This window comes from Pararge aegeria, chromosome 4 (genome assembly GCF_905163445.1).
Source record: "Pararge aegeria chromosome 4, ilParAegt1.1, whole genome shotgun sequence".
In the NCBI taxonomy this organism is placed as follows: Eukaryota; Metazoa; Arthropoda; class Insecta; order Lepidoptera; family Nymphalidae; genus Pararge; species Pararge aegeria.
The window spans coordinates 16,440,570-16,502,377 of NC_053183.1; the positions used below are offsets into that span (position 1 = coordinate 16,440,570).

Here is a 61,808-nt window from a genome sequence, read left to right on the forward strand (position 1 = left end):
TCGGCGTAATCAAGTATTGGAAGCAATAAAGATTGGGCCAACATAATTTTGGTATGAAGCGGAAGAAAATTCTGCAGCCTCCTCAATGAGTGAACGACATAGTGCATACGTTTACTTACCTGGTTTATATGAGCTGACCAAGTTAAATTACTGTCAATTATAAGTCCTAGATTTTTAGAAGTGCACGAATACACAATTGGTATACCGTTATAAGAAGTCGGAGGCAAATCATTAAAAGTCACACGACTCCTTAGCTGTCTACTACCAATGATCATAGCCTGTGACTTATTTGGGTTAACTAGTAGGCCGAACGATTCGGCCCAGTCTTTAATTCCATTCAGATCCTCGTTAATAGCAAAAATTGCAGCGTCCAGATCCGTTAAAGTTGCATGCCTATAAAGCTGCAAATCATCAGCGTAAAGATGGTAGTGAGAAGTAAGAATTTTTGTAATTTCGTTAATGAAGACTGTGAAAAGAAGAGGAGAAAGCACGCCACCTTGAGGAACACCAGCGGAGAGGTCAGCCCAGTCAGAGTATGCCTCTTCCGTGCGAATTCTCTGCTGGCGTCCATGAAGATAAGAGTTAAACCAGTTAATCACAGAAGGCGATATGTTAAGAGAGCGAAGAATACCAAGGAGTATATCAAAGTCCACTGAGTTAAACGCATTACTAAAATCCAACAACGTAATAACAGTAAGCTGTTTGTTGTCCATAGCAAACCGAATGTCGTCAGTGACTTTAAGTAGTGCTGTAATTGTACTATGGGAAGGACGGAAACCTGATTGAAAGGGACTTAAAAGATTATTAGTGAAAAGGAAAGAAGATAGTTGTATAAATACAGCATTCTCAATGACTTTTGAAAGTATAGGTAGAATTGAAATAGGCCGAAACTGTGAAAAAGAATTTGGATTAGGAGATTTTGGTAAAGGAATGACATGAGCCATTTTCCAGTCAGTAGGGAAGATCTCATAGGCCAGGGAGAAATTAAGAATGTGGGAGATTATAGCCACTATATGATCCACCACAAGAACTAACATGTCACGGCTCAGGCCATCGCTTCCAATAGCTTTAGTTGAGATAGAAAGAATGCTCTTCTTAACGACGCTCTCTGTGATTTCATGGAAACTAAAAGATTCGCACAAAGATGGGGTGAAATTGGATAATTTCTGTAGAGTTAAATTTTTTTTTTGAATCAGAAAGCGTAACAGGAGGAGTAGAAAAATGAGTATTTAGTGCATTTAGGTCAAATGGAATATTAAACGTGTTTCGAAATTTACCCACACCTAAGGACTTAAGAAATCTCCATTTCTCAGTAGTAGAAGAGTTTTCAATTGAAGAGTGAATATAGCGGCGCTTTGCATCTCTACACATCCTGTTGCATAGATTACGCAACCTTTTATAGGAAGCAACATTTTCAACCGTCGGATCTTTCTTGCATTTTGCCTTAGCTTTATTACGCTTAGCCATCAACTTCTTGATTGTGTCAGTGAGCCAGGGTGCTGGTAAGTGCTTAATAGTAACAGGTCTAATTGGAGCATGACTGTCAAATAAACCAGTAAGAATTGAAGCAAAAAGTTTGACTTTGACATCGATATCTGTAGCCTTGTATACACTAGTCCAATCAATATTCGACGCATCTTTATTTAGCTGTTCAATATTGATTTAGTTTGAGTATTTTCAGAGCCAAAAAAAAAAACGTTTTCCTCTATTGTGTAAGTACAGATTATTTATTTATTTTTATTAATAAACTATAAAATATGCTGTTTGCATCACTAAAGATTATAACAAAAATTATTTTATCCTTTCAGAGATGAAAGTGGAAGCAGAAAAATAACAGTCTAAAAGGTCGAGTTGTCTAAATGTAAACGGTCTCCGAGACAATAGAACACGTTCATCGTAAAACGAAGCAATTTACTAAATGTCACCGTCGAGGCCCAAGTCCCAAGCAATCTAAGAAAACAGTCTCGATGCAAACTACTACATTAAACGAGAGGTGGAGTTTTATTGAGCGGCGAAGTTACGTAGAAGCCATCTTTTACACTCTTCGTCACTCACTAAGGGTCAAGCCTATGCTTAAAACGAGGGTATAGTAAAATACCTACGTGCCGCATTATTATCAATTTTTATTTTCAGCAAGACAATGCTCTAAAGCAAGAAGAATATCAGGTAAAAAGAAAAAAAAATATGTTGGCTGGAATGTTTGAAAGAGAATATGCATGTTAATGGATGGATATAATGGAGTGTTTGTCATCGTTTGTGTATGTATATGTGTATATATAGTAAGTTAATGGCTGATATAAGTGAATGGAACAAAAATACATGTTTTCTGGGGTCAATACAACTAAAGTTACTTGTGGAAGATAACTGATTATAAGTAAGTGATAAAATATTCGGGAAGGGAAAATAATCGATGGGTTAACGGTCTAGTACTGAATGAACGAATGAATGCATAAACTTTTATTGTACACCACAATCAGTACAGAAAGTAGTAAAACTATCACAATTTGGTGGCGTACATAGCAATCCCTTCCAGCCAGCATTTTAAGTGTGTGAATTAAAAGATGTATCGCTTAGCGCGTTTTTTATGGACTGGATTTTGAAAATCTTCAAATTCTGATTTCGTTCAAACTTTGTAGATATATCGAAAACAGATGATAATACTAGACTAATTTGATAAGATTATTCCATTTTTCAATTTGCAAAATAAGATTTTTGTTAATTTATTATGTAATTTTCAGCTATAGTCGATAAAGCAGGAATTACGTTCACTTTAATTTCCAACCGTTATCGTTAGCCCTTATCGTTAGCCGATAATATTAATGAATTTGATGGTGAATAGTTAACCGATTAATTTTGCTATATTAAAAAAAGAAGTTTAAGGAAAACTACAAATCGCGCTTTTATAAATAAACTACACTAAAAAGTAAAAATTAGTTCAGTTTTTTATGCAAAGCGTGTTTTTTAGTTTTTTCGGACTATTAGTTTATTTAAAGTTGGACTTGACTTCGGTTGGCAGTTGCGTTAACGTTAACGCTTTCTTATTATCAATGGCTTTCTGTCACATAACATAAAGCTCATGTTCCAATGTATTAATTGCAGATGTGTCGGTGTTGAGTTGATATGATAGGTATGCGAAGACAATAATTAGAACATAAATATTTCGAAGTTAAACCTTTTATTTAAACTCCTACGTGAAATTACCAAAGTTGCTTCAATTTAAATAATTCGTGTTCCAAATTATTCATAAAGTTAAATTCGTTGAACTTAACTGAAGTGTTAATCAGACGTATTACAATTAATTAAACTTTGCTTTTTCGATTAAATTTTACGTTTATACAAGTAAAAGAGATTCTCGCCAGAATTCATACGGTTTATGTTTATTTATAAAAAGAACTAAAGAGTAGATATAAATGCGATGGTATTCAATATTGAGAATATGAGTACTTACTCGTATTAGTAAAAAGTTTAATTTTATCTTAACTTCTAACTTTGTTAATTTAGTTTGGTCCAGTAATAGTGGACAGTAGAGCACTTGACATTATTAAGAATTTGCCCATTTACTCTGTGTGCCTCGAATACCTTGGACCCCATTCAAAAACAACTGACAATAAATTTTTCTGGTTTAAGAAATGTATTGTTCCATAAAGGAATTTCCGCTTAAATGGAACTTACAGGCTAATTTACAAAAAGAGGCAATTAATTTAAATTATTAAATTAATTGCTCAGATTCTAACTACTTGAGTCAATCAATCTGTATCGAAGCAGAGAGTTGGGTTATGGTGGTGATTCAATCTACCTTTGAGAAAGATGAAACCTGAATTTCATCACACTTAACGTAACGTAAGTAACGTGAATCTTATTAAATAGCTTACAGGCTCTTTATCGATGATATACAAAAGGAGTGTTTTAAGTTTACATTACCGTACTTATTATTTCAATAAAAATATTTAATTCATTCATTCAGAAACGATGATAATAAATAAATGTTTTCTGAAATATATATTTATAATCTATTCAATTTTGGCATTTTACATTTATGCTTTTATTTTTTTGTATTTTTTTATTTTATGTGAGTTTGTTGAATACATTTATATTTTATACATGTACTATAAAATATAAATGAATTCAACATTTATATTTTATACTACAAGTATAAAATTATATTACTTGTAGTATAAATACGAATGAAACGATTGAAGACAATTTTTTTAAAGATGATATGAGTAGATACACGAAAGCAAAATAGACACTATTTTTCATCATGCGAAGTGTTAGGTTCATAGTGTCCTGTACCTTTTTATCATAAAAGATCCAACGTCATTATGTTCTAAATCCATACTAAAATATCTCAAAACATATATTCGATGTAGGTACTACATTAAGTACGAAAAAAAATTTACTGCTAAATTCAACAAACAGAACCTTTCGCTACGCAAAGTACTTTGATACAAAATGCCAAATTCTCCTGCGGATGAACGCCGCACGCGTCCTTTGGTAGCGCAGCGGAGCCAGTAACGAAATGCAGCATGGGCCAAGACGACACCGCACAAAGGCGACCGTATCTAAGCGAATGGATTTCAATTTGTGTTTATTTTACTTGCGTGATGTTTGGTCCATTAACGTACTAATCACTTAACAAATGGATGGTCCCTTCTACTTACAGTGGCCACTATAATTTGTCTTGAGGGCATTGACCGTTTGTAATGTATCTGAGCCAGACACGCCATAAATTCTCCATCTGCATTGGATATATCGTTTACGGTTAAGTACGTAGTAATAACTGATCTTGATAATGCGTCTTGTATATTTATTGCTACAAGAACCTTAAAGGCAAGGAACTTTTACATACTTTACATAGATGTTTCTTTTGGTGTGAGTTTTGACGACCGCTTATGAACATACTCGTATATATATTATACTTTTCAACTTTTTACGTCAAAACAAAAAACACCGCTGCACGTGGCAGGAACCGTTAGTGTAAGACTAAGATAATGTATGGTGTGATTTTGGGGTAGGATTGTCCTAAAAAATATTTTTGTGTAGCTAAAAAAGTGCACATGGAGACTATTTTAACAATGCATGTTTTAGAGTATTAAGTATTCTTATCAAAATAAATACTCTCATCAATTCCGGTATTTAAATATTTACGATAAACTTTGCCCTTTACAGTAAGTAATTACGACAAATAGTGTAAAAGTTATGGACAGTGATTATCTATGTATATAAAAATCTTATGTTGGTTTGTGTACGCTTCAAAAACTCAAAAAGTTCTGCACTGATCGAGCTGAAATTTTAGCATGATATATAATCTGCATCAAGGATTGTTTTTATCTTTTTTTTGTATCAGTCACATATCCGCGACCGCGAAACTACATTTTTTTTCAACGACCGATGTACCAGTGACCGCGCCATCTGCCGAAACCGAGAATAACACTCGCTGACATATGTAATGTAATCTCGGTTTTGTTTCTCATTTCTCAACCAATCCATAAAAATGTGCCACAGCGAAGCGTGGCAGGGTAATTGTAATACATATATGTAGAACGGCCCGGTAACATCGAATTTTGAGGCGCGCAAGGTGGCAAGGCATGGTAAGATGCGAAAAAAAACACACATTAATCACCAGAAATCAGATTCTACGCAAAGAGTCATAGACATCCGCTAGATGAAAATAAAAGTTTTCATTTACACACTAGTTATGTAACAGAGTAAAATAAATCTCTCGACATTTATTATCTACTAGCTGACCCGCGCAACTTCGTCTGTATTAAATCGGTTATTATCGGATCATCTTTTTAGCATTTCTATACCCATCGTAAAGTCTAAACTATAGGTCCAATTTGAATCATTTAAAGAGGAATTTGCAGGTACATAATCAATTATAACTATAAAACTATTTATTTGGATAAGGATCTGATATCAACTTCACCATCTTAAGATTGTACCCGTGTTTTGATTGATAAATAATAACAAAAAGCGGTTATTGTGTCTTAACAGTTAGACATTTAGCCTCCCGGACGTTTTTTGTAGGTAATAATGATTACTTTATCCATGTCAATCCATCCATACATACACCCGTCCACTCATACATCCATACTCACAAACTTTCGCATTTATAATGTAAGTAGGATGGTACGCATGCATTCGATCGTTGTCCCAGATGCCTTGCGACTCGCTGTTATCTATGATGAATTATGTCCTTTATCTTCGACAATATTTACCAGATCTTCATTAAAATTTCACAATACATGCTTGATCGTATACACTTTCAAATAAAAAATGAATTATTAAAATCGGTTTAAATTTAACGGAGCTATAAAGTAAAAATGATAACAATTTTCATCTCATTTCCAGGGAGAAGCTTATTGTTTATCGGGATAAAAATTAGCCTATATGTTTACCCGGAATATCAGCTACCAAATATATCAAATTTTATGTAAATCCGTTCAGTAGTTTTCACGTGATGCCCGGAAAGACAGACAGACAGACAAAAATTAAATAAAAATCTTTTTTGGACTCAGTATCGATTATAAAGCATCCACCGGTCAAAATTTTCAAAAAATATTAAATGTACAGAAATCTTCAGTTACAGTTTTTTTATTAGTAAAGATATCTGACTGTTTCGGAAACGCAGAACATTGATTGGAATATTATCAAATCCGCTTATTACTTGTTCGATTAAAATAAGGTTACTAAAAGTTTTTCAATTAAATTAATGTCAAAGTGATCGTTTTAGGTTTACGAACGATAACGAAGGCTTTTCAAATTTTTGCGCCTATATTTGGATGACCATTGATTTTATATGCGGTATTTCGGAAACTTGAGAATAAACGTGAATTACACATGAAGTATTCATTACAGCATGTAAGGAATAATTCATGTACTTTGGTAGGTTGCCTTGTAGAGGTCGCTTTTAAGCGATAAGGCCGCCTATTGTACCTTTTTTTTAATTTTGTATTTTTTTTAATGTTGTAATGCTTTGTACTTATTTGGTGTACAATAAATCGTATTTGTTAGAACAACACGGTATTACAGAGCCTAAGCAAAGATCTTGGAATACTTAAAACTATTAAAAAGCGGAAGTCAGAGTATTTTAGTCATAATATGGGAAAAAATAAAAATGACCTCCTTCAAGTCAGGGAAAAATAGCCACATAACATTTATGCTGAAAAATTTACGCCAATGGTTCGGGAAAAGTATCCGATCGTTGTCCCGTGCAGCTGCGTCCAAAATCTATATATCCATAATGGTTGCCAACCTCTGATAGGATACGGCAATGCAAGAAGAAGTCATAACATTTTAAGGAGAAATTTGATAAGAAACTCCATTTATTTTCGGAGGCACATTACATGATACGGATCTTCTTTCAGAGTGAGAAGGGGATTTGTAGACTTCACTGGCCCTTGAGAATATTATGGAGTAATATCCGGCATGCAGGTTTCACAGGTAAAACAAGTGATATTTAAGTCCTCAACTTAAAAAATATATATAAAATTGAAAAATTAAAAATTTTAATTTTCATGAAAGTCGGGTAAAATTAAATGTCGGAGCCAAATAATGTTGTAAATTTACCATTTTATCATAATTATAATTGTCTCTCAGTCTGTCGCTACAAATCTAAATGATGTAAATATGTGCTGAGATATAAGCGTGTACCTAAACGGTAAAAAAAAACGAATTACACATATTTGATAATTTGTATATTTGTATTAAATTTGAGTTACATTAAACTTTACTTTATAGTTATTAAACTTTCCCGAACTGCAATAAAACAAGTTCGTAAGTCACAATAGTTCCAACAACCTGCAAACAAAAGTATTTTTTACCAACGAAAACAAAAATATAACTTAATCTACAAAAATATGTTTTGTTTATGTTGTTTTGCATAAGAATACCATGAGATTTCCGGGGCTTAATACTATAGCATAGAGTAATATTAGTTTCATATTTTTGACGCTCTTGTTTTATATAATCCTTATTGAGACAGCCAGTTGGCGCAGTGGCCTGCTTTCTGCGACAAGGGCCGTGGGTGCGATTCTCACGACGGAAAAATGTTTGTGTTATGAACGTGAATGTTTTTCAGTGTCTGGTTGTTTATTTCTATATTATTAGTATTTATGTGAACTATATTCGTTAAAAAATATTCATCAGCTTTCTTATTACCAATAACACAAGCTTCATTTACTTTAGAGCTAGATGGCGACGTTTGTATTGTCGTAGTATATTTATATTTATTTTAAATACGTGGAGGTATGGAGGAAAACAGTCATTTGTTAATTGCACAGCTTAAAGCGAAGATAGTAAGCCCTCTTTGCTGATGAACAAAGCCTGAATATCAGAATATATTCATCATCATCATCATCACATCAAACCATTACCGACCCACTACAGAGCACAGGTCTCCTCCCACAAATAAGGAGGGGTTAAGGCCGTAGTCTACTACGCTGGGCCAGTGCGGATTGATGGACTCCACACACCTTTGAAAACATTATGTAGAACTCTCAGGCATGCAAGTGATATTTTTAATTACAGAAACGCACATAACGAGGTGCGTGCTGGGATTCAAACTCGGACCACCGAAAGTGAAGTCGAGCTCCTACCCCCAATGCGCTACCCCCGCTTCTTAGCACATATTTATATAGTCAAAACTTCAAACTTATTCCCCAGGCCAAGGACATTTGACATATAAAAAGTAAGCTGCCCAGTCTAAATTCAAATCAAAGAATATTAAATTCAAAATTATAACTACACGTCAATAATGCTAAACTACGTACTCTTTAATCTATTCTAGCCGGGGGATACCTTTGATCAATTGACGCTCAATTGGTAAATTCTGAATTGTAACTTCCCAGTTCACTGCAGAGGTATCAAGTAGCAAACGTTGCATTTTAGATCTACTTCTAAAGTTACATTGTACTTTAAATCATACAAAAGATTTATATTCTCTTTTATTCAGAGCATGACGCAATTTTTGCTCACCAACACAGAAGCGCGTCAACAGAGCTGTTCAAATCCAATTTGAATAGTAAACAAAAAAAACTTTAGCTAGCAGCATTTATATTAATAACACAGTGTAAGAATAAATACAGTTGTTCTAAACATTTTAAATCTATCTTAAGTTGGTCCCTCATGATTCTTGATCGCTCGAGTTTCTTTTTTTTTACAGTAATAATTGACGCACCGAGTGTATATATAAATACGAAAGTGTGTATATCATATCATCACAGAGTAAGGATAATCGTACAGAGGGCTAACGAAATAGTCTGGCTATAACAATCTTACGGTAAGTGCAGGGTGTTGCCAGGTGAATAAAATACCCTTATTACCGGTTAAATACGAAAGTGTGTAGGTATATCAGTTTGTTTGGTACTACCATAAAACTGTTCTTGATGAATTTGAAACAGCCATAGCTTAAATAAAAGTTTTCCATGTCTGCATTCAATAAGAAAACAGACGTGAACAACTTGACAGGCAAATAAGTTAATAAAAAGAAAGCGACGTTGCATGTTCGCGCATCACAGTTGCCGGGCATGCAACGTCGCAAAGCGAAAACGTAACGAGGTCATTCATCAGTAGATTTTACGTCTCACATTTTTCTCATACTGGGCGCCTTTATATGAAAATCGATTTTTAGGAGTAAACTCCAATTATTATATATATTATATATATTTTCTTAATTTTTCTGTGTGATATAGTGACACGTATCGATAAAGATTATATTTATATATATATTAAATATTCATCAGTCATCTTGGTACCCATAACACAAGCTACGCTTACTTTGGGGCTAGATGGCGCTGTGTGTATTGTCCTAATATATTTATTTATATAATACTTATATACATACAAACACCCAGACACTAAAAACATTCATGTTCATCATATAAACATTAAGTTAATAATAATAACATTAATAGTAACATTCATTCTTCCAGTTGTGGGAATCGAAACCACGGCCTTGGACTCAGAAAGCAGGGTTGCCCACTGCGCCAGACGGTCGTCAAAATAATATATAAATACACTCTTTCGGTTAAACTCAAATAAATAAACAAACTTACGGATAAAATGAGTTCTTTAGTTACATAGAAGAAATTGAGACCAGTCAGGGCCACGGTATTGCCGCGTATTTGTTCAATGAACCTTTGAACCTGTGAAAGGAAAATACAACTTAAGGGGCTCGAAAGTAAATAGAAACCGTATATGAGAATCTTTAGTGGGTGGGTGGCAAATGAATTGAACCGAAGTGTTTACATGTCATTACTATTTTTTTGTGAATGTCATGGTTATCGATGTACATATAAGTGAATGTGTAGAATATTGCACAAATTTATTACTGTATATGGTATATATGTATATTTTAAGTGTGCTTAATAAATAAATAAACCGAAAAATAAGACGGGAAGCTTTATTCAGTTTCGTGCATTAAGAAAAAACGTAAGTTGGCATATAAAACTAAACAAATATTTGCACAAAAAGATAGCCTTATTCATTTTTCAAATTCTTTAAGTATTTCTTGCAAGGAGTTTTGAAAGATGAGTATAAAATAGTTAACTTATCAAAAACTAGTAAATACAGTATGTAAATATTGTATAGTTACAATTTTAGGAGACTTAATAATTACAAATGCCAATTCGCAATTCTTAAAATTCCAGGAACGTAAACCAAAACAAAAGAAGCTTGACTTCGAAATGCACTAACTTAAAACGGCTTCTTCTTAGTAGCAGTATTATTTAATATTGTTGATGTTTTATTTCAGCTTTAGAATTTTTTCTTTCACCCCTAAAAACTTTGCTAGCTTTAGTTTCAAGTTAACGAACGTATATTACCGAGGTGCCTGAAGTAAAACTTTCACATTCTAATTCTGAAACTTTTAATTCAAGTAGGCCTATCTACATGAATTAAGAGTTTAAGAATTTCAAATTCGAAAGTTTTACCTGTCTACACCAAGAACAGTTAAAACGTCCCGCGCACATTTCCCTTCCGACCAGCGTAATCCTCACAACATTTTCCCATTTTCCTCATTTTATTGTAAACGTTTAGAATATTAGAGGTACAATAATTGCTGTCAACTGCTAAATGGCGTGAAGTGAGTAACCGCCTGTTCGAAAAACAGTCGTAAAATTAAGTGGGTTAGATGCCTTTATTTTCGTCTCTTAATCCCAATCAAAATTATTCTTTATGTCTTGCCTGGATGTTTCTTCTTCTTTTGGATTTTATTTATTTTTTACTAGTTTTTGCAAGATAATATTATTTCCTTGCTTACCTCATCACAATATGTTGGTGATGGTACACTGTACAGTGTTGGAGCCGCAACCAAAGATTCTGAGTTGACTTTTGCAGAAAAGAGAGCGACTGCGAATGATCTGAGCATTATAAGTATGACGGCATATACCGCGTAAGCTCTGATTTTTCTGAAAATGAATATGACGTTATTCTTACATCAAATTATTTTCGTTCATTGAATGTTAAATACTAACCCGTTAGGTGTTACGCCCATTCCTTCTTTGTAGGAATTGTTGCAAAGATTATTTTCAATGCCATTTCTGCAAATAAAATCATTTCAGGCCACGTTTGGTTGTTACAACCTATTCAAATAATGAAGTTTTGAGTTTAATTGGACAAATATTCTGGATTGGAGACCTTGGACCGGTAAAGACAGAACCGCAGTATGAAACGATTTGCAGTCCGTTAAATTCAAATTCAAATTCATTTATTTCAAGTAGGCCTACTTTATAAGCACTTTTGAAACGTCAAGTATGCATGTTTGTGTGACTCTACCACCGGTTCGAAAAGCAGATTCTACCGAGAAGAGCCGGCAAGAAACTCAGTAGTTGCTCTTTTCCAACATCAACATTTACAATCATTTTGCTATCTTGCGGGAGATGAGAGCGAGGCTGGCTGCTTCCATTCTACCTTGTCATTGAGGAATTCATCAAATGTATAGTAACCTCGCTGTACTAGATGCGTTTTTACACATTTTTTAAATGTATGCATTGGTAGGTCAAGAATTTCCTTAGGAATCATGTTGTAATGTTGTAAAAGCGTATACTCAACCCCACAAAGGAGTTCTGCACCTTTCGCAGACGATATGCAGATATCACTAATTTATGACCGTTTCTGGTAAGTCGATTGTTAATTTCTGCTTTTGATTTATAAAGAGTAATATTTTGCCTCACAAAGACTATATTATTATAAATGTATTGCGAAGCTACTGTAAGAATACCTATTTGTTTAAATTTTTCACGAAGCGATTCGCGTGATTCAAGTTTATATATTGATCGTACGGCTCTTTTCTGTAGTATAAATATACTTTCAATATCTGCAGCTTTTCCCCACAGCAAGATCCCATAGGACATAATACTGTGAAAGTATGCGAAATAAACAAGCCTAGCTGTTTCAACATCGGTAAGCTGTCTAATTTTCCTGATTGCATATGCAGCTGAGCTGAGTTTACTCGCTAGGCTTTCTATATGGGTACCCCACTGTAGCTTACAATCTAAGGTCACTCCTAGAAAAACAGTGGAGTTTTCTATTTCAAGTGTTTCTCCATTTATTATGATGTTTTTATCAATTTTTTTTACGTTAGGCAAAACAAATTCCAAACACTTGGTTTTTTTTTGCATTTAAAAGTAAGTTATTAACAGTAAACCAGTCTGACACATGTGACAAAGCACGGTTTACGTCGTCAAAATTATCTTTGTTTCTATCAGTCTTAAAAATGAGAGATGTATCATCTGCGAACAGTACAATCTCACAAGTGCCCCTGACATGGTGTGGCAGATCATTTATATACACCAGAAACAATAAGGGACCCAAAATTGAGCCTTGTGGGACACCCATTAAGGCAGATGATCCCTTAGACTTTATGTCTTTTACGCATACCCTTTGAACTCTATCACTTAGATAAGAGGCAATTAAATTGAGTGCAACGTTTTTGATGCCATAGTGGCTTAGTTTTAATAACAACGTTTTGTGTTCAACGCAATCGAATGCTTTGGACAGATCACAGAAAACACCAATGGCATTCTGCGAACGTTCCCAGGCATCGTAATTATGCTTTATGAGTCTTGCGCCTGCATCCGTTGTACTACGACCTTTAGTGAAGCCGTACTGCTCCGGATGAAGTAAGTTATTTACATTAAAATGATTTAAAAGTTGATAAAGTATAATTTTTTCAAAGACCTTACTAAGAGTTGGCAAGATTGAAATAGGCCTGTAATTGTTAAGGTCATTTTTATGACCGGATTTAAAAAGGGGTATTAATTTACTACATTTCATTAGGTTCGGAAAAATACCCATATCAACACATTCATTAAAAATTACAGCTAGAGAAGGGGCAATAACGTCAATAATGTTAGAAATGACCATCACCGACATACCCCACAGATCACCGGTTTTTTTCAACTTTAATAACCTGAAATTCTTTACAATATCTATTGCAGATATATGTTTAAAATTAAATAAAACATTGCACTCTTTAACATTATCTCTCAATATACGCTGAGCTGCTATTGGTGAAGAGCTTAGAGAATCTGTTAACAAAATGGGAACATTCTGAAAGAAGTTTTCGAAAGTATTAGCAACCTCCCTGTCAGACGTCACTTTATTGTTATCAACAATAAGTTCAAAATCCACATCACGAGATTTAGTTTTTCCTGACTCGTAATTAACTATTTTCCAGGTTGTTTGTATTTTGTTATCAGATTTCATTATATTATACTATTTAATGTGTAGCGATTTCGCATTAGTGCAAACATTCTTAAATATTTTAGAGTATTTTTTTACGTGTTCTACGAAAGTTGGAGTATGATTAAATTGTTTTTCATCATACAGCTCATACAACTTCTCCCTACTTTTATATATACCTACAGTAGCCCAGTCACTAAATTTTAATTTATTACTGACATTGATGTGCTTAAAGTTGAATACTCTATTAAATTCGTTGTTTATAGTATTAAATAGTGCACTATAAAGACTGTCCGGATGAAAATGTTCGCACGCAATACCAGGGATTTTCGCAGTAATTTCACGTTTGAATCGCATTAATTTAGTCTTAGTTATTGGCCTACACTTTATAATTTGTCTGCTTTTATTGATAGTATTTAAAACAGTAATAAGTTGACCACAATGATCTGACCTTAAATTATTAATTATTCTTTTATCTAAAATGTCACAATTGAAAAAAATATTATCTAAACAGGATGCTGAAGTTGCAGTTACTCTAGTAGGTTCACTAAAAGTGTGACACAAATTAAAACATTTAAATAAGTTAAGCAATCTAGCAGTTGTTGCATTTTCTAGTAAAATGTCGACATTGAAATCGCCACATACAATTACTTTTTTAGTAGAAAGACACAAACGCTTTAGTACATCCTCCATGACATTCTCGAAATCGCTAAAATCACCTGAAGGGGGTCGGTACACACTCACTATTATAAATCGCTCCAGCTCCACACAAGACAGTTCTGCAATGCGTTCAACAGAAAGACCAACTATGTCTTTTCGTTCTTTACAAATTATATTATTACGTACAAAAATTAAAGATCCACCGTGAATGGCAGTCCTTCTGAAGAACGCACTTGACAATATAAAGTTATTGATGTTTACTGCTACTTGTGTACCAGTGAGCCAGTGCTCAGTTATACACAGAATATGTACATTGAGTTTCTCCACAAACAGCTCTATTTCTAATTCTTTGCCGGTGAAGCTCTGTATATTTTGGTGTACAATGTTCATATGGCAGAGCTCCTCCGTTGTCTTATTAACTAGTTTAAATCATTATAAAATTTCTTAATAGTACTAGCGCAAGTACTAGGGTCAGTAATAGAAATAGAAGTACTTGAAGTACAATTTGTAAAAGTGTCAATAGACTTTGTTACAACAGTTGTAACAGTATCATTTAAATTATAAGCTAGTAAAAACGCTATCTGCTGCTTACACTTTTTAGGCAGATACAATTTGTCTCTTGTGATGACGATGTGACGTGATGTATTACAAATGATGACGTGAATTTATTAATGTCAAAATAAAAAATTGCGTCGCTATGACGGTATGTCAAATTATAGATTAATAAGTTTAATTTATAAATATGTTCATTTTGTTTTGAGTTTAGTGTGCCACAATAAGGAAAGGCACACATTACAAACTAACATTTAGTTTCGTTATTTAAAAGCAGTAATTTTTCAATGCATCTTATAATCTGATGCTTTTTGACATTTAAACTGTCCCCTAACAATAAGACAACATTTGTATGCCTATCTAGATTTTTTTCATTTAGGCTATTAATGACACAATCAAAACTAGCCCCCGGTGAACATATATTTGTCACTGAGTGGTTTAGGTAACAATTCATTATAGGACCTAAACCTCTACCTATTTTGTCAGATATTATTATACTTTGTTTTTTAGGTTTAGCAGATAAAGTAGAATTTAAGGATACAGGAACATGTGTTGCATTTCCAGACCTCTCTGGGCTGGGTTAGAATAATGAACTCAAGAAGGTGGGTAGGTGGAAAAGACTAGATGAAAAGCGAAGGACCGTTTGTGTCGGACCGCTTTATAAAAGTCCTACGACCATCATAATATGTTGGTGGTAATAACTTCAGCTTCCCATGCAGGAGGACCGAGTTCAAACTCCGTCATGCACCTCTTCTCGGAGTTACGTGCGTTTCACTTGCTTAAGTTTAACGGTGACAGAAAACATCGCAAGAAACCTGCATGTGAAGTCAGCCTTGGCTAGCGTGGTGGACTGTGGGCAATACCTTAATTTAGTTGGCCTGTAATGGGTTGATAATGATACTGATGATATTTTATACTCTTTTCTAAATCGCATGTTTAATTAGAATCAAATGAATTGTTAACGTAGCAGAATATGGCAAAGTTATTGTAATCTTATTACTTAGTATTTACAATATTATCAAACAATACTTACGCTAAAATAAAGTAAAGTTGCAATATCAGAAAAAAAAGATTGCTCGCGAATGATATCAACAGAATAGTGTTGATAGCGTCGTCGAAGCAACGGACCAATCGTGAGATGCAATTGAAGTCTTCCCGTAGTTTCCTCCAATAGCTTGGCGGTAAGTACTGAAAAATGCTCACGTATGTCACGTATGCACTCGTATGTGTGCGAATTTGAAAAATTGCTAATGTATGTACTATGTATATATTGTCATAAAAATAATCAGCTTAAGAGCGCGACATTACTGAAATCCAGTTTCATAACTTTGCGAACTAAAACGGTACCTCAAATTATATGAGACCGCTCCAAATGCAAATTTAAGTTGCCTAAACGCAATAAAGCGTAACAAAAATAATCAGTAAATACATATACAGGTAGTATTTGTTAATTAATCCCAAAATGTTAATACACAAAACTTTTTTTTTAGTAAGAAAATTTTACTGCATAGTAATTTCGTTTAAGGAAACTTTGTTACATTTTCCTATCGAGAAAATTTTATTTAATTTTAACAGCTGATATCCAATTATTAGAAATATAGATAACAAGTAATTTTTTGGGCATGCTAAGCCCTTTGACCTATGGTGAGCTCTAGTAATAGCGGTGAAGCTTGGTCATTACGCTTCCCTCTACTATGACCGAGGTGGCTTATGCTCTGCAGTCAGGCATTCAAAGGCTGGGATTGATATTTATATGTACTTACTTGTCCTTCCCGAGATAAGATAACTTTATTTATCTGTACCAGAATAGATGAAAGGTACAAGCTTATACAAATAACAAATATATGTATATAACTCCAACCCAGCGTAATTGTTAGGTTCTGGATCTGTTGAAAAATCAAACTCATAATGAAAAATTTACGCTACGAGTATAGGTGTTAATAAGGATTCTGTTTGTATCTTGTTTATATTATGAAATTTATTGTCTTACAATAACGTATCGTAATCGTGTGTAACAACATAACGTGATGGTATTTTACGTGTATGTACCTAATACCTAAGAATCAAGTGATCATATGTGAAATCTAGTGAATTCGGTTACCATTCTGGAGAACGATTGAAAGTGTGTTCTGATCCTTGTATTGAAGACAAGATTCATGTATTAAAACAGTACGTGCCCTTATTCTAAATCGTCGAAATAGCACGTATCAATATTAAGAATTAATAATTCTCAATATCAATTTATTCAGCACAATACATAATGTTACATTTATAACACAATATTTAAAATAAATCTAATTATATAATGTAACGGATGTAAACCCAGTTTGGACGCAGCCATTTTTTTTTTCTTTGAATGGCTGCGCCAAACTGGCTCTCGGGCCAAATCCTCCTCGCTCTTACTTTTATTAATTGGTTTAATGTGGGCCGTTCCTCATCTTCAGAATAAGTTTGCTTTCCAAAAGACTCAAAGGCTTCAACGCGTACTGTCATCTCTTGGGCCTTTCGAGATATTGCCTTCTTATCCAGTATTTGTATGCGAGAAAGCAGTACATCTACGGTTTCAAGCTTATACTGATTAAGTTACTTTTAGTGTTGGGACCGGTAGACCGATGTCTTATCTGATTATCGCATTTTCTTTGTGACTGGGTGTTGTCATGTTCGTCTTCATCAGTGCCTTTGTGTTTACTTGATGTTAATGGCGACTGAAGGAACTCACTGAATACTGGAAGCCCATTTAAAAGGCTTCCTATCAGTTGTGTGATACTTAGCTTTGTCTATTTTACGGGGCTTTCATTAACAGAAAGGGGCCTAGCAAAGAGGATTCTAAGCTTCTTCACACCGGGGTATACCGGACGTTTTATGAACACTCAACTCCGACCCACTCTAGATCTTCTACCTACCATTAAATAAATTCCAAAACCCGTTGAATAAGGTATACCCAGGTCGAAGATCCAGTAAAAATTCGCCAGTATTAATGGTTCGATGATATTGGTATCATCTGTGATGCACTCCTTGACGATTGTCCATTTTACTTTTCCAGCAAGCACGAGTTCCACTGAAAATTAAATAAAAATTGAGTACTTATATTAAAACTTGCTCTTACCCGCGACTTTTTCCGCGGTTATAGTGAGCCAGCAGTTCTTTTAGGACAAAGTTTTTCCGATGCCCTCTCTAGGATGGTAGGTATCTCTAGGAAGCAATCCACATGTCTGTTAATTTTCATTAAATTTGAATGGTTAAACCGAACATAAAATTCAAAAATTCAAAATTCAAAATTCATTTATTTCAAGTAGGCCTAATACGAGTATAAGTACTTTTGAAAAGTCAAGTCTGTCTGTGTGTAGTGACTCTACCACCGGTTCGGAAGGCAGATTTTACCGAGAAGAAGCCGACAAGAAACTCAGCAGTTGCTCTTTTCCAATATCAACAATTTACATTTTACATTTTAAAATTCATTTTTCTATCTTGTGAGAGATGAAAGTGGAGCCGGATGCTTCCAAGCAACCTTGTCATTAAGAAATTCATCAATTGTATAATTACCTCGCTGTAATAAATGTATTTTAACACATTTATTAAAGTTATGCATTGGTCCAAATTTACCTTAGGCAACAAACAGACACACTTTCGCATTTATAATAATAGAATAGAGCTACATAGATAAATTTTAATTATTTGGAAAACGTCTTCATTGATTTAACTGTGCGAGTACATTAATGGCGAGTACATTACTTAATTCTGGTTTGTCAATGATAAAGAAGAAGTGACAGAGACTCTAAAAACCCTTATACAATGTTCAATAATCTTAGCAGAATTTCTCATTAGGTAGGCATACAAATGTACATAAGCAAGACGAAGATTATGCTAACGCGTATGTTCCGCTCCACCTTGCTATCGTTAAAAGCTTCAAATTGTCGAGGAGTATATATATCTAGTTTACATAATTCGGTTAGGTAAGTCCTATTTCGAGGAGCTTAGATTACGCGAATCCCTCGTGTGGAATTTAAAGAAGTACAACAACTTCGCAATAGATTTTTGTAATACAATCTTTGAACGAAAACAATTATTAATATCTATGTATCGTGTAAGGAAATTAAGTAAGATTGAGTTAATGCTTGTATAAAATTAAAAAATCTTTAGAACGGTGGAAATTATCGCAACGAAACACTTACCAAATGCAAGACTGAGTACAAGGAAAACGGCAAAATTGCATTTGAATTCAATATAGGGGTCAATATAATCCCTGAGCTCCGCAGCCTCAAGTTGCTTCATCAGATAATTCCATTTCGTGGATAACCAAATAAAGAAAATGGTCGATAAGAACGTAGTAAAATAGAATGCGAAGTATCCTGAAATGAATTTAGAAGACAGTCAGTAGTATGAGATGTAATTGGTATAAATGACAGGTTTGCTAACTAACAAAGTCACATCAGGTTTTTTAATACAATAGTACGTAAATATCAACGAAGCAAAAACCAAACTCATGGTAATATCGAAAACTGAGCACCCTTTCCATCTGAAGCTGAATGATAAGAATATTGAGATTGTAAAGAAACTGAAGTACCAAGGCCATTATTTTACGTCGGATCTGGATCATTTACATGAAATAAAGAGTCGAATCAGACAAACCAAAGTAATGTTTCTCAAAATGTCCAATACACTCTTGCAGGCTAAAATTAAAAATTGATTTAAGATGTCGATTTATTAAATGCTATGTAAGGTGGGACGAGAACTGATGTCCACCTTTACTTTCAAAGAGGAGAACAGTTTTCTTTTCCAAGACTTGTACTAGAAGGTAAAGTGTTGAAAAGAGATCTCCAGGACGACAGAGACGCAAAGGCTTGGACGATATAAGGAGGTGGATTGGACTTTGTTACCGAGATCTAAAGAAAGTGGCACTTAATATCGGCTTTTCGATTGTTGACCGCCAAACTTCAATTTAAAGAAGATGGCACCTGATGATAATGATGATAACGTAAAGAGGAGCTGTCGACTTCACAACGCCAAATTAAAAGCAGCCAACTTATCCGTTGTGTGTTGTCATTCTTTATACACCTTCGCAAGGTATGCTAATTTCACACCGAACAATTGCTAAGTTATTTTTGATGCTAGAGAGCGCATTGTAAGAGCCTAATAAGAAACGACACTACCTTCATGGTACTTACCAATTTTAGTGACGGTAACAGTTGATGACACCAAACTTCTGAAACTCATTACAACCGCAAACAATTGTATAACACACATGTATATGCAATACGCATATCTCCACGAAAAAAAAGGCCATCTGAATAGAAAAAAATATATATATCACAACGTACACTGGAACATTATACGCGATTTGTTCTACTGGAAAAACAGAGACAAGTATTTTTGTTTTTTTTTTTAAGAAATTTTTCGTCCAAGATACTCAAACTAATGCGCTTGTTATTTATTTCTACACTTACACGGGCTGATCGTGATTGGTTGGCTATATAGGATCAGTAGTGTGTCTGTCATAGTCTATTTTCTCCAAATCTATTAGACGAAAGAAATTAAAACTTGCTTCTTGATATAAAGCATAATGCTTTGGTGACCCCAACATTAACGTTATAAATATTAGAATTCTTATTTCGAGTGGTAAATCTAAAATATCAAAGCAAAAGAATTGTTATGTTTTGTATCTTAGTAACATACCCAAAAAAGTATAAATAAATGTATCGAACTGACACTCACTAGAATGCGGTTTATAACTTATTTAAAAACTCAAAAGTGTTATATATTAAGGTTTGCACCTACCTTCTTTTTTGTATATTCTTTTCCTTTAATGGAAACAGCCCGAGCATATGAGCAAAGAGTAGTAAATATTTCATTGATGCATCAAAAGCTTCTTTCTGAGTTTTATAATGATCTTTTTTGTAAGTTACGCATCGAATAATTTGAGTTACTGAAAAAAACGAAAGCAATTAAATTGTGGCATTAATATTAGTTTTTAATATGTGCTTAAGAGGATATAAAAATTGGAGCCGAATTTTAGTAATCTCATAAAAGTTGATAAGCGAAGAATTTTACGGTTTATTACAAGGTTTACATAGGTTTCATCTTCAGCCGGGCTAGCAAGGGCGGGAGAAAAAGATTATATCCCCCGATTATATCTCCATCAAGGGATATACTTAACCAGCCCACCTGCTAAATCACTGGAACATGGAATAGGAGAAGTTTACCCCCGTTTAGCAATACACATATATTATTTCAATATTTTTTCCACGTGTGCGCCATTGCTCTGAGAGTTGATAAAGCTGTGGGAGAAGATAAATTTATATCCTTTCCCGGGGGATATAATTGTCTCCTGCCCATGCTAGCCGTGTAGCAGTTGGTAGACGCCCGGGAGGTAAACAACGTATTCCCTGGGCGTCTTACAAAGCCAACATGACATGATAGCAAGAGGGACATGTCGTTGTGTTTTGTAGTTTGGGTATACCCCTTAAGAAGGTAGAGTCACTACACACAGACAGACTTGACGTTTCAAAAGTGCTTATATTAGGCCTACTTGAAATAAATGAATTTTGAATTTGAATTTTTGAATTTTGAGGGGGGCGTCCGTCCCAAGGGGTGGAGGACCAATACAGCTTTCCCACCAAAATAAAAATAAAAAATATTTTAGTGTTCATCTTCAGCAAGTATTTAACATTGTTATATATACTTACATTTTTGAATACTATCGTAAAATTTCCGAGCTTTACTATTTCTGTAACTGGAAAATAAACAATGGTTATTATTATTATTCATAATGTACCAGCAGCTTTGTAATAAAGACAATAGCAGCAGCTGCGGAATACGTAGATATTGTACACAGAGGTAAACTTTTAAGAGAGATGTATGTGTAGGAAGCTAAATAAACTTTTACCGTATTATGCAAAAAAAAAATGTAAAGAAACGTTTATTAAACATGCCTTGATGATGATGGAAGATTATAATAAAATAAACAAGTTGACACCAATATTGTAGTAAATTTCAAAGAACACAAGCTAGTCAAAAAAACCCCTTCATTTAGGCAACTAGAGAACAAAGATTTTTTAATTTTATTTTTTTATTCCACTACAAGTTAGCCCTTGACTGCAATCTCACCTAGTGATAAGTGATGACGCAGTCTAAGATGGTAGCGGGCTAACCTGTTAGGAAGTATGTTACTTACCCCATATTGGTTTCTACGCGACATCGCACCGGACAACTAACTGAGCTGCACGTCTTTGCCAACACGGTGGTAACTAGCCACGACTCCAGACTCCTACCAGACCAGACCCCTACCAGACCAGACCAGGAATCGAACCCGGGACCTCCTACTTAAATTCATAACGCTCACCGTTGCGCCAAGAAGGTCCATAGTGTGAAATAAATAATAAAATAAAATATAATCCAGTGATGACTACATGTCAGTGTTCATTGTAAGTATTTGTTATTTACGTAGGTTTTTCTTTAGCCAAACAGACCGTAGTGAACGTGGCTTCTACGTGAGGTTTTATATCAAAATTAAAAAAAAAATTGTTTGCTCTAGTGAGACGATTTTGCAAACTCTTTATTTATATTACTCTTTATTTTAGTCTAAATACAGTTTTATATTAATCTATTAGTGCGGTTAATATACGAACCGTTGTGCTGAGTTTTCATTTTCTTTTAAATGTGGCTTTACGTTAATGAATGCAATTTGGTCTCGTGTCTCCAGTATCTTGTTCGTATCTGGAAAATAATATAAAAAGCTAAGCTAAAAAACGTATAAGCACATATTCAGTATAATTATTAAATGTACTCCTAATTGAACTCCTAAAAAGCTTAAGAGTCAATTGAGCTAAGAACTAGTTTTTACTTATATTACGTCGGCACTGTGAGATGGTCTTGTTACAAATATTACCCATTTATTTCAGACCATAATCCTCGTAATTTAAAGTTACGTAGATAATTATCAGGAAAAATGTTCTTATTAAATTAAAAAACACAGTTAAATGAACGTGTTTATACATGTTCATTTAACGGTGTTCATAATTGTGTGTAAATTATGACCACAAAACGATATATATTTATTATCATTATATAGGTAATCCTAATTTACAGGAGAACGTTAACGATAAAAAAGCTTAAGAGTGAATTGAGATAAGTACTTGTATTTAATAATATTTCGTCGGCACTGTGAGATGGAATTATTACCCATTGATTTCAGGTCAAAGTGACCGTTGTATCTTCGATATTTTAAGTTACGTAATAAAATGATAACTGTCTGGAAAATAGTTCTTATTAAATTCAAAAACACCGTTAAATGAACATGTATAAGTATGACCACAAAACGATATTATATATTTATTATCATCATATAGGTAATCCTAATTTACAGGAGAACGTTAACGATAAAAAAGCTTCAGAGTCAATTGAGATAAGTATTAGTATTTTATTATATTACGTCGGCACTGTGCGATGGTCAGGTAAAAAAATATTACCCATTTATTTCAGGACAAAGAGACCGGTGTATCTTCGTGGCTTTAAGTTACATAATAAAATGATAAACATCAGTTCTTATTAAGTTTAGAAACCACGTTAATTAAAATAATAAAGTTACAAGTTAATAATATGTGGTCATACTTATACCGTTAATAATAAGGGTATAATATAACCACAAAAACACCTAAAATCAATAATTATTATGTTCTTGTAAGTGACATATTTTTATTACGAAATACTTATTTATTTACTTTTCTTATCCGTGTTTTTTGTGCCTCTAAAATTTATTTTCTTGGACATGTTTTAAGTTGTAGTGTGTGTAACTTATTACCAACTGCCACTGCTTGGTCAATTTCTTGATGATTATTGATGAATAATATATGAAGCTGTCGATCATATTTGTCGACCTTTCCTCCATTTAAATAATAAATTTATTGTGCCCTAAGCTTAAGTGATTAAGTGTCGGTTTGTATGTAAAATTATTATGAACAAGGCTTTGGTTATGGTTTTGTTCTATTCATCTTTTACCGAGTTCAGGATTTTCTGGGATAAACACGATTCTCTGGTTTGTATGCTCTCTTTATCTTTAGCTTAATCTTTTTTTTTTTTTTTATAGACGAACGCTTGACTGCAATTACACCTGATGGTAAGTGATGAAGCAGCCTAAGGTCAACCTTGCCTAGAAGATGCCTATTCACTTTTGATTTGAAGGTACTCATATTGTAGGCACTGGGGAAGACGGAAGCCGGAAGGGCATTCCAGATCCTAGCGGTGCGGATCAGAAACGAAGATGCGAAGCGCTTCGTTCGCGTCCGCGGTATATCAACCACGTTCGTTCGTGCACATTCGTGTTTTTATCGTTAATCAAATATTGAATGCAGTGCATTGTGTTCAAAAACAATGAAAACGCTTCGCGCACGTTCACTTCACACCCGCGTTATGTTGCTAGCTCTCAAACTTGCCCCATTTCCCCATTTTATGGTAAATTTTTAGAACATTAAAAGTAAAATAACTAGTGTCAAGTGTCGGTAAAACAATGGAGTGAAGTGACTAACCGCCGGTTCGAGTAGCACTACTAAAGTGGAGTGGTTTTTGATGCTTCTATATTAGTCGGGTACACGATTTCTGTAAGTTCTTAATTATGTGTTTAAGCTATTAAAGGTATGTACGAATGTTATCCAAGTATTCTAAAGAACTTTTCCTTGTTATAAATTGCAATATTTCGAGGGAAAATATTCAATTCTCTCTCTCTATGGTCGTTCCTTCATCACTGAAGATCGTGGTCCTGGTGAGATCTCAACTTCGCGTTGGTAAACTGTCTCCATCGACTTCTGTTGGAGGCCATTTTTGCGATTTGATAGAAGCGGTCTGAATTTGATTTTTTCAGCTGGTCTGCCCATCTTGTATTCAATTCAGTAAACTGGAAAATTCACGAAACACACCGATGTCGAGCAAAATAAAACGTGTTTTTACATCGTTATAAAATATAAGACAGTTAGTTTTATGCTTGACTGAGTATATAAATGTAGTGCAAGTGGTTCTCAAGTCAAGCCTCAAAACCACAACGAGCTCTTAAAAATACAACAACAGACGTAAACAACCCTCGGCAGCTCTTGGTTGGTTTCTATCTCTTGTTTTATATAACGTCATATTTAGATGGAGGGTGGATGGATCTATATAAAGATAAAAGTTTGATATTTTATTTATCATCTATTTACTTTTGAAATGAAACTTATTTATTAACAATCCAATAATGTTTTAGACGAAATCTTTTCCAGGACCCGTCACGTTGAGCATTATATCGTTACACGACAAAAAAGATAGATAAAACGTACAGATAATGAGAAAGAGAGTTATACATGAGAGTATCATGAGTGACGTATACGTGAACAATTTGTAAGCACAAATACGACGCCACGGGAGTGGAGCAAATAATTATAAAATTTAATTTTAAGAACGCGTCACGTTAAGTCACTATTCGTTGCATGAGAACATGAGATAGATAATAAAGATAATGACAAAGCTATACATTGTGAGTGACGTACATGTGAACGAATTATAAGTACTACGAGACGTACCACGAGAGTAGCGCAAAAGAAAGTGACGTATATACCTAATACAAAGCAATAGAACAAGATATACTCACGTATGAGCGTGTTATATTTTCATGTAAGTGAGAATGCGATGAACATATAAAATATATGAGTAATAATTTGCTTTGACATAATACGTCGTCATAGGTACGTCTTAATTATTAGCTCCATTATAAAATATAGTATGTTAGAAAAGTTCACACAAATGCACATTTTATTAGTTTCGCATTTTATTTATTTACTTATCTAAACTCTTTATTTTTACACAATTGCACAGTTGGGAAAATAAAGGACGTATAGAGAGAAACACAAAGACTGGAGCAGAATACAAAAGGCGGCCTCGTCGCTTAGAAGCGATCTCTGCCAGGAAACTATTTTTTATAACAAATTACCGAATGAAATCATTGAGATGTCTCTCAATAAGTTCAAAGTTTATATAAAACGTAAGTTTACAGAAACATCCTATTATAATGTGTTAACAAATTTAATTGGTGATAACAAAAAAAAATACCCGCCTAAGTTTGTTGTGGGCTCTTTGAACCTAGACCGTTTGGAAGCGGGCGCGTTTGGAACCCTCGTAGATTTATGTTTAAGTTGGCGAACGGAGTTATCAACATCCCCTTACAATTATGTAAACATATATGTATGAACACTTTATAAGTGCCTGTGAAAGGCCTACATGAATAAAGAAATTTTGAATTAGAATTTGATTAGGACGACAAAAGCGAGAACAGATAGATGGTGTAAAATTATTATAAACCTACATTTAAATAACTACATACGAATACATAAACAAAAATTACAAAAAATAAAATATATATGAAATAAATATAAAAATCATAAACTAATATGATAAGCTATATTAATAAACTAGCTGACCCGCGCAACTTCGTCTGCACCTAGAAACTAATTGCAGCGCTACGTACTAGGTGGACCTATTTTATTTCCAAACTATGTTATTCGCGGCCGTACGAGTTATTCTATACCCGTCGCAACTTCTTAGCGATAGGTTCAATTTGAATATTTTAAAAATGAATTTGCATGTATATAATCAAACTTAATATTTATATTACTTTATTTCTTTCGCATTTATAATATTAGTATTTAGTAGGATGATGACGCATGCATTCGATCGTTGTCCCATATGCCTCGCGACTTGCTGTTATCTGAGAAGAGTTATGTCCTTTATCTCCGACAATATTTATCAGATCTTTATTAAAATTAGACAGAACATGCTTGACTTTCAAATAAAAAATTATAAAAATCGGTTGAAATTTACGCTGTGCTATGAAGTAAAATTGATAAAAAATTGCATCCCATTTCCCGGAGGAAACTTATTGTTTATCGGGATAAGAAGTATCCTATATGTTGACCCGGTATATCAGCTACCACTATACCAAATTTTATTTAAATCCGTTCAATTGATGCTCGGACAGGCAGACAGACAGACGAAAATTAAATAAAAATCCGTTTTGGACTCAGTGTCGATTATAAAGCATCCGCCGGTGAACATTTTCAAAATATATTAAATGTAAAGAAATCTTCCAGTTACAGTTTTATTATAAGACGGAGAAAAACAAACCAGTCGGCTTATTGCGCAAGATACTAAGATCTAAGCGATAATTCCATACTATAAATATCCGCTTAGCTTAAGTGGCATACCGGCCTTATACCCTTGTCAGTTTAACTTTAATTTGAAAGTTACCAAAACACTTTACTTGCAAACTACCGAATCATTCGACATGTTCCTGACTTGCCAAAACAACTTTAATGAAAACATGTCACAATGAGTTTGGTACCCAGGTGGAAGTTACACCACACTGTTATTTACATCCATAGGATAATAACCCCTATTTATATAACCCAACAAAGACAAAAATGTTGTGATACGTTTCGACGTACAGAATTTTCGTGAGAACGGTATAGTAAAGTATGCTTTAAACAGTTAGTAGTTCCACCTTGAGGAATAGTCAGGTGGTAGATTTTCATTTAATTGTGCGGGAAGATTAATGAACTTGTCTCGACACGACAATGTACCTAGTTCATAGTGTATCATGCATTGTTTAATGTTTTACATTGCGTAGGGAAATTTCATTGTAATAAATGTTCATTACAGTAGTGAAGCGTGGATCAGATCAGTGGGTAGGACTTCGACTTCACTTTTGGGGGCCAAGTTCGAATCCCAGAATGCGCCTCTTACTACTCTAAGTATTAGGCTATTACGATATCACTTGCTTCGACGGTGAATGATGATGATGATGATGAAGTGATCAACACAACACAATAGTAAAAACACAAGGAAAACAGTAATAGTACTTAGTGCTAGGGTGCAAAGGCGGCCTTATCTCTTCTGATCTTTTAAAGGCAACCTGAGCGTACGAAGCCGATAAAAAAGTGGAAAGTGGTAATGAAAATTTTATGATCCAATTAAGTACGATCAAAGAGATTCGAAGCGGTGATAGCGCAATGGGTAGCAGCTCGATTTGACTTTCGAGGGGCCGGGTTCGAATCTCAGTACCTCTAAGTTTTCTAAGTTATGTGCGTTTTGAAAAATAAAATATAACTTGTTACAATGGTGAAGGAAAACATCGCGTGGAAATCTCCATGCCTGAGAGTTCTTTATAATGTTTTCAAAGGTGTACTGAGTCCACCAATCCGCACTGGGCCAGCGGGGTGGACTACGGCCTTAACCCCTTCTCATTGTGGAAGGAGACCCGTGTTTTGTAGTGGGTTGGTAAAAGGTTGATGTGATGATGAAAGAGATTTGATCATTAGCACATTTTAAATACTGGATACTCTAGGTAAGTGAGACGCTGTCTGCATAATAGGAAAACATTTAAGCAGTCAATTAGGTTTGAAATTGGAGCCCGTGTGTTTAACGATTTGAATATCATTGCGTGTCATTCAAGAAAATTATTTGGTAACTAATAAATATCTTCTATCTTAACTAATAAATATCTTCTATCTTACTTTACTTATGTTTTAATTTTAAACAATAAATATTGTTCGTTTAAATTATTCAATCTCTTCATTTTCGTTTTCATCAATAATAAAGTTCTAAATTCAAAGGTTTACTATAAAAACAAAGGCATTATTCGTCAAACATTTAAAAACCATTAGCAGTTGTCTCAGAGATTTACGGATCGATAGAGAGGCTAACATTTTATACCAAACTGGTGATCTGTCATGTCGTTGTTTCAACCGATGTACCTGGAACTAGGTACTTTGTTCTTCTTGAAGGTGACGTCTTGTTATTTCTACACACTAAAAAAAAGAAAACAGCAATTGCTGAGTTATCGATAGAATATATGCATAGTCACTACACATAGATAGGGTTAATGTTTAAAATGTGCTAAAAAGGAGATCTACTTGAAATAATCTTTTTTTGACTTCTTTAGGTAACATAACTTGGCGTGCGTGACCATTAAAAGTTTTACAGGTATATAAAGAGCATTTATGCGATTGTTTCTAACGTATTGAATGCTTAGCTTTTTTATTAGAATCCGTATTGTAAATTAGATATACTTAGCAAGAGAATTGTAAATACCAGAAAGTAAGTAAATTATGAATTAAAAAATAACAATGTTACAAGCACCCAGCTGGTTTGACACTCAAATTCGGTATTTTGTAATAAGATGCTTTAACTGTTACAAATACGAGTAACCCCTGTTACAAATATTTTTCTTTGCGAATTATTTTTGTCATTTGTCTATCTGTTACTAACATAATTTTAAATATCTTTAACACTTGATCATAAAACGCCCAACCTATCTGTATTTACGAAAGAATTAATACAGGGCGGTTCGAAACAACATTTATCAAAACATGCTACTGTTGTTTATCATTTGCATTATAGTTTATAGTTTTTAGAGGTCCATAATAGACATCCATAATACAACTGAAACCAAATATTAAAAGGAAACTAAAATCTATTACTAGATGTAAAATAAATGGGAGATCTACTTCATTTGTGGAAAGTCTACTTCATTCATGATTTATATTATCCCATTACTGGCCCACTATAGTGCACGGGTCTGCTCCCGCAGTGAGAAGGGGAGAAGGGTTTAAAGGGCTGTAATCCACCACGCTCGCTCGTATAGGTAAAAAAATAATTAAAAAAATTAAATGAGTACTTTGGTGTATAAGAAGCATTCTATATGAAGTGCCAGCGGCGCGGTACGGCGGTATAAAGTTAATAAATTACGGTCGATTTATGCAGTAAAAAATAATATTCGAATACGTACTTAATCAAATTAAGTTGCTAATTAAAAACGTATTATTTTTATCGCTGGTAAACATCAACTATTTTAAATATAGCCTACAGTTACTGTAGATCGGATAGATTAAAGCTGACGTCGATACTCGACGATTATAAAATCACTGTGTATAGATTTGTATCATAACAGAAAGATTGCACCCTGCAGGTACCTAATGATTTTAGTCTCATATGTAAATTTGCGAGCTATCAAACATAACGCTGAAGTAACGTTGAATCTTTCTTAGTGTCACCATCATCAACCCATTACGGGCAAGACTACTACCGGGCACAGTCTCCTCTCAGAATGAGATGGGTTTAGGCCGTAGTCTACCACGCTAGCCAAGTGCGAATTGGGCTTTGTATGGAATTCGGTAATTAACTAAGCCCACCAAGGCCTGGGCTTATACGAATTAGAACAAGTACATTGACTCAAATACGTCGTAATCAAGACAGTAAAATATAATCATGAATGTACAAAAAAGTTGATAATTTGTATCATGTTAGAAACATTTTCACCTAAAATGGAATTCCCCTCGATCCACCAGAAACAGGAGCAAGGTACGTGTAAGTTGATTACTGGTTTTTCTTATTTAAAACTTTTGTAAGGTTTTTAAAATAACACCTCAAAAAGAAAAAAAATGTTTGAGCCGTCACGAGACGCCTGGCTGATATGAAACATCGAAATGTATATGCATAAAAGAACAGACAAGGACAAGAATCAGATATGGCATAATGAAAAGATAAAGCATCGTAATTTTGACCAGTAAAATAATGTCTGTTTATTACTTCAATATGCATTTTTATTAAATACAAAAAAAAAACGTATTTTTTTTTATTTATTTGAAATCGGGGCAACTCAATTACGTATATATATATATACTAGCCGTTTCCCGCCCGCTTCGCTGGGCGAATTGAAAAAGGAAATAAATTACATTTTATGTTTCATTTTTATTTTATTTTTTCATATTTTTATTATTCTTCCTTTTTTTTATTTTTGTATGAACATAAATAGGCCCCGCGGATAGAACTGTAAGCATCGATATTGTTTAGACTTACTCAAATTCCAAATTCCATCGATTTAGCCTGTATCTTTCATCCAGGTGATTTTTCTCACTAATATTCATTGTAACTTTCAATGTGCAATCATTATAACATTTCCGTGCCTTTCTTCCAAAAATTAATAATAATTGACATGAAGAAAAAAATTTGAAATGAGCATTGAAAGTTTAAGTTAATTTCATTGCAAGTCTCATATGTGAAGTTGAAATCTGTCTAGGTTCAGGTGCGACGAATTTTCTGTTAACTAAAATTTTCTCCGTGACATCAATTTTTTATAGAAAATTAATTGTGCATGTTTTTTATGAATTCTATTGGAATAAGTAACTAAATTTCTTTTCCACATCTCATGTGCTTGAAAAATGCATTCATTTTAATCTGTTACATTTCCGCGATCCCGCAATAAAAGAATTCGGCGGTTATGTAGTCTGCAAAAGTAAAATGAATGTAAAATTCTTAGTCCGTTGATTGGATAGCTACATGTAAAGTTAAGTTTTTGAAACCTCTCAATGACTTTTTCTCCGCTGCCAAAAAGACGATTGTTGTAAGGAAATACACGAATATCCCTACATACACGAAGATCCCCACCAAATTTGGAGTCTGTAGAAGTTACAGGTTAGAAATAAAAATTTTAGATTTTAACACCCACCCCCGCAATTCCTGTCGGAAGTAGACTTTATTGAAATCCATTTTGAGATGTTCTTTATGTGAATAATAAAAGATTCCTACCATATTTAGAATTTTTAGAAGCTATATTTCGAAATTGAAATTTTTTATTGTTAACACCCACCCCCGCGAACCTTATTAGAGGTGATTCATTGTAAAATCCGCTCGAAGATCATTTTTATATCACTAATAGAAAATTCCTACAAAGCTTGTAGGAGCTTTAGCTGGAAAATTAAAAATATTAATTGTTAATACCCACCCCCGCAACCCCCTGTGGGGTGAGCTATCGTAAAATTCGTTCATAGCCTATTTCTACACCTCTTACAGAAGATTCCTACCAAATTTGAAGTCTATAGGAGCTATAGTTTAAAAACGGGAATTGTTCATTGTTAACGCCCCCGCAATCCCCTTTGGGGAATGAATTTCTTAAAATCTAGTCATAGCTGATACATAGCAAAAGTAATATTCCTACCAAGTTTCACGTTTCTAAGTCTTATGGTTCCCGAGATTTCGTGGTGAGTGACTATATAGATGGGAATTCTTCGATTATCATCGAAATTTTTAACTTTTTATCGGGCTTTTTTAAAATTTTCTTACATACAAAACTTTCTCCTGACAATTCTGAAGATAAAAAAAAAGCCCAATTGGTCTGGTAGATTCTTAGCTGAATGTAAAAAACCATAATCCGTTTAATACACTCTGTTGAAATCCATGAAAACAAAAGAATCAAGAGAAAATGCTTATCTTTTATTAGCGGGATAAATGTTCATAAAAGTACAACAGCAATAAAAAAATGAAGGAATGTTGAAATTCAAAAAATAGATAGCCATAAACCATCTAGGAAAAATTTCGCATCGAATGGTGGTAGTTTCATGTCGATACGATCAGTGGTTTAGGCGTGATTGAGCCTCAAACGAAGACCATTTTCATTATATATATATAGATAGAAGATAAGAGGCAAAGGTGACTGACTGACTGACTGATCTATCAACGACCACTTGACGGATCAGGCTGAAATTTAGTACACAGATTGTTATTACAATGTAGGCATCCGCTAAGAAAGGATTTTTGAAAATTCCAACCCTAAGAGGGTTAAATGGGGGATGAAGGTTTGTATAAAATCCTTCATTTATCGATATATTTTTCAAGGTTTAATTCCATGAAACTTTGATTTTGGTTTTCGATTAAAAATACCGAAATACGAGTTTCACATATTTTAAATATAATATAGGGGATGTTGTGAAAAATAACTGAATCAAAAATTTAACTTAACGTGAGCGAACCAAAAGCTAGTAATACATATATTCAATCATAGCGTGTGGATGCGTCGCCACGGCTTGTATCGCTACGTTAACAATCAGGTTTAAACTCGCCTATAGATCACACATCAAAAATCTACTTCAGTAGAATATTTACTAAATTTATAAGTAGGCAAACTATCCCAATGGTCATTAAGAATCAAACCATAGCCAATGGCGCATCGCGTAAGTCACCAAACGCATGAAATACTTTTTGTGTCAATACAATCCGATGACCGTGAGCCTTGGTCATCAGAAGCCTCTTTGTAACATAATGTCAATAAAATTATTTCTGTCTTATGAACATGGACCTATGTCGCTAGACGCGTGCAGTCCTTTTTGCGAGATGATGTCAATAGCATTACTACTGTCTGATGATCATGGACCTAGGTCACCAGATGCATGGAATCTTTTTTGTAACATGATGTTAAAAAACTACTTGGTCTGATGATCAAATGCCTAGATGAATCGTTTTGTCATTATATGGTGTCAATAAAACTATTTTTACAAGACGATTATGGAACTACAACATGATGTCAATACACGTGACTGATGATCGCGGGCCAAAAATGTCAAACGCAAGGGTCGCACATACATAGTCCTAATATAATGTGGGATTACTTACGGTTCTACCAAATTCTTGGGTAATTTATAGTAATACAATATCCACGCATTAATAAACGTTATTACTTACTTTTAGATCCAATAAAGCCGAAAAAAAATGGTTACATGGGACATCAACACGAACACTACAATGCTCGTCGAACGACTTTCCATGCCGCCATGAAGCTAACTGTTATTATAGGCCAGATATTTTCTCTAAATCCCGTGCTGGGAGTCTGGGCAAAGAATGCATCTAAGATCAGGTCAGACTCTTTTCCGAGGGCAATGGAATGCGGTCTACGGTGTCTTTTGAATTAACTTATACCAGAATCTTTAAAATATGAGTTACCATACAGATTCTTTAATAATTCAAATTCTTAAATTTTTATCAACTCATTAATTAGGGTTAATGCCGTAGTCCACTACGCTGGCCCAGTGGACGGAACGGACAGTGACGGACTGGCGGAATAGTGGACTCAAACACACCTTTGAGAACATTACGTAGGACTCTCGGGCTTGCAGGTTTGCTCATGATGTTTTCCTTCACCGTTGAAGCAAGTGATATTTTAAATGATTTATTTGACGGCCGACTGGCGCAGTGGGCAGCGACGTTGCTTTCTGAGTCCAAAGCTGTGGGAATCGAACCCACACACAGAAAAACCCAGACTATATACTTATATGAATATTCTAAGTATTTATGTATATTATTCATAAAAATAAGAATCAGTCACCTTAGTTACCATAACACACAAGCTACGCTTACTTGGGGGTAGATGGCGATCTGTGTATTGTTCTAGTATATTTTTTATTTATTTATTTAATTGCTTAATACGCACATACGGTGATAGCGCATTGGGTTGAAGCTCGACTTCTCTTTCGTGGGGCCTATTGCGAATCCCAGCACGCACCTTTATTTTTATGTTTTTATTATTTAACATGGCTTTTATACAATATACATATGACACTTACATCGTACTTCATTCATTAATGAATAAATATCCAGCCGCAAAGTAAGCGCAGCTTGTGTTATGGGTACTAAGATGACTGATAAATATTTTTTATGAATAATATACATAAATACTTATAATATATAGATAAACTCCCAGACACTGAAAAACATTCATGTTCATCACACAAATATGTGGGAACCAGTTGTGGGAATCGAACCCACGGCCTTGGACTCAAAAAGCAGGGTCGCTGCCCACTGCGCCAATCGGCCGTTCATTATTATACTAATCAACAATTAGTCATTTCTACGACTATTTTATAACGTATTTGTGTATTAATAAATATCTCCGGTCTATTTCTCATTACCTGTTTTCTAACGTTAAAAATCCAAAGTTTTTTAAGTTTGTTCTATTAATTTGTTACAGGTTTAAATATTTTTCTGGCCATTGCGCTTACACTTTTTTATCCATTCTGAGCCAAGTGATCTTCGTAAATATATTATTATTAATAAAATATTTTAAGACCTCTGACAGTTCAGTGAATACAGATGGTACGTATTATTCATATCTAATATCTGCAATATAAAAAAGAATAAAACCATAGACCTGTAGGAAAGCCATGATTCAAATATATCGGTCACTATGCGTTCATATCTCTCTTTTCCAGCTAATTCATTTGTTAATGATAATTTTTAAAGTGAAAACTTTTAACGCGGTACGCATATTTTTAAATGAGATAAAATCTCTGGACCCGGGTTAAGGTTACGAGAGGCTATTTGAATTTTTAAATAGAGAATTTTATTTTACTATTTCCAATAAACGCAATATTAGCACAACGAGATACCAATTACATTTATTAATAAATACCGTATTAGTTGGAGTTTTATTACAACTAATACGGTATTAACGAGATATTTGAATAACTTTGAATCAAAATTGTTTATTTCCATTTAAGATTGTAATAATTTTAATGATAATACTGATGATACAAGAGTTGTGGAAATTACTCGACATTCATCGTCAAGATGATTCCTAAAAATAAGAAATATATTTTAAAGTTTTTAATAATTAATAGATACAATCATAAATAAAATGCAATTAATTGTCCAATAACTACCAAGTAGTAGTACCCATTTAAAAAATAACGTATTTTTCTACCTTTTAAGCCTTAAATGCATCAATATTTTAAATATCAGCACTGGAGTCTAAAAATAAACGTTTCCTACGGCATTAAGTCGAGCTAAAAGTTCGACACAGGGAGTGATCGGTAATCTTTATTGGCCGTTAAAGGTAAATGGATAGACCGTCCATCCATTTAAGACAAAACAGAACGACGTATGTATCTAGCAGGAAAATATTTAGAAGCCCTCTCTTTGCAAAGGGGCCTAAATAGTAAAGTTGAAAATTGTAAGCATTTTCATCATCATCATATCAACCTATTAACAGCCAGGGCACAGGTCTCCTTCCAAGATGAATAGGGCCCACCACGTTGGCCAAGTACGGATAAGTGGACTCCACACACATTTAGAAAATTATGGAGAACTCTCAGGCATACAGGTTTCCTCAAGCTGTTTTCCTTCAACGTTGCATGATATTTTAATAAAGGTGCGTGCTGGGATTCTCACTAGGTCCTGCCGAAAGTGAGGTAGAAGTCCTAACCATTGGACAATCACCACTTGTAAGCATTATATTAAATTGTTTTAGCTGCTCTAGTATTCTTCTTCTCTACTACCTTCATCACAGTTCTATTTCTTCGCGTAGCAACAAAGTGGCCAAAGCTGTGTCAGTATATTGCAAGAACGGAGGCGATAGATCCCCTTTATGACACTACTCTAGTGAGAAAATGCAATTTATCGTGCATTATGATTCTTCTTTTGGCGGCTTGTAAGTTAAAATAATATCTATATTTTAATACGCGAATTAAAAACTTTGTAGGTACTAGGATATTTCCCACACTTGTAGTTTATGTAGAGAAGGCTAACTTTTTTGTTAGTATTCATAAAACGAACATTAAATCATTAAAAAAACACTACACACACCATGTATTTGACACACACCGTAATCTTTTTCGTAATTTTTTGGATTTCAATTTTTGTCGTTTGAAAAAACTCACAACTGTAAACTTGGCGAAATCTATGGTAAAAAAGTATAGCCTTTGACAATAGAACTCTTAAAAAGTAAAACTTATAATCATTTATATTAACTATGTCCGAATTTCGACCAGCGAGCGACCACTAGGTAAACCTACTATTAGTAAATTTATCAAATTTTACAAAGCAATATTCAACTAGAAATCTTAATAGTCATTACTTAATTTCGATTCTATTCAATTACTAATCAACGGGTATTGAAAGGTACAATATTTCCGCATATTTCAAAAAAATCACTTCTGTACCTTTTTACGAAGCATGCTGATTCTAAGGTGCTAAACAGCGTTAGTAATTTGAGAGATTTAAAGAGCGGCTTGCATAGGACCTTTGTTGCATATGGCCCAAATACACTAATTCTCTTGTATTAAAAATACTCTATTGACATTGGAATCATTGCCCCAAACCATAATCCCGTACCGCATACTGAATGCAACGTACCCATGATAAGCCAGTAATGCTGTGTTATTATTATTATTTCTATTATTTAATGCTGACCTGGACAAGGAGTGGCTGTAATAAGCTCTTTTATCACTATAATGTTAAATATTTTTGCGATACTTCGGTATTTTCCAGTAGGTTGATAACTAATCAAGCTTTGTATCTTGTTCTGTGTGTTTGAATGTCCTCATTTGCTGTCATCATCATCATCATCAAATCAACCGATTGACGTCCATTGCTGGACATAGGTCTTTTATAGGGCGTTCCGAACTCCACGATTCTTGTATCCAGCGGCTCCCAGCGACTCGCTTGATGTCGACTGTCCACCTGGCTGGGGGTCGGCCAATGCTGCGTTTACCGGTGCGGGGTTTCCACTCCAACACCTTGAAACCCCAACGTCCATCGGTTCTCCTAGCTATGTGCCCCGCCTATTCCCACTTTAGCTTCGCGACTCGTTGAGCTATGTCGGTAACTTTAGTTCTAGAGATACTCCTAACATAGATCTTTCCATCGCTCGCTGAGTGACTCTGAGTCTTCTTATGAAGCCCATAGTTAGCGACCAAGATTCTGAGCCGGAACGGAACCGGAGCACTATCATTAACTGTACTATATTATATTGTATATGCACCTCTCCTTAACCTTTGTATATAATATATAATTTTTCAGTAGAACACGGTCTTCTGCAACTAGCCGGATTCGTTACGGCGGCTGATTGTGAACCAGAGAAAATTTATCAAACATTCATAAGCAACAGTTTCTCGTGGATTGAAGTTCTTCCCTATAACAAAGCCCTTGGAATTCTAATACAGGTAATTAAAAAAACAAATGGTATGTACTTATAATGTATGACTGTAGTGATAATTTGTTGTCAGACGTGTGTATGACGTGTGTATGAAACCCTTTTTTTTTCTTTTATTTGTTGCCGGGGGGCGGGGGAGGGGGGGGGGGAAACCTTCTCTGCGGGAGAATTTGGGTTACGTGGGATTTCTACCAACTAAATGCCCCTCGGTAGCCAGCCTCAGTACATATTGGGAGGCTCTGGGATCTAAAAAACTTGTAATGCGTATTGAAAAACAAAATGAGGAAATAACATAATCAAAATGTTGACATAAAAACCTATTAAAAATGTTCTGTAATAGTTTGTGCCCGTTTCAAACACTTTTAAGTTTCTTCACTTATTTTATTACATAATCCCGATAAGATTTAGATCCAGCTAAAATTAGAGCGCTTCGCATCTTCGTTTTTGATCCGCTAGGATCTGGAATGCCCTTTCAGCTTCCATTTTCCCCAGTGCCTATAATATGAGCACCTTCAAATCAAGAGTGAATAGGCATCTTTTAGGCAATCACGCTCAAACTTAGGCTGCATCATGGCTTACCATCAGCTGTGATTGCAGTAACGCGCTCGTCTATAAATATAAAAAAAGATCCGAATTAGGCGATAAACCCGCCCTTTGTATTCTACTTCCATCTTCGTATTATTTTCTTCCTTTATTTCCCTAACTTCATAGTTTATAGTTCTTCATAACTACATATAAATAGTTAAATTATAATAATCACGTGGTAGACAAAACAGGCTTGTTATTGTTTCAGTTCCTGAACACACAGTGCACTTTCAACTGGAACTTTGCAGATGTATTCGTTATTTGCATCAGTTTTTACCTAACTGCGAGGTTTGAACAAATAAATAAAAAAATTGCAGCGTCCAGAGGAAAGGTAAGAAAAATATAGAAAAATAGAATCCATTAATATTACGATTATCTAAGTTTTTATTTATACTAATAATAGTAAGGCGATAGTATGTTTGTTTGTATTAAGTTCCTTTACATCCTGTAAAAGCAATGCTCTTATGAGAGAGGAGTTCATATCTAGCAGTGCACACTTTTGGCTTATGGCGTTAGACCAACCATGCATGGTTACGGAGTGCGGTGAAAACGCAAAACGGATGACAACCTTTCTGGTGCAATGGTGAGCGCTGTGTATTCCCGGGTTGAATTCCGGGTTCGATTCCCGGACATAATACATGCAGCTTGGCAGAAGTAAGCAAAGTGGCAGAACTTCCCCGGATGATCTCTGCCAAAAGAGGCTCTTAATGTACCTGTATTAAACCGGAAATCATCCTTCCAACTGGAATAATAAATGAAGCTTGGCAGAAGTAGGTAGGGTGGCAGAACTTCCCCGGATGATCTCTGCCAAAAGAGGCTCTTAATGTACCTGTATTTAAACCGGAAATCACCCTTCCGACTGGAATAATAAATGCAGCTTGGCAGAAGTAAGCAGAGTGGCAGAACTTCCCCGGATGATCTCTGCCAAAAGAGGCTCTTAATGTACCTGTATTTAAACCGGAAATCATCCTTCCGACTGGAATAATAAATGCAGCTTGGCAGAAGTAAGCAGAGTGGCAGAAATTCCCCGGATGATCTCTGCCAAAAGAGGCTCTTAATGTACCTGTATTAAAACCGGAAATCACCCTTCTGACTGGCATAATATATGCAGCTTGGCAGAAGTAAGCAGAGTGGCAGAACTTCCCCGGATGATATCTGCCAAAAAATGCTCTAAACTGCATCACATTCTCCCACCTATAGTTCCATAGTTTTAAGTGGATTTACACAAAAAGTTTTTAGTGGATGTTATTTGGGGCATCCACATAACCTGGAGTGGTTATGTGGATGCCCCAAATAACATTGAAGCGGGATGCGTTTTCCATGTTTAAAATAAGGCCTTTGCCAAGTAGTGCTGACCTCCCTGGTCTCCCGTGGAGTAGCGGTGAATTGCGGTAATTTGGGAATTTATAATTTCTGAATTTTCTCTGGTCTGGACTGAATCGTGAATCCGGGCTTTGTTAAGGCGTGATGTTTCGTAGAAATCAAGCACAATTATGGGTATTAGTTTTAAATAACTGCCACACACCCTAAGTGGTTGGCCCGCTACCATCTTGAACTGCATCATTTACCACGTGAGATTGCAGTCAAGGGCTAACCTATAAAAAGAGAAAAAGAAAGAAGGACTATGAACGTCCGTTAACGTGATGGTTATAGGCTGATGGTGACATAGTTGATAATAATTCTTCATATTGCGTGTTCTGTAATTTTTTTTTCGTATATTATGACACTTGTTACAGTGTTTACCACCATCATTTTGGAGAATAGTACGCCAAGATTTCAACAGGGCTAGCAGTTTGGTAAAACGAGTAGATGAAGTCATTCGCAGCATTACATTCATTTCCTTTGCTAACAATCTGTTCTTTATTTGCTTCCAACTCTGGCATATGCTTGTGTAAGTAAGAAGTTTTTGAATATAATATTATTATTAGTAAAATAAAATCATTTATTTCCTATGATATTGTTTTATCACATAGAATATTCGAACTAGATATGTTGGATATTTATTTAAATTCGGCATAATTCTCTTTTCAGCGATGGAATAAAAACGACACCATCTTGCAGTGTTCCAGACCAAAGGTAGGTCTACATTCTAAAATTAACATATTATATTCCATGTATTTTATTAAGATTAACGTACCAAATAGAAATCCTTTCTTCATTCAATACGCTTGCAGGGCCAATTTAAGAATTGCACTTCAGATTTATTCCGTATAATATAAAAAAGTATTGCGGTAATCTCCGACCTACAAACTACCGCTATGCCAAATATCATGCCATTAACGCTATGACATTATCACATTTCTTTTTTCTCCAAAATAGAAGGTCAAACCGCGGGACTGTCATATGTATGATGCCATAAATACGATCGGCCCGCAGATGAAGATTTTTAATCTTTATCAAATTAAAATTCTTCATTAAGATTGAACCTGAAATGAGGTTCAAACAACATTTATACTATTGTTTAATCTAAGATGTTCTTCACATCGTAAATTTAACCTTAAAATAAAAATGTATCGTGCTATACGTATGCAATCTTCTTATTGAATGGCTAACTGTTAATTGACTGTGAGATAGTTTAACCAAAAAAAAACCGACTTCGTTTGATGTTGACTTCTTATCAGGCCAGGGTGTCTGCCAGTAAACCTGGTGCCCAGGGGAAACCTCCTAGCTGATTAAGTTAACGAATGTAATTGTGATAAATTTATTTATATTTATAAAGTGGCAGGCAGAAGAAGGTCGGAGAAGAATATCATGGCTCAAAAATCTACGACAATGGTTTGAAAAGAGCACCAAATCATTATTTAGAGCAGCGGTGTCCAAAGTACAGATAGCCCTAATGATTGCCAACCTTCGTAAGGAGACGGCACCCTAAGAAGAAAAAGGTCGCGTTTTAGTCCGGAACGTTCTACAGTATTTTTCGGTCATATTACACTCATGAAACTGAATAGGTCATTAGTTAACACAACTTATTAATAACAGGTTTCCACAGATACGTTCCAAGTTTTAATATCTCACTGACATTAAAAAATTTGATTGCAGATTATTCCACGGCTACGCACATGCTATCTATTATGCATATTCCTTAGTATTCCTGATTTTTAGGGCACTGACTGTCACCCTTATAGCGTCACGCGTTCACACGGCAAGTCGAAAACCTGCGTATATTTTATATGAAGTACCATCTGCAGCTTATTGTAACGAGGTAGACAACATTTTATAAATCGACATTATGTGCTTCAGCCGGTATTGGATACAAAATAAATGGGCATGAATTAGTGTGATTATGGTGTTTGTGTTAATTAAAAAGGTATTCGGTCCGGGGAATAATCATGTTTTCGAGTTCATTACTGTACTGTGACCATTGGAAAAAGGCAAATTTTACTAACGTCATTATGAAAATAAAGGTGGCTTGATGGCTGCCGCTTGACGTGCACTACACCAACCGAAAAATTAACATGGATGGGACATAACGCTTTTTCCTTACGTGACGGTTGATACCACGTAACTCTTGCCTTGCCACGTAACTTTGTTCCAAAAATCGATAATTTCTAAACTACATCGGAAGGAACCGAAATTTCTATGTGGTTTCCTTTTACGCCTTTGGTTGCCTGGAAAAAATCGCCATGTATCGATAAGGCCTCCAAATTGTGCTCTATGTTTATATCTCTGTAAATACTTTTTTTTCTTTGGTGTACAATAAAAGTGTATTCATTCATTCATTAGGAATGACATACAATGAGTGTCACATGGAGGTCACATAACGCTTTTTCCTTACGTGACGGTTGATACCACTTCACTCTAACCGCGAGGCACGTTAAGCTACTTTGTTCCAAAAATGGTAATATTACCATTTTTGTATAGTTACTCATATTTTCAGGTGCAAAGATTCATTGAGCAAATTCATGGGCAAACAGTAGCACTAACAGGGCTACAGTTTTTCAAAGTGAAGCGTGGAATCGTTTTAGGAGTAAGAACTTACTTTTTAATTCTATTTTTATTTTAATAATTATACCGTGTAATAAAAAGTTCATCTTGTTATCACATCTCTTTATAATGCTGTATAATCAGTAAGCAAGGATTTTTTAATTAATAAATTAGAAAATTGTTTGTTAAAAATTGTCTAAGCTTTTTTAATGTATTAGAGAAAAAGAGACGAGCATACGTCACCCATAATGGACTACAAAAGAAAAGTACTGAGGTTGAGTTAGTACGACGGCTAATTTCAATAAATAAATAAATATACAGATATAGCCATCTAGTCCCAAAGTAAGCGTAGCTTGTGTTATGGGTACTAAGATGACTGTTCAATATTTTTATGACTAATATGCATAAATACTTATAATATACAGATAAACACCCAGCCACTGAAAACATTCATCTTCACCACACAAACTTTTTCCAGTTGGACTCAGAAAGCAGGGTCTCTGCCCACTGCGCTAATCAACTGTCGTACCGTTTAAAACTTACTTAAGAAACATCTGTGGGTTTAATACTTCCCGTAACGGGATCCATACACTTGTAATAATATGTACGAGTAGATATATTTTTTTAGGCTTGATTTTAAGTATTCGTCGCATTTCAATGAAAGTTTCAAATTAGCATTTAACTACTATTGTATCTATAGTATTATTGTTTTGGAGTTCAGAAACTACATTTTTTTTACAAGTTACCCCTTGACTGCAATTTTATCTGGTGGTAAGTGATGATGCAGTCTAAGATGGTAGCGAGCTAACCTGTTAGGGAGTATGGTAGTCATACCCCTTATCGGTTTCCACGCGAAATCGCACCGGAACACTGAATCGCTTAGCGCGCGTCTTTGTCGGTAGGGTGCAACTAGCCACGGCCAAAGAATACCACTAAACTAGACCAGAGAAAATTCAGAAATTATAAATTCCCTAATTGCCCTGCCGGGAATCGAACCCGGGCCCTCCTACTTAATTTACAGCGTTCACCGTTGCGCCAGGAAGGTCGTCAAGGTTCCCTGCTCTAACCAAAAAAGTCATTATTTGCAGATTGCAGGAACGATAGTAACGTATGAACTGGTGCTGATGCAATTCACAGGAGTCACCCCGGCTGGGGAAACCTCTGCGTAGAGCTGATACAAAATAAAATATATAAGCGTTTATAATAATAGCGTTCTCTGTAATTGGTGATATTGCAAACTCCCCTTGACTAACTCCAAGGACGTGGGTTAAATTCTATGTTTATGCTTTCGTTATTTGTGAAAATGTTTTCAAACTATTGCTGATCAAAACGGTGTATCTATATCTAATTTATTTTTAAAAAACGACTAATTTCCATACTAAAAAGAGGCACAAAAAACATCTTGGTTTGTATACACACATTGTGTTTTAATCTTACTGTGAAAAAGTGGTAAACGGTATGCAAGACTTTATCCCGAGCCCGAAATAGTCTGAGATATTAGATGTTCACTAAAAAACAGGGCTTTAAATCGTTTGTCAAAAAGATACACACAAAAGGATCGTAACACATTCATATATTTTAAGTCTTATTAATAACTTGGTTTTATACTTTATTTTTGGTTTATATGTCACATTTGTGTTTGGTATGAAATAAAAGCGATTTTTACTATAATAAAATTCAATTATTTTATTAATAACTGCCCAAGCTCAAAAGGTATATAACAGAAAACATAAGCAATATTCGTCGGACATTCAAAACCATTAGCACTTGTCAAGGAGATTTACAAAGGTAAAGCGGCTAAGGTATTTTCTTGACAAAATGGCGATCTTACAAACCCTCTTTTTATATATTCCACTACAGGTTCGCCCTAGACTGCAATCACACCAGATATTAAGTAATGTGCATGTTTGTTTTTTGTTTGTTTGAAAAGTTTATTGCCCACACACACATTTATACAAAGTAAACTAATTTACAGAAGAAATTGAGAATGGAATATAGATACATGGTGCAATCTAAAAGATGCTAGCGGGGTAACCTGTTAGGAAATTGGAGTTGTATAAAACCGCTTAATAGCTTGACGATGACCTTGCCTTTGGCGATACGATGGTAACTAACCACAGCCGAAGCTTCCCACTTTGCATGACAACGTTGAGCTATGTGATTTAGTCTGTTTTACATAGTTCGCATATCTTATAATCAGTGCATCACAATGGCGGGATTTATAAAACGCTGACGCAGCCAAAAATTGTACAAGAATCAAAAAGTTTGAAGTAATCACGTAGTCTTCAAATTCTACTTATATATTATCAATCGGAGTAAGAAAAAAATGAATACTGTGACTAAAAAAACTAAGCCTACCCTTGGCATATAAATGTACAATATTATTATCAAAGAAAGGATTAGAAATAGTAATTTTATGTATTTTTTAATCTCCTTGTACTGTCTGTCACTAAAACAAAGTTTAAATATCATTAACACTCGTTCATATATCCCTAGTGATCTTTATTTATGAAAGAATTAAATACAGGGCGGTTTGAAACACCATTTATCAAAATGAGTACATCATGTTTAATAGGTTTTAGGAGTCCTTCATAAAGGGCTAAAACTATAATTACATTTTGAAACTTAAATTTTATTACTAAATGTTATGATAGTAGTAATGTGTTTAGAGTAATATCCCTTCCTTTAATAACCTTTCTTCTTCTTTGGCATGCCCTTAAATTTTAACATGTAAAAAACGTATCGTAGTTGTAAAATTTACTTTAGTTATATAGATAGAAAAAACAAAAAAAAATACGTAATCCGTTATCAACGTCATCATTGTTTCACTGCCGCGTGAGGCAATAGCGACTGTTTTTTTTTTTTTTATTAGTATAAATTATACAATGTTTTAGCACTAAATATGCATGCACAGTAAGGACACCGTCAAGTTGTTGGCAATTTGGCTTTGCTTTAAGATGGTCACTATAAGCATACGCATCGGTCCCCCTTTTATCTTCGAAATTGTTGAATAGTCCTGACATCTAGTAGAATTTTTTGACGGCCGATTGGCGCAGTGGGCAGCGACCCTGCTTCCTGAGTTTCGATTCCCACAACTGGAAAATGTCTGTGTGATGATGTTTTTCAGTGTCTGGGTGTTTATGTGTATATTATAAGTATTTATGTATACTATTCATAAAAATATTCATCAGTTATCTTAGTACCCATAACACAAGCTGCGCTTACTTTGGGACTAGATGGCGGTGTGTGTATTGTCGTAGTATATTTATTTATTTGTTATTTAGTACTCTGCTGGACTAAATGCCTCCATTGCAATCGATTTACAGCCAGACTTTCCCAATGTGTGGTGTTTACATTGCATCTAGACAAATGCCGCGTCTTAACATCTTTGTATCTCAAAACTGGCCGCCTCATTTGCGCTTCCCGTTTTCGTGCTCAGAGTAGAAGATACGCTTAGCTAGCCTATCGTTTGACATTCTTATGATATGACCACACCAGCGCAATTATCGCATATTAAATAAAACGTTATACCTTAGGATTAATTACTTATTACTTTATAATAAAATGAATTAGGAAAAAAAAGAAGAGGAGAAAAGACTGTATTCTCCTCTTCTTTTTTTTCCTAATTCAAAGGTTGCCTGGCAGAGATCGCTATTAAGCGATAAGGCCTTTTGTATTCTACTTCTTTCGATATGTTTCTGTTTTTATTATATTTTATATATGTTAATGGTGTGGTATACAAATAAAGAGTTAAATAAATAATAATAAAAAAACTTTCAGTATTACGTTAACATAAAATGTAGCTGAAATGTGTGTATAAATTTGGGCATTATAATTTCCAGAACATCTTATTCAGTCCTAAATTGAAGCCGATGTTTTACCTTACAATTTTAGTCAAAGCAATGGTGTGTCAAAAGATAGTCTATTGACGATTAGCTTTCATTACAGGGCTGATCAATTTTAAATGACCCTATTGCAGTGTCAACAACAGCGCTTTTGTAATTTGTAGTAATCGCTTCACAGAAACAACAAACATAGTAGATATGATAGGTAAACAACGACCCTGCATTTATTGATTTAATTCCGGACGGTAATCATGAATGTACGAAAACTTAACAAGTTTTAACAATTTGAGATTTTTCCTTAAAATGGACTTCCCTTTCATCCAAAAAGTCGAGAAACAGAAACAAATTACTTGTAAGTTGTATTGTTTTAAGGTTCTTTTTAAATCTTATTACCTTGAAGTTTAGTTTATTTATTTAAAATGCCAGGATTTATGGTATTTACTACTAAAACCTAAGACGCTTAAATAACTAAAAGGTTAAATTTTGCATAGACGTTTAAGATATTAAACGGCGTTATACTTAGAGTACCATTAGAGTACCATTAAATTAAAGGAACTTACATCTGAAGATATATTCTGTTACTTAAATTTTATCGTTATGAACTTCACTATTGTCCTTTTAGTTCCAATAAAGCCAAAAACAAATGGCTACATCAAACAAAGGCACGTCAAAGAACGTCGAACGACATTCCATGCCGCAATGAAGCTAACAGTCATTACGGGACAGATATTTTCCCTCAACCCCGTACTAGGAGTCTGGGAAACAGATACATCTAAACTAAGGTCAGTCTCATTTCCAAAGCAAATCAATTATTTAAATCATTTTATTGTAACATTAAATTACTCTTAATAAAAACTATAAAAATAAGGGTATAATTTACTTACTTAATTACCGTACAGTATACGGTTAATAATAAATTCAAATTGTTGTTTTCTTTCAATTCAAAACTTTCTGCACTTATTTCAATTTATTATATATATGCAATTTTATAAATTTTAAATGAACATAAAAAATTTTCGGAACCGACAGGATTCCAACCTGCGACTCTTTGGCAATCGCGGCCTGAGCGCTTCCTCCAATTAAGCTACGGCTCTCCTACCATCGGTGCCGAAATTAGTTTATGCCTTTCACATCAATGTTATAGCGACTGTAGCGACATCCAGTAGGAAACGTTGCAGTTTCGATCTACTTTTTCAAAGTTCCATATTACAATGAGACACGTTTGAAACAAGAGATGACACATTGCTTTAGTATAATTTTTATAATTTTTATTAGTTAGTTTATTTTTTACCTACACTTGGAGAAATTATCAATTTTATAAATTTAAAATGCATATAATTTTTTTTTTTTTTATATGCATTTTAAATTTTTATTTTCGTAGCTTAATTGGAGAAAGCGCTCAGGTCGCGACTGCCTGAGAGTCGCAGGTTCCAATCCTGTCGGTTCCGAAAAATTTTTATACATGCAATATTACACAAAGATTACGTTGTTAAGTCTGCGCTGACGATTTTATTACAGATTCACATATTTTTCCGGACGCTGTGTATACACTTTGTTGTCAATTTTGACCCAAGTGATCTTTCTCAATATATTATCGTTAGTTAGATATATGAAAACCTCCGAGGCTTCAGTAATAACAAACAGTAAGTTTATTCACAACGAAATTTTTACAACATTAAGTTTCATATCAACCGATGTATGTCCACTGGACATAGGTTTTGTAGGGCGTTCCGAACTCCATGTTTATGGGTCGCTTGTATCCAGCGGCTCCTCGCGACTCGTTTGATGTCGTCTGTCCACCTGGTTGGGGGTCGACCAGCGCTACATTTACCGGTGCGGGGTTGCCACTCAAACACCTTGGAACCCCAACGTCCATGGGTTCTCCGAGCTATGTGCCGCACCCATTGCCACTTCAGGTTCGCGACTCGTTGAGCTATGTCGGTTACTCTAGTTCTTCTACGGATCTACTCATTTCTGATTAGATCATGTAGAGATTTCTTAACATAGCTCTTTAAATCGCTCGCCGAGTTACTCTGAGCCTTCTTATGAGGCCCATTAAGTTTTATGTAATACTGATAAAATACACTACTGTTTTTGTATTGAATGTGTATCGGTGTACAAATCTTTGCAACTTTTATTATTGTTATAGTATTTAATGAAGTTGTTGAATTTAAATGTAACCCACTTTTTTTTTCTTAGATAAGGAAATTGATAAGCTTCGCTGAAGTTAGGAAATTGAAATAATATTTTGTATTGTTGCAGCCTCTATAGTGTTCTTCTTAACAAATACTATTATCACAGTTCTGTTTCTGCGCATAGCTTCAAAATGGCCGAAGCTTTGTCACTATATTGCAAGAACTGAGGCGGTTGATCCTCTCTACGATACCACTCTAGTGAGGAAATGCAATTTATCGTGCATATTGATTATGTTTTTAGCTGCATGTGAGTTCTGTTTACTTATTTGTTCTTACATAATAAAACCATTTTTAATCGTAAAATATGGCATGATGGCAGATAATAAAGATAGTAATGTTCATAACCATAGCAACTTTTTTGAAATATTACAAAAAACGAATAATTATTTATCTATTCTTGCACTCGGATCTTCAATCACCCGCATTTGAAACCTTCCTATCACTGAAATATTGTCAATCGCAAATGACCGTCCCGGAAACTAATTAACGTTTCATCTCACCCAGTTTATCACCATAACCTGTCACAAGTGACTGCAAATAATGGGTGGGCTTGTACAGCATCTCATATTAGTCGGTTGCGCGGAGTAACCAAAGTTAATCCAAGTCTTATTGATTAGATTTAAACATATTAAGTCACAATTTAACTGATAATTATATATTTTTTTTTATAACAAATTACCAGATGAAATCCTTGAGATGTCTCTCAATAAGTTCAAAGTTTATATAAAACGTAAGCCTATAGAAAAATCCTATTATAATATTAAGGATTACATGTACGATAAAAAAATTTGTGTATGAATTGCTATAACTTCATAGCTCTCATCATTAACTAGACAGTGAGATGGTGCTAACAAAAAACTAAAAACCTGGCTAAGTTTGCTGTAGGCTCTTCTTAGACCGGGGCGCGTTTGGAACCCTACTAGCTTTAGTCTTAAGTTAACAAATGCATTTATCACCATCACGAACATTAGTGTAACATGTTAAATGTATGAACGCTTCATAAGTGCCTGTCATAAGGTCTACATGGAAAAATAATTTTTGAATTTGAATTAAACCATTCCAGTTTAAAACAAAAACTATTAAAATCTGTTGACGAAGCTGTGATGTAAAATCGACCTAAATTTTGGAATTTAAAGTAGTCTATGTCCTACATCGTAGTGTCAACTCAAATTAAATCAAGTTTCATTTGATTTCATTCAGTAGTATTCGCATGTTGCTAGCCAACAGACAGACAAAACATAAAAAACAAGGGTTACGTGATATTTATAGTATCTATAATAAAGAGAATGCCCCAAAAGAGAAATTTCGACTTGAATGTGTGTTTATTATAAAAGATTTATCAAACAATATTACTTTTCAGTGGAATATACTTTATCGCACTTAGCCGGTTTCGTTTTGGCAGCAGACTGCGAACCAGATAATATATACCGAAAATTCATAACCAACAGTTATTCGTGGATTGATGTCATTATAGACTACAGCGAAGCTCTTGGAGTTCTAACACAGGTATTTACTTTCCGACTGCAGCAGAAGTAAGTTAAGGTTTTTAGAGAATTATTTCTTTAAAAAAACAAATTTAACAACCTATACCTTGTTTTCGTGAAACCTACCAAAGCTTTAATCAACGTCAAATATTTTGTTATTCACATCACATTGATGGCACTTTTGATGCGTACATTACATTTCAAATGTGACATAGCATTGAGTTGATGGCGGAAACTAAATTCGTCAACATAAAACTAAAGCTACGCCAAGCGCGCCCTGGTCTAAGAAGAAGTCCACAATAAACTTAGCCGGTTGTTATTTTTTTATTTAAAAAAATTCAGTTTAATGACAAACAAAGTTAATATTTTATATAAAAAACTGTAAAAATACTACTAAGTAGTATTTTTACAGTTTTGGAGCTGTTTGACAACCAGGAATGTTTTTGAATGTTGTTAAACCACTAACGCTATTAGAATAAGGATAAAAATATTATCTTTGTGTGTCATTAAACTGAATTTTTTTCAGGTTTCTTTAAAATTGAGGCATTATAATATCAACCTGAGAGATTCAATGCATATCAAAAAATTTTATTTTATGTTGTTTACCTATCGTAGTACTAGAAGCCACTGTGTATTTGCATATAGCCTTAAGTCTTAAGTCTTATCGTCTTAAGCATAGTTTGCCCGATACTTGATAAGCTGTTTTTAACTCCGTGTTACTTCTATGTAAAATAACAAGGATCTTAGACTAGATAGTAAAGCATTTCATAAACCATGTTAAGGGTTATACAATCACAATAAGCTAGTATTATTATATCACCTCATTACCGACCCACTACAGTGCACGGGTTTCCCCCCACAATGAGAAGGGGTTAAGGCCGTAGTCCACCGCACTGGCCCAGTGCGGATTGGTGGACTCCACATACCTCCCTATGAACTAACTCTCAGACATGCAGATTTCCTCACGATGTTTTCCTTCATCGTCGAAGCATGTGATATTTTTAATTATTCAAACTGCACATAACTTAGCGCGCGTGCTGGGATTCGAACTCGGCCCCCGTAAAGTGAAGTCGAGCTTCTACCCACTGCGCTATCACCACTTGACTATTTTAAATATCTGCTACGGGCTATACCTACAATCACTATCAGCTTGTAGTATTATTTGTTAATATCTCTCGAAGTTAAACCAACCAACTAAATAAATATACAAGGACAATACACACATCGCCATCTAGCCCCAAAGTAAGCGTAGCTTGTGTTAAGGGTACTCAGACGACTGATAAATATTTTAATGATTTTACTATACAGATAAATACTTAAAAATATTTGTGAAACTACCCTTTTCTACGAACATTTTATTTTAGCTGCACCAAGTTATGCTTTATAGATTACAGTTTATAGATTTATATGCACCTTCTATAGTGTACGCTCACAACATGTTTTAGTTTAAGTTTAATGTTTTCTCAACTAAGCGAATTTTTTGTAATTCTTTTGAGAAATAAAGACCTTAAACCACAAAATATTCATGTTCATTACACAAACAATTTTACCCGGTGTGGGAATCTAACCCACTGCCTTGGACTCAGAAGGCAGGGTAGCTGCCCATTGCACCAATCGCCCGTCTTCTTGCGTATCCAGATAATGTGCTGAATAAATTCGGTTTATTTTGTTTCAGTTTCTGAACTTACAATGCACTTTCAACTGGAATTTTACTGATGTGTTCGTAATTTGCATCAGTTTTTATCTTACTTCAAGGCTTGAACAAGTTAATAAAAAGATCGCGGCAACTAGAGGAAAGGTGAAATCATATCTATACTTATAATAAAACTGTAACTGGAAGATTTCTGTACATTTTATATATTTTGAAAACTTTAATCGGGGGTTACTTTATAATCGATACTGAGTCCAAAACTGATTTTTATTTAATTTTTGTCTGTCTGTCTGTGTCTGTCTGTGCGGGCATCACGTGAAAACTACTGAACGGATTTAAATAAAATTTAGTATAGTGGTAGCTGATACCCCGGGTCAACATATAGGATACTTTTTATCCCGATAAACAATAAGCTTCCTTCGGGAAATGGGATGAAAATTTTTATAAATTTTACTTCATATCTCCGTTAAATTTGCACCGATTTTGATAATTGACAGTGTGATGTATTGTCAAATTTTAATGAAGATCTGATGAATATTGTCGGAAATTTGTGAGAATAGATGTATGGATGGATGGATGTATATATGAATGGATAGATGGATGGATGTTTGTTACGCTTTAACGCCACGACGAATGAACCGATTTGGCTAAAATATGTTAGAGATACCTACGATATAGTCTGAAATAGCTCATATGCTTCTTTCTTTTTTCCCGGAAAAGAAAACAGCTTCTACAGGATAACATTTTTTTCCGCATTTGTCTGTCAAAATCAGCGCAACGGAGTTTTAGATTGACGTGGTTTTTTGAATAGGCATAATTGAAATATTTATAAAGCTTTTCAATTTTGTTTGGTTGAACGCGCTAATCGCAGTATATGCTTTTTAGATTTTTATTATTTTTTTTGGATTGGTAGTAACAATTATGGCTATACAACATCACGCTACGACCAATGGCTACTATCATTAATGAAAAATGCAAAAAATATCCTTTTCGAGAGATTCTGGTGCGTGCGATGCGTGAACGGTAAACGTTACGCCAAACGACGGAAGTATGAAGTAAATACATCAGAACTGTCGGAATTGTTGTTTCTTTAAAGTTCTATAAAACAGTCCGCGACAACATCGACAATTTTTTAAGTCGACTCATTCGCAGACTAAGACGCGCGTTTCTGCTAGTATAGGTACAATATAAATCTTCTTCATAATGTAATACGCTTATAAACCTACCCTCGACCTATTTAACTGTTTCATAATAATATATTTTGCAATGTACATTCAACCCGCAGGTAAATTTATAATTTATTCAATGATTATAATCCACACTCAACAGATCTTTTGATGCATGTTTCGCTCCGACATTGGAGAATCCCCAAGGCATTTTGACTTTACAACAAATCCGAGAAATTGCTTAGTCTAAGCACTTTCGCGGATTATAGCAAATTAAGTTTTGACGTTCATTGTACATCATATAATTCTGCAAAGTAACGAATGCTTCTGTACAATATTTAATTATAGTTAGCGTCACTAGTTTTCCAGATGTAAATATTTATTTGCTACCCTCTTTGGGATCGTACCATTTAGATTGTTAAGAACTAGCAGAATATACAGAAGGATCACTTCGCTAACCTTACACGGTACAAGGTACTAGGGACAACATGAATTTTTATCAATTTTTAAACATAGTCAATAAATTTTTAGTGCTATATAAAAATATGGACTAGTTTCGGTCCAGGCGGATTTCTTTTAAATGTACAAATATTATTCAGAGGAAACATTAATTGTATGTTTCTTTGTTAATTTGTAACTTTACAACTACCGAACCGATTTTTAATATTAATTTCACCATTAGGAAGCTCCATTAGAATCTATTCAGAAGAAAAAATATATATACGCGATCTTTTTAATCCACGTTCACAGGTTCGCAGGTGACAAAAGTTATATCCTCCGATTATATCCCCTATCAAGGGATATAATTAACGTTTCATCCTGCTAAAGCACTGGAACAATATGAGAAGTTCACCCCCGTTTGTTATTACGCATATTATTTGGATATTATTTCCACTTGTGCGCCGGTGCTCTGAGATTTGATAAAGATGCGGGAGAAGATATTTTTTTATCCTTTCCCCCGGGATCAGTGGCGATATTATTGCCTCCTGCCCATGCTGGTCTTTTGTAGATTTAAAAAAGTCCGAGATTAAAATACATAAAGCACCATAGAGCATTCGAAATAATATAGTGTCTTATTTCAGAATGTACCATCATCATTTTGGAGAACAATTCGCGAAGATTACAATAGGGCTACCAGTTTAGTCAGACGAGTGGACGAAGTAATCGGCGGCGTCATATTCATCTCCTTCGCAAACAATCTGTTCTTCATCTGTTTACAACTCTTGCATACGCTTTCGTAAGTAAAAAGTTCTGGAGAACTCCCTGGGGTATGGTGTGAGGTCCTGGCCTCGATTTCTAGCTCGGGTCATATTTATCATCATCATCATCATTAAAAATCATTTATTTCTTGTCTTACTTATTTCTCGATCATTTTTTTGACGACCTCCCTGGCTCATCGGTGAACGCTGTGAATTTAAGTGGGAGGTCCAAGGGCGATTTGGGAATGAATAATTTCTGAATTTTCTCTGGTCAGGTCTGGTGGGAGGCTTCGGCCGTGGCTAGTTACCACCCTACCGACAAAGTGCCGCAAAGTGTAAGAGACGAAATAAATGAGTTATATTTTTTATTATATCATAAGAAGGCAAAGGATCACTCAGCGGTCATACTCGGGTGAAATTGGGAATTCATTTTTACTTTTAGTGGCGTAGGTCAGATTCTGCTACCGTAATAAAAAATACAATGCCAAGATATTGAACGTTTGGGTAACATCAAACCGCACGCTCATTGTGTATGATCAATAAACTGATATATTTCCGGGTTATCAGAGAGGTTATATTAGCTTTTAAATAAAGCCGTTCCTAATTATATACTTAGCTATACAAAATGTATTTCTTAGTAGTGATTTGTTTTTTTCATTATAATTGACGCAAGTAAATTTGTCCCATCTGACTGAGATGAAAACCATCAACTATAAACAAACAATACTTCGCAAGGCTTCCAAGGAACAGATCCTGCAACGTGCCGTCTGTGTCCATCAACCTGAGGCCTAGGTTTTAAGCCTCATTTGCCTGTAATAACACTGGCAACCATGTCCTTAAGACTGGAACACAGCATTGCAACAATTCTACTTGGCGGCAGAAACAAGCATAGCGCGATTCGCTTTATATATATATTCGCTTCCCCGGGACGAGCTTCGTCATAAGGAGCTCTGAAAAAGTTTTTTTTTATATCTATTATAATACATTCTTATTAATAATGTTACCAAAGAGCTAATAAAGGCTTTAAGGTTAAATAACTTAACTTGTTTAAATGTATTTTAACAAGTTAAGTTAACGTGCTTACAAACCATAGACTACTAGTAACTAGTTACTACAAAAGTTTTAGTCTATGGTTAGTGAGCACGTTACCTAGCGGCGTTGTAGCTCTTAAAAAAAAAAAAACTTTTTTTCTTTACAGGAACGGGATCAAAGCGACGCCACCTTGCAGGGAACCTGACAAAAGGTAGACAGTTTTGAATATTAATATTAAGTTTCCTTCAATTATTTCAGTTGTCCTACCTCTCTAATAATGTGTCAAGAGTCTTATTGTCCATAAAAATATATCATGATGTGAACTGTGCACTTTTGAAAGTCGTTTAAAGAATGTCAAAGTATTCGCAAATGCTGTCGTATCTTAAATGACCTTGGATTAATAAAAGCATAGAGTTCAAATCCCACCAATTCTAAAATTTAGATTTCCATTTATTACCAATACTTGATATTTTTATCAGATTTTCGTAATAAATATATATTAGAAAAAAATTTATGACTTAAAACATAATTTAGTACAAGTTACCCAAAAAGAAAAAAATGTCTTAACCATTTTTTTAGTCGTTGCCACGTACTAACTGCAAGAGAGTTTCGTTAACCATAATTTGATTTACGTAATTGTTATTTAATTAATAAAAAGTTTAAAAAAAAAATGTTCATGACATTGTGCCGATGGATATCTCGAAAGATGCAAAGTGATAACGACTAAGTCCAGGTGACTTAGTCGTTATCACTTTGCATCTTCTCTTTGCATCTTTGCATCTTTGCATCTTAGTCGTTATCACTTGTGATAATCATCGTTTAACTCGAAAACCTTGAACTGCAGCGTGATTTGTCGATGCACTGACTGTTCCGAGCAGTGGGAAGTTTATAGACTGATGAGACAAAACTAAAGAAAAACATTATAAACTTAAGAACAAGATACGAACTAAAAGTTTGGAATTAATATACGTCCAATTTTTTAATTCACAGATTGTTCTACGGGTATGAACACGCTTTGTATTACACGTATTCCTTAGTATTCCTGCTCCTAAGGTCAACAATCTTCTCTCTGATAGCGTCGCGAGTTCACACGGCTAGTAGGGAGCCAGCGTACACTCTATATGAAGTACCATCTACAGTTTATTGCATTGAGGTGGGTAATATCTTATCTATCTACATATATAAAAGAGAAAATGTGTGCTTATGTTCCGTATAGGCTCCGAAACGGCTGGACCGATTTCAATGAAACTTTCAGGGAATCTCCGAATTGACCTGGCGAGTAATCCTGTAAAGTTTGGTGATCGGAGCACTCCTATTTTTAAACTGTCAAACTGTCAAATACAGCTTTTATTTACTATGATGATATTCTATTGTTGGGTGTACAAGGGTGTAGATAATGATCTTCGAGAAAATAATGGGTGTAGATAATGATCTTAATCGAGAAGAGAATAGAAGAGAATGAATATGGAGAGAAATAAATGATTTAATATATTGTGAGACAAATTAAAAATTTAATGATGTAAGTTTATTGTTTAAATAAAATAAAGCAAAATCTAGCCCGGCGAAGCGGGCTGGGTACGCTAGTATTGAATAAATTATAGTAAAACCCTCATGAGGACTGTGTTAATAGCCCAGTGTCTAGAACTACGGCCGCCCCTTCGGAGGTTTCGAGCTCGATCCCGGATCTCTTTTTCGGAGTTATGTGCGTTTTAAGTATTTAAATATCACGGTGAAGTCAAAAATCGTAAGAAAACCTGCATGCCTGAGAGTTCTCCATAATGTTCTCCAAAGCGAGTGAGGTTTACTAATCTAAACTTAGCCAGAGTATTGGACTACGTACGTCCTAACTTTTAGAGGGCGCGTGAAAAACATTACTATTCTTATATTATGCTACGTTTATTTTTGAGGCGCTACAAATGTAATATGGTTGCATGAATCTGTCATATCTTTATTATATTTAGGGGCAAATTATTAACTTACTCTAGGGCTTATCTCTGAAACTGAAACGCTAATAGTTTTTGGGTAAACAAACCACTGCCATAGTTTTTACAAAAAATAAATCAGATACAGCGCTAGTACCACATGCAATCATTAAGATCAAGTGACTTTTGACACTTATTTAATCTATTATAAATGTTCGCGTTGCGTAGTGTAGGTACTATGCGTGTGTCGGTTTTTAATCTTCAATAGAGTAAAGTCAAAGTCAAAAATATCTTTATTCAAGTAGGCCCATAGGTGGCACTTTTGATGCGTACATTACATGAGTATTAAACGGTAGTGAGAGGATGGCGATAACCATATTGGTAAACTTAAAACAAAGCTACGAGGGTTCCAAACGCGTCCTGGTCTAAGAAGAAGCCCACAACAAACTTAGCCGGGTGTTTTTTTTTGTTATCACCATCTCACAATGTCATTTTAAATTATTAGAAGATCAACCTGGTGAGAGCAATCATTCAAACCCAAGCTTTTTTATCGATTACGTAGTCCTTTATTATAAGATAGTAATAAGTATTTACTTAAAATGTTTTGGATTAGTTTGTATGGAAAAATAAATATGCATCTTTTGATTTAATATTTTTGCAAAATATACATAAGCACAGTATTTCGTGATTCGGCTACAAATAATGTATTATTTTTCGTACATGTGTTTCTGTGTTTATTCACGTTTCTCATCCTAAAAGGCATAGCCGATTTGTATAAAACTTTCTCTTTATATTTCAATGGATTCCTGCTTGGTTTGGAAACATAATTAAGCCGCGACCAATGGATAGCGCTGCTTTAATTTGGTACAAAATATCTTATTGAATAATGAAAATATAAATATAATACACTACGACAATACATTGCCACCTAGCCCCAAAATAATTGTAGCTTGTGTAATGGGCACTAAGATAGCTGTTGAATGTTTTTAGGGATATAATACACATAACTACATTTAATATACAGATAAACACCCAGACACTGAAAAACAATCACGTTCATTACACAAACATTTTCCAGTTGTGGGAATCGAACCCACGGCCTAGGACTCGGCAAGCAGGGTCGCTGCGCCAGTTGGCCATCAATATGGCACAGGACGACGTCTGCCGGGTTCACTACTTCGTTACAATACCCAATATGTAACATCATTGTTATAAATATTACTTATTGTATTTCAACATCGCGTTTTCAATTTATCTTTGGAAGAGGGTCAGTCCCTAGAGTGCGATATTTCTCAATTCAATGCATAACATCTATTGTATTCGATTTTGTTTGTTATATATATATATATATATATATATATATGTTTGAAATAGTATTAGAAACTGTTATGAGTTTAATTATATTTCTTTATAATCTATAAAGGTAAAGTTTATGCTGACGTATTAACTAACTGATATATAAAACCAGTTTTAACGTAGCCGCCTGTAATGGATATTTCAAACGGAATAATGTTCAATTAATTAATTGAAACTAATTATTATTCAACCTGCCTTTTTTCATTTCATTTAAACTATTAAAATATCAGTAGCTTTAACGTTGAAGAAAAACAGTGGGAGGAAACTTGTATACCTCAGAGTCCCCCATAATCTTCTTAAAGGCGTAAGAAGTCCACCAATCCGCACTTGGCCAGCGTAGTGGACTACGGGCCTTTTCCGAGACCCGTACTCGGTAATGGGTTTATATGATTTTGATATTCAATTTTAGCCTAGCGTGCTCTCCTAGCGACATTCGCATCGCGCGAATAAATGCACTGATAGCACCCGGTCTCTGCTACCCGTGCCATGCTTGGTTTATTGGTTGACTGCCGATTGGCGCATTGTGCAGTTAGCCTGCTTTCTTAGTCCAAGGCTGTGGGTTCGATTCCCACAACTAGAAACATTTTTGTGTGATGAACATGTTTTAGTGTCAGGGTCTTTATTTTTATATTATAAGTATTTATGTATATAATTCGTAAAAATATTCATCAGTCATCTTTACTATTCACACAAGTTACGCTTATTTGGGGCTAGGTGGCGATGTGTGCATTTTTGTAGTATATTTATTTATTTCCATGCAGAGGCATTCACCGATAGCTTCCATACAGAGTAGCGATGTTATCTATAGATTAAAAGCGTTGAACTGCCATAAATCTTCTTCATAATGTGGTATTACTGAGTCTCCGCTGTCCGTCCGTCTGTCTATTCGCTAGTCTCAAGTCTGCGGATTGCATCTCATGAACCGCAATAGCTAGGGTTGAAATTTTCACAGAGTTGTGTAATTCCATTACTGTTACTGTTAACAAAAAATAATCAAAATGGCTGCCTTTTAAAAAAACATCTTTTATGCTGGTCTCAGTTGCTGCGTTCAGATCTATTAACAATATGGATAAAGAGAAAATTAAAAAAAGAAAACAAGACGGCAATCGGATGTAAATAAATACTTTAAAAAAAATTACATACATAGTCAGTTATACCTTGTACGGTGGTACGGAAATTTGGGAAAGACAAAATTCGTTAAAGTTATATATACTTGCAGTGCATTAGCACTACACAAAATAAGCGATTCATTTAAAATAAATCGTATATAATTTTACAATAAATTACCGGTTGATATCTTGGGGATGTCTCTAAAAAAGTTCAAAGTTTGTAATAAGCGAAAGAAGAGTCCTATTATAGTATAAAGTTTATCCTTTATCCTTTTTACTGGTTTTCCATTATCCTTTCCATCCTTTATCATCCTTTATCATCATTATCCTTTATCATTCATCCATTTATCCTTTATCCTTTATACTGAGCATAAGCTTAGGTGTAAACAATTGCTCTAACCAGGTTGCTTCCTAAATATTTTAAAATGACAATGTGACATGGTGATAACAAAAAGAACAACCGGCTAAGTTTTTTGTGGGCTTCTTAGACCAGGGCGCGTTTGGAACCCTCGTAGCTTTATATTTAAGTTTACGAATGTAGTTATCGCCATCACTACTCACTGCTATGTACGCATTTTGTATATAATTAACGCAACAAAAGTGCCTATTTGAATGAAGAAATATTTGACTTTAACTTTGACTTTGACTTTATAAAAATAATATAAGGTTCTGAAGCACTTCATATTTGGTTTTCAGGTTCAAAGATTTATAGAACAGATTCACGGCGAAACAGTAGCGCTGACGGGTCTTCAATTCTTCAAAGTGAAGCGTGGAATCGTTTTAGCAGTAAGTTAATAATAATTTAATTTTAACACAACTGCCAAAAAAGGATTGCTGTTTTCAGAGGCAATACTTAAAGTGGTATTATTTTAATGACAGCCCCATTGTGCAATTATCTAGGCATGTTAGATTATTTGCTTTATCATAACTCCTAAAGGCAGTATTAGGTTTAGGAGGCTTCTTTAAAATTTTAACATCATTCCAAGAAAAAAAAAAACAATATGGCGGCCGTATAACGCCATTTTTAAATGTGAATATTCGTTCAGTGTTCAGTTAAACCTTCTTCGCCCCTAATTTTTTATCTTAAGGCTAGTTTTCCACTGCAGATGTGCTTTTTAGCAAAGCCGTGAGCGAGGTCATAGCTAGGCTACAAAACTTTGTGCCCGTTTCCACTAATGCTTTGTGGTGATATGAGCCTTTAGAATATCCATGTAAAAATAAAGAATGGTCTTTGATGTCGCATTATGTAAAGACAAAAGAAAATATTCGTCCAAAAACTGATTTAATAAATTTGTTTGTTTGTTTGAAGTCTTTATTGCCGACACACATTATTCAAATTTTGCTATTTTAACCCAAAATAAATTTCATGGTTTTATCGTTTTCTTTTCAGATTGCAGGCACAATAGTGACATACGAACTTGTTCTTATGCAATTCACTGGAGTTACCCCGACAGCTACACCTGTATAGTCATCATATCAACCCATTACCAGTCCACTACAGGGCACGGGTTTCCTCCTACAATGATGAATGAGGTTAAGGTCCACCACGCTAGCCCAGTGCGGATTGGTGGACTTCACATACCTTTAAGCAAGGTTTAAGCAAGTGAGATTTTAATTGCTTAAAATGCACATAACTTAGAGATGTTGAGATTCGAATTCCCCGACCCCCCCGAAAGTGAAGTCGAAGCCCTACCCTCGGGGATATTACCGCTCACCTGTATAGTTATTACTCAAAATAAAATATTAGCTATATACTCAGTCATTAATGAAATAATATAATTACCTCTACATTTTGGATTGTTTTATTTAGTACTAGCGTACCCAGCCCGCTTCGCCTTGCTAGATTTTGCTTTATTTTATTTAAACAATAAACTTACATCATTAAATTTTTAATTTAAGTCTCATAATATATTAAATCATTTATTTCTCTCCGTATTCATTCTCTTCTATTCTCTTCTCGAGCGGATGAAGATCATTATCTACCCATGTACACCCAACAATAGAATATCATCATAGTAAATAAAAGCTGTATTTGACAGTTCAAAAATAGGAGTGTTCCGATCGTCACCAAACTTTACAGGATTACTCGCCAGGTCAATCCAGAGATTCCCTGAAAGTTTCATTGAAATCGGTCCAGCCGTTTCGGATCCTATACGGAACATACCCACACACTTTCTCTTTTATATATATAGATAGATTACTCCACTGGACGATGGACGACAGGACGATTTCCATGGTGAGCGCTGTGATTTTAAGTGGGAGATCCGGATTTGATTCCCGGCCACTTAGAATTTATCATTTCTTAATTTCTCTGGTCTACCGACATTTACGCAGTTTAGCGTGCCGGGACCGGTACGGGATGGTGTAGAAACCGATTAGTAACCGATTGACCCCAGTTATATTAAACCCATACCCCGGGTTTAATATTTCTGCGATACCCTTATCCGGTTAGCCCGTTAAATCTTAGACTGTATCATCACTTACCATGTGAGATTGCAGTTTCAGACCCAACTTATACCAGTATAAAAAAGAAGAAGTAGAAGAGGAAAAAGAAATACTTTATTGCACACAAACATCAAAATATACATCAAATAAAGAATAAACAAAAATAACAAAAATTGTAGGCATACCAAGGCGGCCTTATTGCTGCAAGCAATCTCTTACAGGC

General features: G+C 34.7%; 2 protein-coding genes across 2 annotated transcripts; one reads left to right on the plus strand and one right to left on the minus strand.

Moving 5' to 3' along the window:
- Positions 1–7,746: 7,746 nt before the first annotated feature.
- Positions 7,747–22,074, minus strand: LOC120637549 (gustatory receptor for sugar taste 64f-like). Its single transcript, XM_039909374.1, has 5 exons — positions 22,070–22,074; positions 11,478–11,543; positions 11,264–11,411; positions 10,059–10,148; positions 7,747–7,803 (listed from the first exon to the last, which is right to left on the minus strand). The coding sequence occupies exons 1-5, from the start codon at positions 22,072–22,074 to the stop codon at positions 7,747–7,749; spliced, it is 366 nt and encodes a 121-aa protein (XP_039765308.1).
- Positions 22,075–30,236: 8,162 nt separating this feature from the next.
- LOC120637550 lies at positions 30,237–60,608 on the plus strand. The gene is made up of 20 exons (XM_039909375.1): positions 30,237–30,273; positions 35,990–36,169; positions 37,540–37,682; positions 38,466–38,588; positions 39,994–40,148; positions 40,289–40,333; positions 41,297–41,459; positions 42,135–42,224; positions 43,270–43,346; positions 46,161–46,231; positions 46,649–46,808; positions 47,545–47,669; positions 48,289–48,468; positions 49,582–49,727; positions 51,381–51,503; positions 53,605–53,759; positions 54,920–54,964; positions 55,744–55,906; positions 59,837–59,926; positions 60,531–60,608. The coding sequence occupies exons 1-20, from the start codon at positions 30,237–30,239 to the stop codon at positions 60,606–60,608; spliced, it is 2,349 nt and encodes a 782-aa protein (XP_039765309.1).
- The last annotated feature ends 1,200 nt before the right edge of the window (positions 60,609–61,808 follow it).

What these genes read in the sequence shown, in the direction of transcription:
- LOC120637549 (XM_039909374.1), bottom strand. An exon ending in ATGGGCGTAACACCTAACGG is followed by an intron (nt 11,412 to 11,477) that starts GTTAGTATTTAA and finishes ATTCATTTTCAG; the next exon opens with AAAAATCAGAGCTTACGCGG. An exon ending in CTAAAGAACTCATTTTATCC is followed by an intron (nt 7,804 to 10,058) that starts GTAAGTTTGTTT and finishes TTTTGTTTGCAG; the next exon opens with GTTGTTGGAACTATTGTGAC.
- LOC120637550 (XM_039909375.1), top strand. Translation starts at nt 30,237, where the DNA reads ATGGAATTCCCCTCGATCCACCAGAAACAGGAGCAAG. An exon ending in GGCTTCAGTAATAACAAACA is followed by an intron (nt 47,670 to 48,288) that starts GTAAGTTTATTC and finishes GTATTGTTGCAG; the next exon opens with CCTCTATAGTGTTCTTCTTA. An exon ending in TCGCGGCAACTAGAGGAAAG is followed by an intron (nt 51,504 to 53,604) that starts GTGAAATCATAT and finishes GTCTTATTTCAG; the next exon opens with AATGTACCATCATCATTTTG.